We start from the raw sequence: 72089 nt of genomic DNA on the forward strand, positions 1-72089 counted from the left end.
CCTAGTTGGGGTTTGAACTCAATGTAACATTAGAGTTATGCCTAAACTCAATAAAAGGTAATTGCAAATATGTTCTAGGGGTTTTTCTCTATTTTTTTTTTAGGTTGATGACAATAGCCTTATGCTTTGTTTTATGTAATCTTTTGCCTTACATAAATAGAAATTTTAGTTTTACTTCTCACATTTAGCTATATGTGCATATTTCTTTCCTTACATTGAATGCTTTGTTCTTTTCTTTCTAGTTTACATGTTGTGTCAACTATCTCATGAACGCTACATTGTGAGTGTTATTTTCCTTGTATCAATTCATTATTTTTTAACTTCTGTGTGGGTTTTGGGAGATAAATACAACTAAGATTTGTGTATTTGGGCTTTGTATTCATGTTTCGTGCATGTATAGGCAAAGTTGTAACCACTATTCTATCTTGGTGCATCACCCCCCTTCCCTTTCAACATATCCATTTTCCTCTCAAGCAATAGTTCAGGTGCATCCCAATATTAAGGAAGCTAGCCTTCTTTGGAGATTTAGCCTTAGAGTGCAACTCCTACACTTGGAGGTTTTTTCCATGTTACACGAGGTCACTTGAAGGTCATACCTTAAGCAAGGGTGCAGACTTCTGTGTTGATAATTTTTGGCACACCTAGTGGGACATACATTTCAGCTACTCAAGTTCATTGGAAGCCATTTTGAAGTCCATTCATTGAGAATTTGGATGTCATTCTCAACAAAATCAGCCTTTGGAGGCATTCATCAAACACCATGACAACTCTATGCATCTTCCAATTTCAACAAATCAGGTGCTGGTATGATTTTCAGTTTTTATGTTCCTTAATATTTTTGTGAAATTATTTTCCTAAATGCTTTATCATGGATCCTCTTTATAAAGATGCTTCCCATCCTTCCCCATATCATGAAGTGGTTATTCCTTAGCCCTCCCATCCCCTATATCGGCCACAACCTAATTAATTAGACCTCAACTCAAAGCTTTTTGAGCTTCAGGATCATTCAAATAATGTGGGATCTAAGTTTGCTAAATTTTCCAAGTATTTTAACTATGTGGAAAATCCATATCCAGATAAAAATTATGGGAACTTTTCCCATGTTAAGATCCTTATGGTTTCTTGGCTTATGGATTTGAATGATGACATGGAGATGTGGGAGAATGATCCTTGCATTCATGCTATGGTATTAAGGGTGTCTGATATTTTGAACGAGGCTTAGGAGACTCTTCTCAGTTTGCAGTAGAAGGAAGAAATAAAACAAAAGAAATACGAGGAGGCAAGACTCAAGCTTGCTCAAATGCAGAGAGCTAAAGTGCAAGAGCCCCCCAAAAGGAGGTTTGCTAGCTTTAGACAAAGCAGCTCTCCCTAGATTTCTACCCCAAGTTGCCTTGAACCTCAACCGTTAATTCAGACACCTCCACATGTCAATGATGGTGAGCCCCAAAATTATTATTGTCCCTTATTTATAGTTCTTGAAGAAGTGGATATATCTTTGCCCATAGTAGAGAGAACATGTGATGCAACTAGAGGTTGAGGAAGAAGAATATTAGGAGGAAATTCTTGTCCTCAAGAAGGAACACATTAATGTGCATGAGGCTACTCCCCAACCTACACGAAATGCCACAACAGAGAAGACAATCTAAGAAGAGTTTCTCTTTTCTTCAAACCATCATATAAACTATTGCGACATGGGGACATTAGAGTGGATGGGGGATATCGATTTCTATGAACTTGAGGCCTTATGGCTATCCAACAAGTCATCTTCCCGATATGAGGAACATATGTTGTAGCAGACAACCCTTCATGATGTGGAGGATGAAAATGAGGATCCCAACAATAGCTCCATCCTTGAGGAAGAACATGTTGACATGCATGAGATTGCCTCTCAGCCTATGCATGTTATTACCATTATAATAGAGGAGATCGATGATGAGGATGATCTCTTGGACAAGTTTGATGCTATCTGTCCTTCCATAGATGTTGAATCAAAATCTCTTATACATAAAGAGCATGTTCTTCATCAACAAAAAATGGAGAATCACATCGTACCAGTAGCTCCAGAGGAGGTGGTTCATGAACATGAAGATGAGGTGGAGATTTTTCTTCATAGGAAGAGGAGCCACTTCCAAATCAATTGGATGCTACCATTGCAGAGCACAATACAATCAAGGCTGATTGCCTAGACCCAGTACAATGAAGAGGAAGCCCCATAAGGCATCTAGCTCTACAACAATGCAAGTTTCCCCCAGTTATGCTCATTCCAGAGTATGAGGGAGAATTCTACAAGGAAGAGCAATCATGTTTTGCTCAGGTGGACAACATCCTAGCGCCAGAGAGCTTCATTGTCTTCAATATTGGGAGGGAGGCATTCCATGCAACAATATGTTTGTCATACTTGCTTATCTTTTCAGGAGCCCATGTGCATGAAAGAAGAAATTAGTTGATGAGGAAGGGCAGCTACTTCAACAAACTAGTCAATGGGTTTGTTTAGCTTCTCATCTCTATAAATTCATGTACATATAAGAGTAGGTGTTTTCTAGTTTTTCAAGAAGTGCATGAGCACAAGCTGTTTCTTTATGAGATAGCAAAGTTTTGAATTTTTGTAGTTGTAGAGGTTGCAATTTTCTGGTTGTTTGTAGAGCAGGTTCTATTTTTGTGACTCTATAGCCCAATGGATAGCTTAAGGCCACTAGCCCATGCTTAACATGAAAGCATCCCCTCTAAGTCACCAAAAATGTTAACCATTTTGCCTTTCCCCTATTTTATGCCAATGTTGAACAGTCTTATGAAAACTAGGGTGGTAGCCATGTCTACATCCATTATATTATTCATTTATTACCATCCAAGCTAATAGGGATATGCAAGACTTTGACTTTTCTTTTATATCCCTAAGCCTTATGACCTTCACATCATATGAGAAAATGCAAGTTGTGATGATGCGATTGTTCCTCTTCACTCGATTGCTCAAGATCATGGTTTAATTATCAAAGGGGTCACGAAGGCACGACACAGTCATCTCAAAAATCAACATAGCTTCATAGCTCAAAATGATAGCATCCAGTTTAAAGTCACGAAGTTGTGACTAGAAGTTGCAGAAAGGTATCGATTGCATTGTCATAGAAGGTTAAGGGAAAACTAGGGTTAAGGCTGCAAAGCAGCAAAATACATGGAGTGCACCATCGTAGGGTTAACATTGAGGTCAAAGCTCTAAGTTATGATGGTGGTCAGTGTAATGGCTTTGCTCATTCACAATGATTAGTGGAAAAGATTAGTTGACAATTCCAATGAAGTGATCAATGATAGTTGCAATGCTGCGATGGAGCATCAAATAGTCAAAGATGTGGTTTTCACATGGTCGCAAGTGTCTAGGCTATAATCAACATTCAAGTCATGATTGCATGAAGCTAACTACAGTAGATATGGTCATGGCAGTCATAGTGTCACCTACATTTTTTGTCACACTCAGTTTCAGGTTGCAAAATGGCAACAAAGGCAAAATGAATGGCTTCACACCATCACAGGGAAAAGAAATGTTAGATCCATAACCACAATATTGTGCACAGGGTTGCAACACTTAAAGGGATAAAGTGATAAAAGGCTGTGATGCAACGATATGTTATAAAATGGGGACATCACAATTTCGCATGGTTAAACAATTAAAGAGAAAAGTCAGTTGTGAAGTCGCGAAATAGTGAGCAGGCATAGGTCAACATAAAGAAGAAAGTTGGGTGAGGTGGCAAAATGTTTCAAGGGTGTAGTGCTACATGGCAAATTGAATGATTAACTTTAGTCAACTTGCTAATTTGGCTGATCTAGCACGATGTAAGTGTAACACATGCAATAGTTGGAAAGATTAGGGAGAAATGATTTGTTCGTCTACAACCATTTTTTGATATCCTCAATATTGCTGCACTCCATGTCTCTTAAATGCATATCATGGTCAATTTTACTCAGATTTGATCTCTTGCGGCTGAGTGCACGCTTTCCCTTATTCTTTCTATCATTTCTTGTGGATGATTACACTTCATGATCGAATTTTCTGCATGGGAATGTGTACCTAATCAAATTTCTTCTGACTCTTAATTATTGCTCTCTTATACAACTCAACTCCACCTAGTTGGGGTTTGAACTCAACGTAACATCAAAGTTATGCGTGAACTCTATAAAAGGCAATTGTACACATGTTCTAAGGGTTCTTCTCTGTTCTTTCTGGGTTGATGACAATAGCCTTATGCTCTATTTTTGTAATCTTTTGCCTTGAATAGAAATTTTAGTTTTACTTCTTCTCACATTTAGTTGCATGTGCATATTTCTTGCCTTACATTGAATGCCTTCTTCTTGTCTTTCCAGTTTACATGTTGTGTCAACTGTCTCATGAATGCTACATTGTGAAAGTTATTTTCCTTGTATTATTTCATTAGTTTTTGACCTGTGTGTGGGTTTTGGGAGAAATAGAATCAATATTTGTGTATTTGGGCTTTGTATTCATGTTTTGTGCATGTATAGGCAGATTTGTAGCCACTGTTCTAGCTTGGTGCATCACCCCTTTTCCCTTTGAACATTGCAATTTCTGCACTCTCCATCCCTTTTCCTCTCAAGCAATAATTTAGGTGCATCCTAATAGTAAGGAAGGCGACCTTCTCTAGAGATTTTGCCTCTGAATGCAAGTCCCATACTTGGAGGTTGTTTCCATGTTACATGAGGTCGTTTGAGGGTCATACCTCAAGCAAGGGTGCAAACTTTCATGTCAACAGGGACCCCAAACCCCTTATAGCTAGCATAAAGGTATATGAATAAAGAACCCTAGGTTTTATGAGGACCTAGAACCTAAAGTTCACAAAAACAACAACATACTAGGTTTTACAAGCACTTGGAATCTAATAGTAATCAGTTAAACAAAAGTTGGAAATGAAATAGAAATAGGAGAACCATGACTAGCGACCCAACTAGAGACCAGAGCCCACAATTTAACTAACTCTTTGATAACCTTGGCTAATTCCTTACCAGCCACCACAGTACCTTGAAGGATATCTTCCACAATAGAACCCAGTACAACAACCACAACTTTCTTCGTGTGTTGTCTAGTTCTTTTGCCAGGGCCACCTGAAAGCTTGATAGTAATAAGGGAAATAATCTCCTTGTTACTTATTTTACCAATACTTGCAAAAACAACACATAAACTAGAAGTAATCATGTCCATTCGTTGCCCAAGTTATCCTTTCCCAGTTGGTGTAATTCCATTTTGTAGGTCTTCAATCTCTAAGGGATGTTTCCCACCTAATTCTTCAGCATGACTCTCTTCATTTTTTCTTCATCTAGTTCTCTCTAGAACTCTCCCATTTTTTTCTTGAGTACAATGATTTCATTATAGATCCATGAATCAACCTGGAGAGTTCATCAACTTTTAGTTTAGCCTTATGGAGGAAAGACAACTTCACTGTATTATTGTCGTCTTTGGCCTCATCATCAAACTTTTTCTCCAAATTAATAGTCACTTCTTGAATACCCTTTAGTATTAACTAATTTTCTTTGTTTAAACCATCTTGAGCCATAATCTCCTTCAATTTCTCCTTGTTCAAATTCTACTCTTTAATCACAAGGGCATTACCCTCAACATTCTTTTCCTTGTTTAAGTCCACTAGGAGCTTGACATCTTTATATCCTTCTCGGTAGGTATAGGCCTTTCACTTTGAGTCACAATTTCCTCATTCTAGCCCGAGGGTTTAGAATTCGACTTCAACTCCATTTTCCTCTTTACTACTTTCCCCATCATTTTTAACCAAAGAGATACCCTAACTACCAGAATACCCATGCAGATTGGAGCCGAGATCACCAGTTTTTGTTTCATCCTCTTCATCTTCATTTTTCTCAAAATCCATAGCTTCCTCGTCAAAATTTTTAGTTTTATCAACCTTAATATCCTTCTTTTTACCCTTACTATCACTACAACCCTCCTTAGTTTTCACAATATTGCTTTTTTTTTTTTTAGCACTCAGCTCATTCCCAACCGATTTCCTCTTCTTTTCCACTGCAGGTGAAAGATTCACATCATTTTTACTACAATAATTGTCAATCAACAAAATTGGACCTTCATGGAGCACTGGCCTACTCTCTTTCTTTCTATGGGCCTAGAGACTATTCAACAAAGAAAAATTCAAGTAACAGGGAAAGGACAACCTATCCTTATACTAAAAGTGGTTCAAAAACAAAAAATGGAATTTATGAACCCTTTTTTATCTTCCATCCAAAATAAAATACTCACAAACACAAGATAAAACATCTTGCAAATTACTTTAGTTTGATCCAGGTCATAGAAATCTTTGTTCTTCACAAGTTTTTTTTTCTTCCTCTTCATTTTTGGGAAATTTATTGAATACAACATTTGATATACTCATTTACTTTTTGAATTTTAGACCCTCCATAGCAAGACCAATGATCTTAGTTATAAACTCTTTTGTCAAATCCACTGTAACCCTATGGAGAGTAACCCTCTCCTCAGACCAGTTCTTGAAGAAGTATTCAGTAATGTGGGGTTTAAATCTGTGCAACTTCTCAATATACACTATCACCTTGTCCTTCTAAAAAATCTCCCACATCACACTCTTAGCTTTCCATTATTTGCAGCTAGAAAGCTCTTGCTTCGTTAGTTCCCCACCTATAATGCATCCAGCTCTATAAATTCTATAAAAAATGGTAACATTCATAGAAGACAAGATATGTTTAACCTCAAAAGAGCTTTTCACCCTCCATAATAATGCCACCACTTGCCATATTAATCCGCAAAATCTCACATAATCTTTCCTTCAATTACGTTAGTCATGTCATAATTAATGATCACCATCAACTATCTTTCCTTGCTGAGGTTGTCACTCCATGTTAGCTTCTTGTCCGTGTACACAACTTTGTTAGCTATCCAGTCAACCACTTTATTGCCCTCTCAGTAATTATGAGATATGACAGCTTTATCAAAAAATTTAATCAAAATTTTAATTTCCATAATACTTCCATCAACATTCCACATAACCATATTCTTATTATTCAACATATTAATTATGTTTAAGGAGTCCCCTTCCAACCGTAATTTCCTATAACCAGTTTCCACTACCATTTTCACAGTGTAAAGAGCAACAATAACATCTACATTATGGCTAGTCGAATGACCAATAGCAATCGCCACAACATCCACCACTCTGCTATAATGGTCCCTTAGGACTCCTCCACACCCAACTCTTCCAGGATTTCCTTTAGCTGTATCATCAAAATTAGCTTTTAGCCAACCCAAAAGAGGGGAACTCCATATCACACCCTCTTTGTTCTCATTGTGTTTAGTACTATTTCCTATTATTTTCATTGGGATGCTAATGTGCACATCATTAGTATTTTAAATCTGAGATATACAATTTTCTTTGATTGCCTTGATAATATTTTGGCCCACCACCCATTCAAGAGCTTCTTTGTTTCTGAAAATTCTATTGTTCCTTTCTTTCTAGATGCCCCAACATAGATGAGGGAGAGATATATTCCACTGGAAACCAATATCAGAGTTTCTCACAAGATATTTCCAATTCCGAAAACAACCAACAATATTACTATGCCGGACCCACAAAATATTCCAATATTAGAGGAGGGATCCCCAAACATTCTAGTTGTAGCTACAATTTATGAAAAGGTGGTAGATGTCTTCAATTTCTATCTTACATAGAGTGCATTTGTTCACTATATAAATACCTCTTTTTTTGTAGATTATCTAGAGTATTTTAAAAAATTTTAAAGCATAGTCCAAAAGAAAATATTGATTTTAGTGATAAGACTTTTCATCCAAACTTTGGCCCATGGTTGGGGGGGGGGATTGTCCTTCTCGTCATATCTAAACATAGATGAAACCTTGAAATAACCACTAGGTTCTATCCCCCACACCATAGTGTCCTCCAGGTTAGGATAAAGATTATAAGAGTTAAGAGAAATTTGAATACTATTAAAATTGTTGCAAATCTCAGCAATATTTAACCAACCATTAATAGTCCAATAGTTCTCTACACAACCTCCCAAAACTTGTTTACATCTTTATATAGGAATGATATCCTTAAAGTCATCCAACAAAGGATGATCCAATAGCCACACATCTTCCCAAAACCTAACCTTTCTTCCATCTCCAACTTTCCACTTACAACCTTTATTCAGAATAGGTTTAGTCCCTTGAACTACTCCCTAAATAGTAGAGGAATTAGAAATATTAGGGTAGGACAAAAAATCAGATAAGAATGGAACATTATAAAGGTACTTATATTTCTAGATAGAACTCCATTTTTTCTCATCATGGTACACCCTCCATCTTTGTTTAGCCAAGAGGGCTTTATTCATACTTCTAATTGATCCGATTCCCAATCCTCCTTCAATCTTGGGTTTGCAAAACTTTTTCCAAGCTATCAAAGTCATTCTCTTTTTTTCTTTAGTACCTGACCAGAAAAGGTTTCTTTGGATTTTATCAATAGCATCTGCAAATTTGGCTGGAATTTTTGAAAAGGCTAAGAGCATAGGTAGGGAGACTTTGAAAACAAGCCTTTAGTAAAGTCACTTTGCCTGCTTGACTCAGCATATTTTCTTTCCAACTAGCTAATTTCTTGTTGAATTTCTCCACTAAATCCTCCCAAAAGGATTTAGAAAGACTAAATCCCTAAGGGAGACCAAGGTAAGTGCTCATAAATGAACCTATTGAACAACTCATAATGTTAGCAAATTTTCATTGCCTATGAAAATGAATATTGATAAAAAAGAGAGAACTCTTATCCCAGTTAATCAATTGCCCAATGATTGTAGACTATAAATTTAGAGCCTTTTAAAGACTCCTTGCCTCCCTAACATCAACTTTTCCCATGAAAATAATATCATCCACAAATTGTTCATGAGAACAGAGAAGTGGTGGGGAAGTAGGCCTAACACCTTAAATTTCCCTTTTCAAAACTAGTCTGCCAATATACCTCCCAAGACTATCAGCCATGATAGTAAAAAGAATAGGATATAATGGATCACCTTGCCTCAAACCCCTTGAGAGACACTGAGAGAAGAGATAGTAACAAGCTGCATTATAATCTTCCATTAATTTGGTTGCTGGAATAGGAATTGAAAATTAGAATAGAAAAATGGAATGAGAATGGAAATAGGGAATGTGAATAGAAAAGGGCAATACCAATCCTATTTGGTTCACTTGGAATTCGATTGGGAATATGTTAATCCATTGTTTGATTGTACAAAAATGGAATATGAATAAGGTTAAATTTTGTATTTTTAAAAATATTTCCCTTAAATCTTTTTGTTTTAATTTATTATTTTTTGATTCATTTTTTCAATAATGGTAAAAAGGTTAATTTATTTTCATTTTAATTTTATTCATTGAAGTTAATGAGAAATATAATTTATTTCATTTTTTAAAACAAATATATATAATAAAAACTATTTAAAAAAAGATGTTTAAAAAAAAGAATAATTAGCAACTATTTTTTGGAATGGACATATGCTCATTTTAAGTGTAAAATTAGAATATGTATACCTATTCCCTATTCCGATTTAAGGTACCAAAAAATAGAATACATTTCCTATTCCTATTACAGCAAACAAACGAACCCTAGTTACAGCTACATGCTGGAACTAATAGGCCTAATATTAATATTTGTCATCTTAGATATAATTTTAAGAATACATAATTTTTCATAATATTTTTTTCGCATATTAATATATTTGTCATGTCTAATGTCGTGAAGAGTATAAATGGCTGCAAATTTGACTAGAGTTCATTGCGGGAAAGAGGTGTTGGGCTCGAAGAATCCTACTCCTGCAGAGTGGAGTGGCAGGGAATGGCGCGGTGACAAGACATAAACGCTACAAACCTACCAGTATCAATCATAAAATCATCGCCACCAGAATGCTCTTTGGAGCAAGTGGAATTTACAGCCGAAGTACGCTATATGAACGTTAACCCCTGCTTTTGTTTTTACTGAGAAATTTCCACTGCTTTGAAGGGTCAGGGTTTACGTGTACATCTCTACTGCATAATAGTTGTCTTTCGTTTCTTCTGTTTTAGTGGCATCTTCAGACAATCACAAGTATGGAGCTCTCAATGTAGGATTTGTGGATTTTTCGTAATGTGTATGTCTGCAATTTTTTGCATTGAATTGTGCGATTCCACTGTTTCGTACGGGAAGCAAGCTAGAGGGCGCAACGATTTTAGGAGAAGCTTGGAAAGGCTTGGACTGTGTAGAGAAGTTCCAAAAGGTCGGGTTTGATTTTTCCTTATATCATCTATACGGTGTTCCTGGACCGTTTGGGTGTTTGCCAGAATCCTCTATCAAGATTGCATTTACTACTAACCGCTGTGCATAGGTTTCTTCTGCTCTGTACTCTTTTTGATAACTCATGATTCTCTGGCATTTTATTTTCATTGATCTTGCAGGCTTGAGCAATCTAACCCCCTAAATATTTTGGAACATAGAAAACACATTAAAGTAACATGCAGTCGTAAAAACTTTCTTGTAGCCATCTTAATCATCATTGGAAGAAAATAAAACACGGTCTGCGGATTTTCCAACACATCTTCTGTGAAAGGGTTTAATTTTAACCTTTTTGAATTATTAATGTATCAGCAAATGGTCTATAGAAACTTGAGTTTTAGCTTTTTCTTCACAGTAAAATGAATGTGGTCTAACCTTGACCTTGGGACTTCAATTGCTTGTCTTCTTGGTCAATATCTTTATGCTAGATAACGGTAATGCCTTTTGAATTATTTGCATACCTGAGCAGAGGTGTGTCAAATTAACCACTAGCCAAAGCAGAAGAAACTTGGAGGAAGTGATGAAAAATTGCTATGATTCAATTTTTGCCGAATGGGTGTGGGTTTTCTGAGTCCCAAGGTTTAGTGCTAGGTAGAAGGAAGGAAGCTTTGTCCAAAACTAAATCAGACATTGTGCTAGCCTTGCATACATATCTTTAACTTAAACACTGATAAATGATTAGAACATTTTCCCATTCCTTCTCCTCCCTCCTTTCAGTTGCTCTCCATCTTGCAATTATATTTCTCATGTTCTTCTTTCCTTTTTTCTGCTGCTCCTAATTTTTTCTCCCTTTGGTATTTACTATTTCAAAAAACAGATATTTGGTTGTGAGCTTTTGTCCCTGCATATGTATTATTGTAATAATTAATTTGTTTAATTTGTTTGCTGAAACTTGACATGTGGGTTATATTAGAATCTGTAAATACAACCCTAGCCACTAACCACAAACCTATTATTTCCACTCTGAAGAATGTAGCAAGAAGGCACACAAAGCCCTTCAGAGTTTCGAAGATAATCATTTTGAAGTTTGAACAATCTGCACTTGGAAATTGCTCAGTTTCTTACTCAATAGAAACTTTTAACTGTTGACTATAAAATGTTTGCATATATTACAATTGCCTATACCTTTGCACCTCATTTGGTGTAAGCATTAGTATATTTCAATTAGAAGAATCATTGTAAAATATTTCTCCTCACTGTTAAGTCTGCAAAAAGATTTAAATGTGTCTGTTTTGCTTCAGGAAACTAATTTATAATCTTTGTAGTGATCAAATATGCACTTATAGTTGAATGTGTTGGTCTTCCTTATGCTGATTGAATATTATGTAGCTAGATAATGGTAGAAATGCTTCATTGAGACAAGAGACTCAAAAGAGACATTTTTGTTGCAGGGATTTCTATCGTATAAAATGTTAAAGCATTTAGCAAGAAACGCGTGGAACAGTTGTGGACGTACATTAGGCATAGTTCATCAAGATGCCCCTTCTATCTTTGCAAGGGAGATTCACTGTGGAAAGGTTAGCGTTTTCTCTCAACAAAGTATGGTAATAAGTGTGGTTGAAGTATGCCTTTAATTATTCATGGTTTAGAGAAGAAAAGAACAATAATTCAGGCACTTAAATTGGAACATAACAAACATTCCTAATCTTTGGAACAGTGACACAGAGGTACGGTGAATCTAAGAAAGTGTTATCCAGTAGTATTTTAATACCACCAATATTCTTCACCAATAAGTTTTCATTGACTAGGCAACAATGGTAAAAGTGAACTAACTTGCATTATTTTCTTTTTTATATTGACTCATTCTCTCAGCTGCTAAAGCAGTTCTAGCTTGCAAATGGAACTGGATAGTTTACTTACATTCAGATTTCAGTATCAAACTTTCACTTTGTAATGTTCCCCTCTGGGAGAATCTTGGATATTGCCTAAAATCACAAATTGATTGAAATAAGGAATGCAATATAGTTATCAACATAAACCTTGGTTTAGACCTTGCAACCATGTTAGATAATTTTTGAAATATAATTCACAAGACCAATTATTTATATTAAGGGTTGGGGATCCCAGTAGACAATTATAAGCACCAATGTTCCAATAATTATCTTATTTTCTTTAGATAAATCGTACAATAATCATCCTTGGTTTTGTTCCTGTAATAAATCATTTTTAGGGTTTGGAGAGGAAATCCAGAAAGGGTGCTTGGTTAATGTTCAGCTCAATTAGGTTGATGCGCGTGCAATTCCTGACCAAGGCAAATCGCCATTGGCCCACAAGCAACAAGAACATCCTTGTGATGATTCCATCCCTTGGGGTGGACTACTTGATTCAAGGGAGTTATGGTTATAGAAGAAGACTTTTCTGCCCAGTAAAGTCCAAGACCTTGAGCAGTTGACCAAGACAACTCACCCCTTGGGTCACAAGCGGCAAGAACATCCCATTATGATTCTATCCATTGGGGTGGTCTACTTATTAAGGGGAATCCATGTCTGCCACCTCTCCCTAACATATTTCCTTCCATTCTCCAGTGATTGTTTGTTTCACTTCCTACAACCAACCATCATGGGGACTGGGGAGGATAACACAAAGGGTGCTTGAGGCCATCCACAACTAAGCCCAAGGGTGCAGAGCATCCAACCAAGACAACTCGACTCCTTGGCCTACAAGGGTAGGAATATCCAACCAAGACAATTTCATCCACGGGGGTGGTGTACTTAGAAGGGAAACCTGTATCAGTTCTTACTAATGCATCTCCTTTCTAAACCCACCTATGAATGTTTTCTTGGGACTGATAAATGAAGAATCAAGATCAATAATCATTTCACATTATTAACTGTATTAAATACATAAGAAATTAATTTGTTAGATAACATCTTCACCATGCACACATTAAGCATATATCTCATGCATACCACAATTGAACAACAATACCGTTACCTGCAAAAAATAGAAAATTTGATCTGATCAATCTATGTGCCTGAAAGTTGATTCTTTTATGAACTGATTTGCTCATTATGAGGACCAATGCTAATTAAATTGCTTTCCTTGATTGATCATTCAATTGTTGCTGAATGATATATATTTGTATGAATGATTGATTGATTAAATGAATTCCTTTGATTTGATGGTTCAAGGGGTTGGTGAGTTATGATTAAGTAATTGTTAAATTAGATGATTGAAAAGTGACGATATAATGGATGCTAGTTTGATAGATTGGTGGATGATAATTGAATGAATGCTGATTTGATAGTGTGATGCTTGATTTCTGAATTGTATGTTTTCTTGATTCCAAGATGAAGTGATGATTGACGTGGATTTGATGTTTGTTTGCTTGATTTCTTGAGGGATTAAAGATTGGTGGATGAAGGATTTGTTTGGATGGATTGGTTAGTGACGACTGATAAGTTTTCCTCTAATGCTTGGAATGAAATGTCCTTTATATTTTATTGGTGAAAGGTTCACCATTTGAGTCACTGCATTTTGCTATTGCCTTTGAGATAATACCAAATTCACCTAATTGATCTTCCATTAATGTCCTCACATGAAACTTTCTCTCTTTTATATCTTCCAATGTGAATTAGAGTCACACCTCTTCATCATGGTCACAATCTTTCACAATTACCGCCCTTTGGAAGAGTCACAACCCTTTATTATTTTTACCTTTTGGAAGAGTCACCTTTCATTATATCTGCCCTTTGAAAGAGTCACAAACCTTCATCATTTCTGCCCTTTGAAAGAGTCACAACCTTCCATTATTATCACCCTTTGGAAGAGTCACAATCCTTCATTACTTTAGCGTTTTGAAGGAGTCACTCCTTTCATTATTTTGGTTCCCAAAATCACAAATTGGAAATCTAGGAGTTTTGCCAATTCTCTGATAGGATCTCTCAATCAGTTCTAGCCAATGAACAGGAATAACCTTGATTCCCCTGTACTTTAGGTGTTACATCCCAATTTTTGATCTAATTTGAAATATAGTTGTTGACGTTCACATGAAGTCAGTTGGTAGTTTAATTTGTTATAATCTGGCTATATGGTAAGATAGTTAGTTGTTATGATTTCAAGTGAAGATAACATGCTAGTTGATCGTTAATCACGAATTCATGGAATTGAGAAGATGGTTAATTGTTACGATTAATTATGATTAAATAATTTAACTGCGGGGAATTTCCTTGTAGGAAACATGTCGAAGGGGGTGGAAGCATTGTCAGAAAATAATTAGGCAGGAGCATCACCATCACTGGGTAGAGGACCTAGCGACTTGAAATAGGATACATCTGTGGAACCGCATGAGTTATTTAAATAATTAAATTACTTAAAATAATTGGGTTAAAATATAAAACATATCTCAAAGGATTTTAATTTATCTTTCATCATATTATTTTAATAAGTATTTATAAACGTGCATATAATATAAAAATGATTTGGCACCATTATAATTTAATAATTAATAAAGTGATGTTACATGTACATATAAGATTTTAATAATATTCGAATTATAATAACATTTGAATTATTATAATTTTTGAATTATAATCTTCCAATTCTATTGTTTTCTTTTTATTATTCTTGCTTTTAACTGATTAATATTTGGCATGTTAAATTGAATTTATGTTTTTGAATTCGAATAGACTTCTTGGAAACGGATGGAAGCCGAGGGGTCTCGACTAAGTTATTAAGGAAGCCGTGAGAGGGGTCGAGCACAATATTCTTTTCTCTGATTTTTTCCTACCTTGCATTTTTTTTCATCTTGTTCTTTTAAGGCCGAGCTTGGATTGATTATTGAGGGGGGAAGTCTCTTGCTACTATAGGGGAGGAGAACACATTTCCGATCTCCCTATTTGTTATCATTTCTTCCTTATTTATTTTGGTTCCATCCCTTGCCGTAGGTGATATTTGTCTACGTTGAGATTGATATTGTATTCTTACACTACGGTTACGGCTGGAAGTCGTTGTTGTAATTCATATACTGATTGCCTTGTTGTAGATGCCTAAGAGTGATCCATGCGTGTGAGTGGATTGGTTTCACAAGAAGTTGATGGTTCATTTGACATTCACTTATTCTTCCTTTTCCGAGTTCCTTATTGTCAATCATGCATTGGATTACCCGCCTTCTGTGTTTTAGCATCGTGCCTTGTTGGCTTGTGACTTCTCTGTCAGCATATGGATATTCTTATTCTTCCTTCTTAGGTCTTCTTGTGGATGCTTATTTGGCATCATCAATGCTGGCTTCGGTTATTTCATGTTTGTAAGTCTATTTATGTTTGTGTTAACTTTGTGTCATCAGTTTGCTTCGACGTTTTGTGCATGCTGCCGTATTTATTCTTTTGAAGTTGAAGTTGTGATTATAATTTGAGAATTTGATTGAAGAAGATCAAATATCTAGTGTCCAGCAAAGCTCAAGTAACTCTAGATAGTATGTCAGGTCATGTGAATGATCAGTCTTTCCGTATTGTTAAATTTATTTTCCTTCATAATCAGTTAAGTTTTTTTTTTTTGCTATTTCATTAACAATAGAATTGCAAGCTATATTCAATCTTGTATAATCATAGGAAAACCTTGTTATGATTAGTAGTAAAGTACCAAGTCTTGGAATTATAAAGCATTAAACCAATGGAAGCTAAAATTCAGAGAGTTCCTGTAAGTTCTAAATTACAAAATGTGAAATGCTAAGAAGCAAACCTTTTGCCATAAATTGATATCTTGTTTGAATTTACTAATTGAACTTCTTTAAATTAGCCTTGTTCATGGCAGGTGATAACCTAGGAATTGAAGTATGGATCCAAAAATCTTTAAGCCACTAAATTTAGAATTAAACAATCAACATCTAGAATCTTTAAAGAACATGTTCATGTAGTCACAGATTGTGAAGGGCTGGAGAAATGTAATCTTCTTGAATATTTGACGGAGTTGTTTACTTTGGGATTTCGAATACCTGAGACTCACCTGGTTGTAAAGCCAAGAAAAAGGGTGGAGAGGTAAGAGAAAGGAATCTACAATAACAAGAAAACTGAATTAGTTAAGGCATACAATGTTTATCTTTTTAATATGAATTATTAAATAGCTCATGCATTATTTCATTAAATGTAATTTCCTGCTGTCAAGTCGAGAGATGTGTCTAGATACTAGGATGCTTAGCTGATGACAAGATGACCCCTGTTTATTTCGGGTAGGGAGGGCCTTTCTCATTAGAGATCATGTGGGAATAAAATTTGGTCCGAGGTTGGGTGGTTAAGCCCCTGACAATGTTTCACCTCTCCATAAGTTACTAGACGTGCATCGGACAAAGATAAGTCATACATTCAATTGGTTGTCAGAAACAGTTAAGTAATCAGAAGGAAAGGAACTTGAAGCCCTAATTGATTGAGTGATAAATGGAGCTCTAATTGAACCCATGGTATTGGAAGCCCTATTTGAATCAGTGGTATCAGAAGCCCTACGTGAAACAACGGTATCAGAAGCCCTAAAAGATCCAATGGAAATTGATGCTCTAATGATTACAGTGGTAAGTGATGCCCTAATTTTATATGGTGGTATTTAATGATAATTGTCTTTTGATTTTTGAATTAACAATATTGGATGGAAGTCGTTTTGTGATAATGTTATAGTGGTATTTGTGGACTAACCCAAGTAGTTGTAGAAGCATCCCTAGTTTGATTTCGATCTTAGTTTTCATGGTATGTGGATTTCAAATTCTGAAGTAAATTCATTTGGATGGTGTTTTAAGTTTTTAGTTAAGAAATTTTGTTTAACTGATTTTAACCGTCAATCCCTTTCGTATGAACGAAACTGATTTAACTGTTTTCCATGAAAATGAAGAGCAACTATATTCTTTGAGTATGTTAGTTGTTAATTAAGACCCAAGAAAACTAGATGTTACATTAGGCTTTGCTACACCTAGGCTGGCTACACCCTCACCGTAAATGCTGATTGCTTGGTTCAAGGCTTTTCTATAGCAAATTTAAGCCTTGTGAGTTCTTCGGCTGGTAGAATCCTTGAACTCGATCAAAATAAAGTTGTATAATTGCTTGAAATAATTGAATGTTTTGTATATGGTTCTTAACAATTGGTTCGATGCTTGTAAGAAGGAAGATATAGATTTTATGACTTTAAATATAAACCAATAATAATACTTCAATGATTCAAAAGACCAATGCCTTTACTTATTTGGGCAATATAGTCAACTACAATGAAGATTTTCATGTACAACTTTATAAAGTGCTACGGGATTATACTGTCAACAATTTAATAATCAAGATGCGACAAATCAAATATATATGCAATCTTAAATTAGTCCATATTGAACTCTAACTCCTATGGTAGGGAGACAAATTGGACACAATTACGGAAACAATTCGATATTTCACCATAGCTATGATGATCACATTTAAGATTCTAAATGACTGTGTTCACTTATTTGACATTTAAATTGTTTATGGAATTTAAAGATGATTATAAAGGACAAATCAATTGTAGTTTAAATCTCCATGCCTTTTAAATAAACAAAAAGCAAAAAAGGCTTTTATTTATCATTAAAATATAATAAATAAATTTACATAAAAAATAATCTTTTCACTCCTTATTCCTCCTTACAAGTAAAAATAAAATATTTCTTCTTCAAATGCTTTTTCGAATATGTCTTGTCTTGTTTTGTCTTTCCTCATCACTTTATTTATATTTGATAATATAGAAGAGTGCGTCTCTTCAAAGTTTGAAGATTATTCCTTTTTATAAATAAATTATATATTCTCTAATTACAATTCCACATGTTTATCCAATTCTTGTCTTAAAAAATATTCTTGTCTTTGACATTTCAATAATATTTGTAGTTAACGTGAATCACCAGATGCTAGATCATTTCACAATTTTGTATTTATACAAAACTACTTGCAATCAAATATTAGTCTTCTACCATTGGGTCCTCCTTGTCTGTTTGTCATTTCGATGAAGTATAATATCTTAGGCTTTTACGACAAATAGTATCTCTCGTTGTTCCATGCCCTTAGCCATAGATAATCCCCATTGTTGTAGAAGATTCTTTTCCAACTTTGTCAGCTTCTGAGGTATTGATTTTATCCAAACTATCCACGCTAGCATATGTTTCATTTTATCCTTGTCTTATATCGCTGACTTGTACACATATCATTGCTTTGTCTGAATATTTAAATTGATGCATGATTTGAAATTCATATCGACTCCCAAAATAATAAAATATAAATAGCAAACTACGCTACTGTTATTCACGATATTTTTCTTTTGCTGGCAATATCATTCCATCATATATCACCATTCTTGGTGCGACAAATAGATTGCTTACAAACTTATGTAATGATTGTCCCTGGACTCACTGAAACTAAAGCCCCCTTTTGAATCATCTTTTACATATTCAAGTCACTGCTGGAAGCATATATATTTCATTTGTGTGTTAATTGTGTGTCTTTGTTTGCACAATATTCATGTTTTTTTCCACAGCACTTATCTTCTAATTGTTTGCACTTATATGGAACTTCATAGCTTCCTCTTCACATGAGTTTGTTCCCTGTTTACGGGGTAGTACCTGTATTTCTTTCGGAAAAAGCTGGGCATAATTGTATGCAAGACCTGTGTAAGACTCGCCTTTTGCAAGCAATCTTCATATCTAATACCATTGCTTTAAATACCTTCATTAATCAATTTTGAAACAAGGTCAAAGGAAGATATATAACTTTTTTGAATCTGCCTCTGTAGCAACAGCATTTGCCAAATGTGATTTTCTTGTACTAGGAGGACGATAGGAAATAACAGCTCTCTAGGGCTTCCATACTCTTGTCTGAGGAAGGATATTATCTTATTTAATCATTGTAATGTATTTTCTGATGTCATTCTTAAGAGACTTCATGACTGCAGCAAACCATAAAATCTGTTCATCTCAATGTAAGAGATACAAATCTTTGGCTACCAATGCAGAGCTTTCACAACCATCAGGATATTAAAAATGAAGCCTTAACAATATTGATTATAATGAAGATAGAAATTTATGGGGAGTGATCAGATGGATGTCCTAATTTCAAATTAGGAATCCATCACATTCATTTTTTTCTTTCCTTACTTCTTTTTTGATTCACACCTTCCTATTTTTCTTCCTTTCTCTCTTGCCCCTTTTAAATGAAGTTCTCTTCTCCCTTTTATATCTCATGTTTGAGGGGGTCAGAACTTCTCATTTCATGCCTTTTGACCATCCATTAGACTTAACTGAAATTTAATTATGTTATATGTTAATTTTAATTTAATTCTTATATATTTATAATTATAATTTAATTTATTTCTTATATTTAAATTACTATTAATTCCTATTTCACAATATTGCTTATTCTCAAGCAATGTCGATTTTAATCTTGTTGATTGGATTCATTGCCAATATGATGGTCAACCATTGAAGATTTATAATCTTTAGACCCTCCTTGTTATTAGCTTTTGCTGGGTTACTCAGTAATAATTGATTTTTCTTTCTTCATTGTCTTTGCCTTATTGGACAGTCTTTTTTCTATGCATGACTTTTCATTGTCAACAGAGGCTGAAAAGTGGCTAATATTTCCTCACTTTCTGAAATTTGAATTTTTTTACCTTGACTTTGTATGCTTTTCTGATAGCTGTAAATTCGGCATGCACAAGAGGATCCATAGACATGATACAATTAATGACAACATGAACAACTTCATTACTTTGACTACAACTGCCACAAGGCCCAGCATGGCATGCCATGAAAACAATTAGTCTAGATTTCTTCCTTGAATATCTTGATTATATTAAATTCTATACTAACAACTTCCTTGAAGAGTTGTTAAAATATTTGACACACAATCAATATAATGACAATTAGTAGGCAACCTACCATCACTATAATGGTGTTAAGCATTTGTATTCTCACACATTCTCCTTATAGATTTCCATGGCATTTGTGGTCACATTTTGCGTACTATTGCAGAGTTTCATTATCTGGTGTTTGTAGATGCTGCTGCTGCATTGTTTTCTCCTTTGGCACTTCTCTGGATGGAGTCTTCTGGCGTAGTTGACCTTGGTGTTAAGGTTTCTTCTTTGACCTTTATGCCTTCTATTTGTGCCCACTTGTTTTTGGTTGCTAGGGCCTTCCTTTTAGGGAGTTCTTTGGCTAAGGTGGAGCTTATTGTGCCCTAGTTCATGGTTTTGAATATGTTGTCCCCAATTTTTGCTTGGCAAGAATTAAGGGATAATTTTATGAGATTTGCCCATTTTGTAGGCTAGGTCCATGTATTCCGAGTTAGTTCTTAAATAACAAGTGTCCTTATAATCAGTAGCTTGCAAGTCAGGTTTCAAATTTTGGCTTACAAGTGGTTTGCCTTAACAATCAGGTGTAGTTGGGATTCTGAGATCCAATTACAAGTATTGCCTTGTGTTAACATAGTGCAATCTGGTCTCTAGGATTCGATTGCAAGCTTTGCGTACAGTCTCTAGGTGCAGATAGGGTCCTGAGACTCGTCTTACACGTTACATTTTACATGATATTTAGGGTCTAAAACCCATTGAGAATGTACTCCCAGTTGCAATCAGGTCCTTGGGACCCGATTGCATATCACTTACCTTGCATGTTTGTAGTTGGGTCATGGAGACCCAAATGCAAGTTCTCTTTGCGCTCTTAGGTGTAATCAGGTCTCTAAGAGGACCTGATTGCATATCACTTACCTTGCATGTTTGTAGTTAGGTCATGGAGACCCGAATGCAAGTTCTCTTTGCGTTCTTAGGTGTAATCAGGTCTCTAAGACCTGATGACAATTTCAATTATATATCTCATTTGCAATTGTGTCTTTGAGATCCAATTGCAAGTCACTCCACTGCAATCACAAGTGTTGGTTGGGTCTTGAGACCCAACCTAGTTTTCTTTGCCCTCCTTATAGGTCATCGATTCTCTTTGCACCATTGTAGTCAGGTCTTAGGGACCCGACTGCATGTTTTCCTCCTAGCAAATTTCCTGTCGGGTCTTTGATTGCATATCAACATGCATTGTTTACAATTTTAATCAGGTCTCTAGTACTTGATTACATGTTGAATCCCCTTTGCAATTGTAGTAAGGCCTTGAAACCCCAATTGCATATTATCTACTATGTATTTTTGCATTCAGGTCTCTAAGGATTGATTTCATGTGAAGTCTAATTGCAGATGTAACTCAAATCTTGAGATTCTAATCACAACTTGGTCTATCTTTAGTCACTTTTGACCTTATTCGCTACCTTCGTGAGGTTTTTCTTAGTTGTCTCATGGTTTGAGTCAAGTTCTTGTCCAACTTTATGAACGCTTCATACCCATTGATGCTCTTCCATTTCAAATACTCTAATCCACATATTGGGACCTGAAGACTCCAAGCACTGGTAACTTTGCAACATGAAGACCTTTGGGACAAAGGATGATGGCAATGAAGTCATGCTTTTGGAGACATAGTTTGTTTTGCGCCATTCATTATGTAATTAAGTTTTGACACCTTACATGTAAAAATGGGAATATGCTAAGTTATCGATTTGGGGTTGGGGTTTGGGTTCGTGGGTTTGGGCTATTTTTTTTTCCCATTTGAGTTCTTGAGTGGGTTTGTGAGTATATACATGCAAAAAAAAGAGAAATGTGCATAATTTTAAAATTAACTAAGTCATTTCATAGTATGAATATATCAATGTTACTTGATCATTGATCAATGCCAAATGTCAAAGATAAACATTAAATACTTGCTCATTAATCTATGTTCATGATTGTAAAGAAAATCATACATTGAATTACTAAATTGTAAAATGAAATTTCAAAACGTAAACTAGTTCATCAGATTACTTATTAGGCTTCTTTTAAGGTTAGAAACAAAAAAAACTAATAAAACATCATTTTTTAATGTTTTTTAAGTGACTTTTTTGGCCCCACGGGCCGCAGGTTCGTGGTGGGTTTGGGCAGGGTCTTTGTTGGGGATTGTAGGTCTGCTTGAGTTTGCGCTTGCGTGGACCCACATTCCCCAACATAAACCTTACCTAGACTTGGGTGGATCTATAGCCTTCGACAAGAACCCTGCCCGAACCTGAAGCGAACCTAAGCTCGAATCTCGTGGACTCGGGCGAACCCACAGTCCCCAACAGAGACCTTGCCTAGACTTGGGTGGACCCATAGTCGCTGACAGGGACCCTGCCCAGACTTGAAGCGGACCTGAGCTCAAACCCGGACTTGTACCCAAGCTATAGGGTCCGGACCTGGTCTCGAACCTAAGTTGTAGGGTCCGAACTCGGCTTCTTAGGGGATATGTAATTACATCTAATCACATTACAAGTCAAAACATATTAGAACTTTAATGTGGAATAAATCAAATTTGGTTGTAGGTCTCCCTTCTTTTTCTCATAGCCTCTCTTTTATAAATGATCATCTTTTTGGCCATTCAACAAAACTCTTAACAGTTTGGGAAATATTTAAACTGCGATTTTAGATGTAAATTGGATTATAATCATTAAAAGAGGCAAGTTGCTCTCAATCTTTGTATTGGAACAAGTTGGTATGTGTCAATGTTATTCAGAATTGATTGAGTATTGTGGTATTTGAAAGAGTTATAAACCAATTTTGTAGTCTTTGAGCTGCTTATTGGGTTTAGAACTCTTATGTATTCAAACTCGATCTTGTACTCTTTGAGCTGCTTATTGTGTTTGAAGCTAGTGTTATATGTCCAAACTAAGAAATAATGTTACATTCCCTGTTATGCTGATTTTGAAAATATCATTTAACCGTTGATATTTCAAAATAATCCGAATTGGTTGGTTACATTAGTTACTCATTTTGATTCTTATGAATGGGATTATCGGTTAATCATTATGTTTCATATGAAATGGAAGATGTTGGTTAATTGCTATGGTATTACATGAATTGGGATTGGTTAGTTAATATGGTTATTAGTTATAATAACTAAATTTCATTTGAATAATGAGGAAGTATGCTTTTACCATGTAATTCTGCTTATAGGAGTGTGACGAAGGGAGGAAGCATTGGCGGAAAGGGAATAGGGCACCAACTTGTTTGAGAACTATCAACTATGAGTCTAAACCACTATGGTTAAGGGAAAGCAAACTGGGGCAAACTAGACATGCCAAGTTTCCACCATAAGCTAACTACGACATCAAATGCTCACACATGTTTCATTTGCATAAACAAATATTATAGAAAAGATAACGTTACCTTTAAAATATAAATTGGAAAATCTGCAACATGTGATGGCGGATGTGCTATGTTATAAATAATACCCATGGTACACCTAGGTACATTTATACTTGCTTTATTCAATGAATGAATGAAAGATTTTTAATGACGTCCACGAGGCCATAAGCCTAAGGGACCCACAAAAACTCCTAGTCAGTCTAATGTGATTTCTCTCGCCTATCTCTCTTGTTGTGAATCTGCATAAGTAAAATGGCCCCCCTTGAGGATTCTTGGTCCTTTGAAAAAGGTCTTTTATGTTGTTCACTTTTAACGTTTCTTTGTGTTGGCTGCGAATGTCTTCGTATGCTGTACAATCCTTCAGATAGTGCTAGTCTGTTTCCACCACACCTTTGTTGCAAAATCTACAAATTTTGTCCTCCTACTCTTCCTCAGGGACCTTCCATCTACCAGTTTCACATCTCAAACGGTGGGAACCAGATCTCAATTGAGCGATTAGGATTTTTGCCTTTCCTTTGATCTCGGCTACTAAATATTCTTTGTTGTCATGTTCGCATGTGGGATTAAATTCTTTGACATAATAGGCTTTTTTTCTACCTAATTGGTTTGCCAACATGACAAATCTAATTTTTCTTGCCACCCATTTTTTTATTTCAGAATTGTTTTCCGGGCACTCTTGGTAGACAACGTTCCACTTGTTGAACCATTTATTGTTTTGTTTCTTCCATGTCTTCTTCCGACGAGCTAGTTCTCCGTCAACCACCCTACTAGGCTAGCGTTGTGCATCCATTTTACTCACTTTTTTTAGATAGCTCTAACAATTGCCGAGGCCTCCAACGAGAAGATGCCCACCTCTGCTAAACTAATCTCGTATATGTTACATCCCAATTTTTGCCCTAAAATTTTAAGCTGATTATAGCCATTGAACCCAATTTATTTCTTCATGTTCATGTGAATTTGAATCAGTTAATTATAGCCCGTTGTATTGATCTAATCATCATATGAAATTGTGTTAGTTAATTCTAGATGTTGTATTAACTTATTCATGATCATGTGAAATAGAGACAGTTAATGGTAGTCGTTGTACATATATGATGAACAAGTTAGTTATTATGATGATTTTAATTAACAACTTATAAATCTTGAATTGATGTTTTGGCGAGAATGTCGTTTTGAATGATTATAGGATGAAGACTGGAGAGAGAGGGGAAGCATTGCGAAACGAGGTCATCGGAATGGGATGGTCATAAGGTTCAGTCATCAGAAACGACAGGTTTGACCTAAAAACCATCCTAGCAAGGTCATTAGGGCTTGGCAACATATTTCACGGTAAAACGGCATGAGCTATAAGTAAAAACAATATATTAAAAGCAATACAAAATAAACATAAATACTTACCTTTGAGAATATATTAAATAATAATATCATTTATATTATTTTATTCTCTTAACTATGATCATAGATAAATAATTATAAAGTGACACCATTACATTAAAACTATTAATCCAATAATGTCACCTTACCATTACATATCTATAAGCTTAATCAAGAAAATAAAACAGATATAAATAATATGAATTATTTTAAAAATTCTTCATCTTCCTTTTCTTTTTCCATTTTCCCCCATTTCTAATTTCTTTCTTTTAGCCGAATTGATAAAGATTCGAATTTGATCTTGAAACTGATGGTAGCGGTAAGATCGGGCTTTGGCTATTAAATAAACCTTTATTCATTCTCGGCAATCATCCTGTTTTGGCGTCTTGCATCTATATTCCTTACCAGCATTCTTTTCCTGGCAACCCGAAGCTTTATGTTAGCCGTTTGCAAAGATTGAGATTGGCCTTGCTTGCAATCCACTTGAAGTCAGATCGAATCCATTTACAATCTGCAGAGCCAGGGTAGGCAGTTAATCAAGTGCAGACTCATCTCAGGAATGGTTTTTAGAGAGATTCGAGTAAGAAATCCAACTCTTATATCGTTCTTAATTTTCTTTTATTTATACTTCCATGATATCATGCCTGCTATCCTGGGTCGGCAGTCTTTTATGTGAAATACCGCTTAGAATATATGATATTGCATTTTAGAACCAGTTAATCTTTTCCTTGTATCTTCGAATTGAAGTATGAATGTTCCAGTCATAAACAATGGAGCTATTTTGTTTCCAATCTGCCCACTGATTACTTCATTATCATTATCATTAACATATGTTAAATCAAACATCTCTCATATTGATCGAATGTACATTTACTTGTTTTTCTTTTCGTTTTAGAATGATGTCTTGTCCTCAAGTACAAATCACATACATCTTGCTATAAAAATTATTAAAAGAGTTTGAGATAATGAACTGTAAGCACTAAGGTAATCACCAGGCAAATGCCAGAATATGGTGAAAAGTCTCTAAGTAAAGCTAATTTGATGGCACCAAGGAATCACCGGCTTGATGGCCTGATTATGGTGAGGAGGTGTAGATGAACCTGTAAAAGGAAAATACAAGAATGATATCAGTAAACAATACATATCTAATTAAACTAATGCATTAGCTCATGCAAGTTCCCCTTTTGAAATAAGTTGTCAAGCTGAGTGGTGGAGATTGGGTTGTAAACCCACATTATGAAATCCTTGCCTAGGGTGGAAATAGGCAGATTTGCTGGAACAATTGATCTTGTTGTTGTTCAGACGCTTCAGTTATTTCATCAAATAACTGTTGGGACCTCAACCCACCTGGATACTTTGATGTCTGGATCAATGAACATCGCAAGCCCGACCTCGGGGTAGGGAGGGCCGTTCTATTTAATTAGAACCTATGGGGATAAGTAATGGTTCGCGGCTAGGAGGTTAAGCCTATGCCAATGCTTCTCCTCTCACCAAAGCTAGAGCTTGGACAACCTAATGAGGAAGCTTTACAAATCAATCTGTATGATCCCTTAATCCTGAAAGTTCATTATTTCAATTCAAGTTCAAAAGTTGTTTGTTTTAAAAATAGTTAACACATTGAGATAGTTAAATGTTCATTTCAATTCTGAATTTCTTTTCAAGATCATTTGCCATTTATTTTGGTTAAAATTAGAGGTAGTTAAATATTTACTTTCAGCTGAATTAGTTGAAAATGTTTTCAAATTGTATTTTTGATATTACAGCATTCTAATATAGAATTATTTCAGTTTATATAGCCGTTGGAAAATCTTAATCATGTGAATAAGGAATAGAAATTAGTTTAGTTCAATACTGAAATTTAGTTAGTAGGAAACCGGTTGTTATAGTATGGAACTGTGGATTTGATTTTGAGATTAGTTGTGATGAAGTGTTTCTAAATTCTTTCAATTTGTCACCATTTATGGTTTGATACACTGCTTCCCCATACCTCACTGCCGTATTGTACACATACATGTGTGTGTATACGTGTACCTTGAAGTAGCACATATGTGCATATATATACTATAAATGCGTATGTACATACAAGTATACTTATACTTCAATGTAACACACATGCATATACATGTGTATAAGAAAACCCGTATATATATGTATATAAATGTATATGTATACATATATATGTATATATATGTATACATATACATACATACATATATATTATATATGTATATATATGTATGTATAGATGTACATACATACATACATATATGTATGCATATATGTACATACATACATATATGTACATATATACATCTATGTATGTATGTACATATATGCATACATATATGTATGTATGTATATATGTAAATATATACATACATATATGTATATTATATGTATATATGTATATGTACATGTATATGTACATATATATATATATATATGTATATATACATATATATACATATATAATACACACACACACACACACACACATATATAATAGTTTGGATTGACCTTTGACAAGGAAATTAAATTATACATACATACATACATATATATATAATAGTTTTGGTTGACCTTTGACAAGGAAATTAAATTATCTCATTAAGTCCAACGACCTCTTATAATTCTTTAATATTTTTGGCCTCTTATCATTCTTATCATTCGGCCTTTGTATTTTATTCCAAGATTGTAACTTATCTCCGCCACCTCACAATCTCTCATGTACGTAACTTCTTCTTGGTCGGGCATAGTTTCCCCATAATCAAACATTGTTCTATAAGTTGACGAATTGCAGTCACTCCTGATGTTGGTCTCATTTTTCTCTTTAAAAGTTTCTGCTATTCCATTCGAAGTTTTTATCAGAAGTTAATTACTGCCATAAGCACTGAGCAGCGGTCAATAAGTCATACTATAAGGCTCGCGATTGAAGTTGAGAAAGAAATCTCTTTCATATATCAGCCCAACCCTGTCAAGTCGTAATTGTTGACTCTTCCATGCCTTTACTGTCATACATTAATAGTTTGAATAATTGCATCAAGGTCATTCTTGTTCTGTTGGTCCAAACAGACAAGTGTGATGATAAAGCAGAGCTTGAAAATCTGGGCATAGTCATGATCGTCATGGGATGAGCCGTCAGCTCAAGTGGATTATATTTCCCTACTTTTTATTTGTTTCCGTACAACATCAATAAGAGACAAACCGTGTGCAATCACACTCCACATGCTACAGCTCCACCCTTCTATGTGCCGTTGAGAGTATGGAAAATCTCCTCCACTAGATGTGTAGCAGGCGAGAAGGTCACTGTTTTACATACTTGTATTCATAAGGTTGCTCTTGAAGGAATTTGACAAACTTTTGCATTGTACAACGAACTTAGTATATGTTGGTAATTACACCAACAACCATCAAGGAAGGCCATGCAAGGCCAAAATGAGTGGTGTAAACCAGATAAGATGGCCCTGAAATCATCTGTAAGTTATAAACAAAATGTATATCAGAATCAGACCAGAAATATATAAACTGAAATAGAGAACTAGTTAGCTCATGGTGGAAAGATGGGGTATTGTCTCATTTGTCAAGTTGAGCGGGGGGTGATCAGACACACAGTGTCCAAGTAAATCCTTGGCCAGGGTATGTTTGGTGGCAGATATTGCTGCTATGATCACTAGAGGTCAGGATAATTGACAGTTGGATAGATAGGCTGATAGGAAGGTTCTCTAGCCGGCTGAGCAATTGACACTCTTAACACCAAGATGCTCAGGATTCTTGTGCCTTATCCCATGCAAAGTAGGGCCATTCTCAGTTGAGAGAGTGAGTGAGTGATACACTAGGTCCATGGTTGGGTGGTTAAGCCTTTGGCAATGCTTCTCCTCCCTACCAATGCCAAGACTACACAAGACAGATTGTGTCACACTTTTAGCCTTACACGATTTAGTGGGTACTTGTGTTTCTTCTTGTTTCATTTCAAGATTTCTAGGTAGTTATGTATTCAATTATGGTTGCAGTTACATTAATTCCTCTCAGTTACATGAAGCGATATTTTAAGCATATTAGTTAGTTAACGATCTCTCTCTCTCTCTCTCTCTCATGCAATTTGATTCCTTACTATTTAATTGAACGAATGAAGTAAATCACCAATTGTTAGTTAAGACCTTTCATGTGAATCTGTTTATAACTTGATTTGTTATACCTGTTAATCCCATGCATGTGAATAAGTAGTTAGTTTATTTTGAATATGGAGAACTCAGGGTAGGAAAGATGGACGTTACAGATAACTTGTAGCCTTTGTGCTGGTTTTATCTTCTATGCTTGCATCTTTAATGTGCTTTAATCTGGAATTGATTGTGAGTATTGTGATGTTTTTAAAAGAGATATAAACCTGATTTCGCAGTCTTTGACCTGCATAATGTGTTTGAAGCTGGTGTTATATGGCCAAACTAGAGATTTCTTGTAGCCTTTATGCTGCTTTTATCTTATATGCTTGCATCTTTTAAGGTGTAGTGAATATTGGAGTCTTTGAGCTACATGTGTATTCCATCTTTGTTCCTAAATCCACATGAGATGTCATAAATGGGCACTTGAAAGATTGTTCTAAGGAAGGATTATCTATTTTGAAAAAAGAGATAGATGATCGGAAGAACACTTATTTTGAAAGAAGAGGGTAAAATAAGGTAACACTTTATTAATTAGCTCAGTGTACATAATCTTAGATCCTAGTTAAGTGTTAGTTGTTGTTTGTAGCAAAAATTAGGGGGAGCCTTCCCTTACAAATAGGAGAGACCATGTTTCTTGTACTGCCGTTAAAACTACTATTTTGCAATTGGTTGAAAGCTGTCGGTTGCAAAGTATTCACCCAACAAGATAGTTAAAAGACTTTAGCCTTCTACTCCTTTTGAGGCTTATTTGTTTGTGTGGTCGGTTGTCCTTCTCTTGGGATTTATAAGATATTTTTTTGTCTACGGACTTGGTTTTTCCAGGAACAGCATCCTCATGACCCATTTTGTTCTTTGTTGGGGCATAGTGTGTTCTTTGGAGGTTAAGACCTCCTCTAGTGGGCATTATGTTGTTTTCTTGGCTGTAGTCAATATGGTAGTCAGCTCTTCCTCGGAGTTTTTAAGGATTCCTGTGATTTTTGTTGTTGCTATGGTTTTTAAGGGCCTTTCCTTTGTGCTAAAGTTGGCCATGGTTGAAGAGGATCTATTGATAATGCTGCCCATGCAGTTTTTGGAGCCATGGTTTTTTTATTGCTCCCAAGGAGTAGAGAGTCATGTTTGTTGGGTGTGGGATTGCTTTCCCTTTGGTTCTTGGTCGTGCAATGTTTTGTGGTGACTTTTTGCTTTTAGCAGCTTTGTTGTGTGGTGTATGGTAGTTTTTTAATTTTCTTCTATCATACCTTTTTAGGTTTGTGTTTTTCCTTGTGTCTAAAATTGATTGCTTTGATTTCGTCAAGGCCAATTTTAGATTTCTATTTTTGGTTAAGGACTTTCCTGTTTCAGAAGAGAATTGTGTATTTGTGCTTGTTGTAAGGGCTCTTTTTCCTGTGCATGCTGATTTTTTGGAAGGGCCTACTTTATCACTACCCTAGCCTCTTTTCACAAGTCTCCTACAGAGGTGGAGAGTTCCTTTGTAGAGGTGGAGATCTTGGTTGTGAGATGGATTGGGGATTTATTTCTACATTAGCTGGGTTTCTCTTTTGTTGATCCTAATGAGGTGGTTGCCTCTCCTATTGAGGCAGGGAGTGTTTGTGGGAGAGGTGAGGTGGTGGCATGATGCTATAAGGGGGCTGATGCTGATCTTTCTTTGGTTGTTGGCTACAAGGTAGCTGATGTTGGTCTTACTCCTGTTTTCTTTCCTCTTGCATCTATTGAGGTGGAGACTTTGGATGGACCTAGGGTCTTTTGGTTGCATCTTTGAAAGGTTATGGGAACCTTTCAAAAACCCATTAAGATTTTGGGAGCTTGTTAAAACACTCTGTTATGAGTTGTTTGGGGGCTTTAGCCTCATTTTAGTGCACCTTGAGCTTTCCATGTTTAGTCTCTTGTAGGCTGTTGTTATTTACTTGATTGCTGGGCTATTGTTTGTATGTGCTCTAGCCTCTATCTATTGCAGATTTCTGTTAGTGGATTTCAGATCTCGGTAAAATGTTTTTGTATAGGGTTTCACATCCCTTCAAAACCTGCTTTACCCTTAATAAAAAACAATTACTATGTCGTTTTTACTAGTGTCTTACTAATGTTATTTTGTGGATTATGAGACTCATGTTTGCAGAAAGAAGGCCTTTGATAATCTAAAACATGAACCTTGTTTTAATTTAAATGCATGAATATGGCCGTTGAAACAATTATAAGTACTCATAAGTTATACATGGAATAAACTTGCTAAAAACACATAAACATGATGTGAAGCATATTCAAGACACAAGGCATACATTAGGAAGGCACACATTTAACATGAAGTAATTATGTTGAAAACATGACATAGAGCAAAGACATACATATCCATAAATCCACACATAAGGTATTGTAATGTCCCTATTAATTTAGACGAGTTCAACATAAATTAGCCTATTCTTAATATACATTGAATTGAAAGATGTGGATTTAACTCATGTTATTGTAATGTCAGTCAAAAGACCATATGTGTATATGTATAAATCAAATAAGGATCCATGCTAACCTTATTATTATTATGTTTGAGAAGGATGTTTTGGATGTAATCAGATTGCTTGGATACCAATCCTCAATAGGCTTTCCCTCAAAGTTTACAGATCATGCCCTTAAGCCTCTCTTGGGACAATGCCTTCAAGGTGCTCAGGGTTGCTGATCCCCACCCTATTTTGGGATCAACCTATTGGCTGCAATTTACTCTAGCCTTTCCCTGAATACATCTCTGATCCTTTTTCTCAAGTCTAAAATTTAATAATAAGTTTAGCATGCACATCTGATGGTGTGTATATATATATGCTAAGTTGCACGGGTACCTCAGCCCCCCTGCAGCAGTAAAAGTTCGAATTGGTTGGCAGTTCTTGTCCATTTCGGACTTGGTTCGACCAGGGTACTTTTTTGCCTTGCGGGTTTGTACTGGGTTTGAACCCGGGCAAACCAGCACCAAAACCTGCTGTGAACTGGGCCCTGCAGATGGCTGGAAAGTGTTTTTTGGGCAAAAATTAAATGTTTCTTGGTGTCCACAACCCTAAAAGTTGTTATGAATTGCTTTTGGTGGCCTCTCATTGTCATTTTATTTTTCCAAATAGGTTAATTTGTCAAATGTTTTGAATCTTTGATGTTGAAGTTGATTGAACTATATGATGATATGATCATTATGATTATAAGTTTAATTGTCTATGGTGTTTTTGTTGTTTAATGTGTTTATGCTACTATGCTACATTCTAATTTTAACTCGTGCTTCATAAATATGTGTGTATATATATATATTTATAAAAAATAATTTTTACATGTTTTTTGTACTAATGAACCCAAATGAACCCAAACCCCTTTCCAAAATTTTGACGAACTTGCAAACCGGTTCTCGAACTTGGAGCCGAACCCGAACTGGCAACTTAGTATATATGTCAGCTATGGGTTTCAGGTTTCTATCCATACCTGATATTTATTTATGTATTTATAAATACATAAACTGGTGTCTATTAATGATGCCCGACTGTTCACGGAATATATCTTTATTTATATCTTTATCCTGTATATTCATAATTCTCTGTATCTTCTTTTTTATTCTTCTCCTGTTAATCTCTTTCTTGTAAATAGTGATAAATATATTTATCAACTATGATTCCTTATCCCTTAATAAATGTATGTATGTATATAGATATCTTATGTATTATCAATTGTATATCTGAAATATAACATACATATATATACTTTGCTGATTATTATTGTTACACACACACACACACACTTAGCTACCGATGTGGGCATCCTGGAGCTGGAGGCAGAGCTGGATGTGTGAGGGAGCTGATCAAGAGGTGGATGCCCTGTGGGTGCCATCCAGATGTGCTCCCTAGACATTCGGATGTGCGTGGAGGTGTATGCCTTATGGGTGCCATTTAGAGGTGCTTCCCAGGCATCCGGATGCATGTGGAGGGAGTGCATACGGATGGCGCCCACAGGGCATCCGGCCGCTTCCGGATGCCTCTGCAGGTTCAGACCCAGAAAAACGTCAAAATGAAGACTTTTTGCCATTGAACTTCAATTTAACACGTGTAAATATGAGTTTTTAGTTATACTTTTTTGCTCCTAATCCATATAATTATGATTTGGAGTGATGAACATTGAATCATGAACTATATGTTGATTTTGTAATTGTGATGATTTTCAGTGGAATGGTGTATGATATGGTTTATAATCTAATTGAATATTTAATTATTATTTATAATTTATTTAAATTTCAGTTTAAATATGTATTGGTGAAGTATCATCCTATCAAATGTTTTTATTTAGTATATTTCGTTCATTTCTTTGCATTGCCCCCAAAATTTTTTGTACATCCGCACACCCGATTCTTGCATCCACATCCAGATTCACACTCGAATTGGTAATTTAAATAATTCTGGTTTTGTTTGTTATTTTATATATTCAGATGCATGATTCTAATTCCTTCCTCATCTCTCTTTGAGAAGAGTATCGAATATCTTTCCTAATTTTCTTTTTTCCTTCTGAAGAGTGTCAGATATATTCTTTATAACATTCTCCTATCCTTACATTCACCTCCCCCCTTACATGATAGGGAGAGACTCTGCTTATATTTTGTACTTTTGAAATTTGAAGTGATGCCTCTAACAGATGTGACCTTGTCTCTCTATAACAACCTTTATTTCATTTTCGCACCCTTCCATCATTCTAATCAGTTACTCGTGATCTCGGTTACTGATGTCTTAATATGTTAGCAACCACTGCTGAATCTTCCAATCGTGTCTGACAATAGCATTTTTTGCTTTAGGATTCATTCTAATCAGTTACTTGTGATCTCGGTTACTGATGTCTTAATAAGTTAGCAACCACTGCTTAATCTTCTAATCGCGTCTGACAATAGCATTTTTTGCTTTAGGATTCAATAATGTCAATCATCCTTAAACGGCGTCTTAATATCAATTTGTATTTGCCAATCATGCCTATTAGTATTAATGAATGTCTCTCTTCATCAGATATGTGTGATAGAGTTAAGGGTCTTATCAACACCAGTATAAAGGATTATTATTATTCTCCTTATTTGTATTTATATTTTTCTTGTGACTTATAAATTTGCTGATTTGTAAATGTCACATCAAAACTTCTCCTGACATATAGTGTTTGCTCAAACTCTTCTTACTCCCTGATGTTTGTAACTCCTCCATGTCATCGTTGTTGTTATAGTTTCAGCTCTTTATCATATATCTATTAGATTCATTTCTTATGCTATTATTCATATTTTGAGTATTGATTTTTTATGTTTATGCTGATCATATTATGTCTATGATTTTGGTCTCCATATATTTTGTAACTTTGTTATATTATAATTTATTTATTTTCAATTTTAATTATTATGATTTAGAGAGGGAACATAACAGTCCTTCCCTCCCCAAAATTACTTCCTCAAGCAATGATTGAGTAATTAAGGGGTCCCATCCTTCCCTCCCCAAAATTGCTTCCTCAAGCAATGATTGAGTAATTAAGGGGTCCCATCAGTAATTCATCATGGTTATGTTCAATAGTCTTTATGTCATTTATTCTAATGTCTTATCAATCATGTTTAGGGCTAGAGTAAAACATGCACCTTCACACTTTGAATGCAAGAATACGGCTACTGAAATTTTGAAACACTTTTTAAACTCTCATGGATTAAGCTTGTTTGGAGATCTATGAAACATAAAGTGCATACATTAGGAAGGCACACACCCTTGTAAAGTAACCATACTGGAAACGCAGTAGTCAGGAATAAAACATATAAGTATGAAGTATTCATCTAAATATCCATTTAACATGAATTTTACGCACAATACACATGGAGCATGGAGTATGCACTCACGTACAATTAAGGCGAGAAGCACATGTATACCCATAAGACATAAATGAATGCATGTGAGAAGAGATCTTACACTCAAAAGACACGAATAACACATCCGCAAACATGTAAGGCATGAATTTATATGATTGATACACATGACACATATGAAGTGTTTGCATAAATACTGTAACATCCAAATTTTCTACCCTTATATTTACCCATTCATTTTATATTCAAGTAAGCAAGATTTACATATTTAGATACCCGGGATTATTAGTTATAACAGATTAACTGAATTTCCGTTATTGCCTTAACGAACAAATGAATTAGAGAAATCACAATCTAACTAATGCATTTATAAAAGATCATCATGACTAACCATTGCATAATGAAAGAGATAAATCATTTCCTACTTGATACAATCTGAAAGGAAGTAATTGCAACAATCACATAATAATTGCATAACTAACTGGACATGAATAAACATAAAAGGATGACAAATACCCGCTAATCGAAAAGGCTAAGAAGGCAGTCTTGATCTATCTTGTCCAAGTCTTGGCATTAGGTGGAGAGGAGAAGCATTGTTAGAGGCTTAACCTCCCAACCATGGACCATATGTATCCCCTTTTATTCTGATTTGAGAATGGCCCTACCCTGCGCGGGATCAGGCACGGTGCACCACTTTGTCCTGTAACCTGAGCATCCCGGTGTTAGAGTGTCAGCTATACAATCGACTCTACTGTGGAGTCCTTCCCATCAATCTAGTCATCTGACTACAAGCTATCTTGACCTCTAGTGATCACAGCAACAAGTTTTCCATTTACCTACCCAGGCTAGGGATTTACATGGGCACTTCGTACCCGATCACTTGCCTCTCGACTTGACAAACAAGACTATACCCTGTTGCCCTATTACAATAATAGATAAGACGTCTATTATTAGTTAATGGTTATCTTGTAAATATCTTTAGCTTTAGTTTGCTTTCGTTTTTTGCTTTCTCTGGAATAGAATGTTTCTATTCTTTACGATCGTTTCCTAAGGAAACATCATCTCTTCCTTTTGTATAAATTGACCTTTCGGTCTCTGTTATTAATAAGCAAGTATTTACCAATTACCTTGTAATATGGTATCAGAGCTAAATACTTAAATTTTTTCGGAAAAATTTATAATTTCTTCTTGAAATTATTTGTTTAAATTTTTCCAAAATTATTTCAGCTAATTTCTCCAAAACCCACCTAGGGTTTTTCTGCTTGGAGAAATTCCCGAATTACGGGTCTGCAAATCGCGTGGAAATCGTGGCCATTTTTTGAAGACTCGCGTTTTTGGGGTGAAAATCTGCATGTTTTTGTATCAAATCTTCATGCTCTTAGCCGTCTCAGTCTGTCATCGTGCTCTGGGAAGCAGATTCGACCATTTTTCATCAAGAAATCTGAAGTTTTTTCAAGCTTTTTTCAGCTAGGGCCATTTTTTTTCGAAACCCTAATTTTTGGAGTCGAAAAAATTTTTTGTTTGCAGATTCTTGGTGGGTTTTTCGAGAGCTCAACTGGGTTGTCGTCCGTTTTTTCTGGGTGCCTCGATTTTTGTGCCTCGATTTTCGAGCCAGCGGATTCAGAAAACGACAGCAGATTCCTTCTGGGTTTTTCGAGCTCTCTTTTGGGTCATTCTCTGATTTTTCTGGGTCTTCCGTATTTTTGCCTCGAAGAACGTGCCTTCACAGATTTTCACAGTTTTTCATTGAAAAACGTGCCATGGCATCTCTGACAAATATTCTGCTCGAGCATAATTCCAAATTCAATGGTCACAATTATGGAACCTGGAAGCAGCGCATCATCGCAATCTTCGAATATCGAAACACCGATCAACTTGTTCTAGGTGTTAAGCAGCGTCCGACTTCTCTGGGTCCTGATCAAGATACATGGGATCTGAACAATCAAGAGGCAGTAATGCTTCTCAAACTCTCCGTAGCTAATGACCAGCTTTCTCAGATTCCATCCGGCAAGACAGCGGCCGAAATCTGGACACATCTAAAAGGTCTTCATGAGACTTCCGACAAGAGCAGAGCCTTCTTTCTGAAAAACACTCTGTTTTCTATTGTCATGGATGAGCGCACCTCGCTCCAGGCACACCTGAATCGGATTCAGGAAATCCGTGATCAGTTACTTGCCATCGGTCGCAAGATGGAGGAAGAGGATATTGTGGTAATCACTCTTCGGAGTTTACCAAATTCCTATGAGCATTTTATCGAGACTCTCAACATCACATCTACTGGTGTTGATCTAAAGTTCACTGATCTCTGCACCCTGCTACTTCAGCAAGATCGGTGGAAACAACAATTCGGTAGCAGCTCCAATTCCACCTCCACTGAGCAAGCCTTTGCTGCGAAATCCTTTCAGAAGGATAAGGGCAAGTTTTAGCAACCATCTCAGCAGAAGTCTTCTGCTCCAGCATCCGATGGTACCAAAAAGAAGAACATTCAATGCAACTATTGCCACAAGTATGGTCACATGAAGGTTGCATGTCGGAAACGCTTAGCTGCCCAGTCTAAGCAATCAGGTTCGCAACCCAAAGCGAACAATGCAGAGCACACTGAGCAGGTGGAATCTGCCTTTTATGCCTTCATGGCTAAAAGACCTGCAGATCATGTATAGTCATCTGCCTGGTACATTGATTCAGGTGCCTCTCGACATTTCACTCACCGCAGAGACTGGTTTACTGACTACCAGACTTATTCAGATTCTGTTATCTTTGGTGGTGGAGAAGAGTACACGGTTGTTGGTAAAGGCAACATTCAAATTCAGTCTGTTGGGAGGAAGCTCATATTCCTTGATGTGTACTACGTTCCAGGGATGGAACTAAATCTACTCTCGGTCAGTCAGTTGCTGCAACATTCTCCACACTTGGCAGTCACCTTCAGTTCACATCAGTGCACCATCACTGATCGGGCGACTAAGTCTACTATTGCAGTTGGTCTTGAGGATCATGGTCTTTTCAGACTTACTGATTCTGGTGATTCTCAGGACTTAGCTATGGCTGCTCGGCGATCTTCCATCAGCTCACTTTGGCATCAGCGATATGGGCACTTAAATGTGCATTATCTCTCACAACTTGCTCGGGATGAGCTTGTTCTTGGTTTGCCAGAGATTCAAACCCAACACCTTGGAGTTTGTGACGCATGTCAGGCTGGGAAGCAACATCGCACACCTTTCCCCAGTGGCGATTCTTGGCGAGCTTCTCAAGTACTTCAGCTTGTTCATGCTGATATTTGCGGCCCTATGGCCACTCCTTCTGTTCTTGGGTACAAGTATTTTCTGTTGTTTGTAGATGATTTCAGTAGAAAAATGTGGGTGTATTTCCTTAAAAAGAAATCTGATGCATTTATTGTATTTCAGAAGTTTAAACCCTTAGTTGAAAAAGAGTCTGGGAAATCTATTATTACTCTTAGATTAGACAATGGGGGGGAATTTTGTTCTAATGTTTTCTCCAGCTTCTTGGATACACATGGCATCCAACGCCAGTTCACCACACCCCACACGCCACAACAGAACAGTGTAGTTGAACGTCGGAATAGGACAATCACCGAGATGGCTCGTTCCATGCTCGAACACAGACATGTTCCGAAGCGTTTTTGGGCAGAAGCAGTTAACACTGCAGTTTATCTGTTGAACCGGTCACCCACAGTGGCGGTCAAAGGTAAAACTCCGGAAGAGGCCTGGTCAGGTCGCAAGCCCAGAATCAGTCACTTGAAGGTTTTTGGCTCTCTTGCTTTTGTTTGGATCCTTGATGCTTCACGCACCAAGTTGGATGCCAAGAGTCAGAAACTGATGCTTGCTGGATATAGTAGTCTTCACAAAGCCTACCGCCTTATTGATGTTGAGACATCTCGTCTCATATACAGCCGCGATGTACTCTTTGATGAGCAGCGAGGACCATTCATGCCTGTTTCTCCTGTTCCTGATCCAGCAGACCAGCCTATGCAGGTTCATGATTTGGGAGTTCGACTTCCATTAGGTCCACCTGATGGGAGGGCTCCAGTAGCTCCTACAGCTCTAGTCCTGCCAGTGATACCTGTACAGCCACCTCCGGCTTCTCCTGCAGGATCACCTCGTTTTGAAGATGCTTCACCTGAGTTTGATCCAAATTCTTCTGATCAGGATCCTGCTGATCAAGCATCTCCTAGTACTACTGTTGGTCATTCTCCTCTCCGGCCTAAGTGGTGGGCTAAGACACTTGCTGATCTTCATGATGATGAGCTCATTGATGGGAGAACTACTCGAAAAAAGAGCAAAACTATAGATTCTGTTAACTTTGCTCTTATGGCCAACATTCACAGTGTGTTTGAACCTCAAACATATTCCGAGGCTAAAGGAATTCCAGAGTGGGAACAGGCCATGCAATCTGAACACCAGAGCCTGCTGAAGAACAACACTTGGGTCCTTTCTGATCTTCCCCCAGGGAAGAAACCCATTAGCTGCAAATGGGTCTACAAAATCAAATACAAATCAGATGGTACTTTGGATAAGTACAAAGCTCGTTTAGTGGCAAAGGGCTTTTCTCAGCGTCAGGGCATTGATTATGAGGAGACCTTTGCTCCTACTGCAAAGATGAGCACCATCAGATTAGTCCTAGCCATGGCAGCACAGTTTGGCTGGAAGGTCCATCAGATGGACGTAAAGAGTGCTTTCCTGAATGGTGATCTCCATGAAGAGGTCTACATGACGCAGCCTCCTGGTTTCAAGGTTGCTGGTAAAGACCATCAGGTTCTCAGATTGGTAAAAACTCTCTATGGTTTGGAGCAGGCCCCTCGGGCATGGTACATCAAGATTGATACGTACCTCAGTGATCAAGGCTTCAAGAGGAGTTCTTCAGACTCAAATCTGTACATCAAGACTACTGACAGTGACATCATCCTTCTGATTATCTATGTGGATGATCTGATCATCACTGGCAGTTCGGCATCTTTGATTCAGGGAATCAAACAACACTTATGCCAGTCTTTTGATATGACTGACCTTGGGCTCATGCATTATTGCTTAGGTGTTGAAGTTTGGCAACAGTGTTCTGGTATATTCATCTCTCAGTCCAAATATGCTAGAGCCTTGTTAGACAAATTTCGAATGCAGGATTGCAAACCTGCGTCTACACCTATGGAGAAAGGTCTCAAGTTATCAGCCAAGTTTGATTCTCCTTCCGTTGATGATACTACGTATAGGCAACTAGTAGGCAGCCTCATCTACCTATCTGCTACTAGGCCTGATATTAGCTTCGCAGTCAGCTATATTTCACGTTTTATGACAGCTCCTAAGGCTGATCATTGGATGGCAGCAAAGCGTGTGCTTCGTTATGTGAAAGGCACTTTTGATTATGGACTTCTGTATTCTTGGAGTTCTAATCCTAAACTCAGTGGGTTCACAGATTCAGATTGGGCAGGCTCTATTGACGATAAAAAGTCAACATCTGGATATGTGTTCAGTTTGGGATCCGGTGCAGTCACATGGACCAGCAAGAAGCAGCAGGTAGTTTCTCTCTCTTCTACAGAGGCTGAATATAGAGGGACTGTTAAGGCAGGATGTGAAGCTGTCTGGCTTCGTCGGATGCTTGGGGATATGCAGATGTCACCAACAGGACCGACTACTCTGTTTGTTGATAACGAAGGCGTTATCAAGTTAGCACGGAATCCAGTCTTCCATGAACGAACCAAGCATGTGGATGTTCATTGTCATTACATATGACAGCTGGTTGAAGACGGGACTATAGATCTGCAGTATGTTCCTACCTCAGATCAGACTGCAGACATTCTCACCAAGCCTCTTGGTCCTGATAAGTTTGTCAAATTCAGAGGACAGCTTGGTGTGTTAGATAGATTAACCATTAAGGGAGGGTATTACAATAATAGATAAGACGTCTATTATTAGTTAATGGTTATCTTGTAAATATCTTTAGCTTTAGTTTGCTTTCGTTTTTTGCTTTCTCTGGAATAGAATGTTTCTATTCTTTACGATCGTTTCCTAAGGAAACATCATCTCTTCCTTTTGTATAAATTGACCTTTCGGTCTCTGTTATTAATAAGCAAGTATTTACCAATTACCTTGTAATATGCCCAACATGAGCGGACTCGGTCTACCATTTAAGTTGCTTATGTTTCTTTCAATGTTTGTTTTGTTACAGATTTTCACTTCTTGACTTGCAGGTATTTTCCCACATCCTTTGATGTTAGCGTACGTCCTTCATCTTGACCATGCTTGGTCGTTCTTGATGATCACGGGTGTGGCTGTACATAAATCTTGAATAATTCTGTTTACCATAATATGGATATTAGAAAGTCACATGGCATATGATAATATTATCAACACTGTGAAGGTACCTAATCATATCTTAGAGGCACATTATTTTATACCTCTGTATAAGAGTGTACAGTTTGTGTATTTCCCCAAGTTGTTTAAGTTTTGAAGGCAAAATAAATAAACATGTATATCAACTCTTAACCAGACCGACTGCATGCATATTTAATTTGGTTGATTCTGATCATAAATTCTATCAGACCGGAAAGCTTAATCATATTTAGACATCATACATTCATGGATCCTAATCTGACTGGAACAGTTTCAAAATATAATTAAATCTTTCATTCAAAATTAGCTCGATTGCAGAGCTTCATAATCATTAAAATTTGTAATGGAAAACTGCATGAGGTATGTACGACCTGGCAGATTGGAAATGCAAGGGGGGCATCTAATCTCGACTACTGGATACAAATTGCTGAAGCTGGCCTTTATCGGCAACTTAGATGTAAATATTTTGATCCTTTGCTTTTGCTAAATTTGTCGGGTATGAAAGAAGACAGGAGTTGTAGAGCTTAAAATGGCTACGATAAGTCTCTCTTCAAGCTATATTTGCTTCAAAATTATAATCCACCAAGAGGAGTTACGTACAAGGTGACTTGAAAGGTGGCGACATAATTTGCATTCTTGATTTGTAAATTCAAGGGCCCAAAATAAAGGCCCGATGGACTCTAAAATAATAATGCATTGACATAAGATGGAAATAATAATTTACTCCTTATGTTTTACTATAATGGTACTTATTATTTTTACATATAGTTGTGTAACATACAAAATATACATATATACACGTAATATTCCAAATATATGTATTTCTGTGTATATGTTGTATTTTAATTTTTAAGTATATACGTCATATTTGATTATATCCGTAGACACATATTCATGTATATACATGTACAAATGTATGTAACTACTGATGGAGCCCCAACTAATCACAAGATTAAGACCTCCATTTATATTTTTTATTTCATTCATAGGATGAATTTTTTATCTAATCAATTATGAGTCTTCTTGGTTGTCCGTAAGATTTATTTTTAAGCTTCATATCGTTAGTTTCATTCAGCACTGCTGCTAGTTTTCAACCATTCAAACTATATGTTATTCTATGGATAAAGATGCTCAGTTTTCATGTAGTAATCTCTAGTCACCCTAAAGGATTATGCATAGAAGAGGATGTGATAGTAACTGTAATATGGATTGTACAGATGCAGCTTTAAATGATTGTGTTAGTGACTATCTTTTGATGGGGAGATTTCATGAGATATAGTTAGATGAGAGTGGATATATCCTAAGTGATATGGTTGCAAGGAATATGTCCATAATGGAAAGACTTGTGTCATAAATGTTAGGTCTTCTTGAGAAGGCAGCAATGACTTCAAACAACATAGCATAATCAGGCAGAATTTGTAGCATAGAACTATGTGTACAAGGTAAGATTTTGCCTGTGAAAGAGATTGAGATTATATCAGCCTGATTTGTGTTTGAAGATGCAAGTAAAATGATTTATTCCACATATTTTGTTGACTGAAGTGTGTTACATATATGAAAGAGTTTGAGGAACATGTGTAAAATGAAGCCACCTGTTTTGATTGTGTGTGCAAAAGGAAATTGATTATATCTGCAGGTACAAGCTCCCAGCCTGGTTCTTGATCCATAGAATCAGGGATTGGAAAGGGACTGTATTGATTCAGTTTCCTACAGGAATTCTATTAAAAATATATATATCCACAGCAACTACACCTAGCACTTTGCCGATGTGAGCAAGTAGCCAAAAGGGGTCTTACTTCAGAACTGTAAAACTTGAAGAATTTTGAGAAAAGACGACCAAGGGATGTTAAGGCTTTGATGCTGAAACTCACAAGATACAAGTTGTGTTTTTAACATGTCTTTGTCCAGATTCCCCCTGAATGTGCAAGACAATTCTGTGGTGAGCCTGAGGATGCAAATGTTTCTTCAAATACAGTAGTGGAGACTGTTGAGAGTAATGTCCAAGCAGAACTTACTATTGAGGCATGGAAGAAGTAGCAACTATTTGAGGATCATGTGATATACATGAAGGCTATCAGCAATCACTTCAAGATATTCAGTCCTCATGAATAGTGAATTGTTTCTCTTCCAGCAAAGCAAAAGAATGGGATCACAAGGTAATCGTCAGTATATCAGTACATTCCGAATGAATTCCTATGGTGAAGAGATACCATTGGAGTTCTCCAAATACTGAACACAATATCTGCACAGAAAATGTTTGTACAGCCCAAAATCAATGTATTCATCGCATTTTATGCCATTTTATATTTTCCTGAGAAAATGTCAATCTCTAAATTCTTGGAACTTTATTTGAGTCTGGAAGGATAGAAGTTGCAAAGAGCGCTTTGTGAAGGAAATGTTACAAACAGATAGAAAGACATATGTTTTCTCTGTTACCAGACCTTCAGAATGGGATATCACCAGATGATTACCCCCCCTGCATTCGTGTCATTCCGATGGTACTGAAGTACTGGTATAATCGTTTGGATACAAGTATCTGATGACATTCTATACTTTTGCAGGTCTGGACATATGCGTGCGGCAACATAAATGTATTCTAGACAAAGTCTGAATGATATCTGAGGAATACACGGGAGAAAGAAAATTGAATCACAGAGTGTTCGAACGGAGTGGAACCTGTGTGGAAAGACTTGATGCCAGTGATTAACGGAGAGGTCCAAGCATCCGAATCTCTATGCATTCCACGGGAAAATCCTCACTTCAGAGATTTCATTTTCTCGGATTATAGTCTTGGCTGGCATTTGAGGACAATACAAGACCAAAAAAGTACAAGGTTTAAAATTATTAAACCACTGGGATTATATTAAAATTTTATATTGGTGGTTATTTGTTATGAACGGGTGTGATGTTTTATGAACACCTTTCAAAACTTATAAAAATGACATGTAAAATCAATCGAGAGGGACGATTCATTCATATTTAAATTTTTACATATACTATATGCACTTGATATATTTTATTCTCTCAATGGTAAATAAATGAAGTTTTGAACTAAGTCCGTGGATTCTGGATTGCCGAGCAAATTTATATGTGATTTCGGAATTGAAGCACAATAGGTAGATCATCTGTAAGGAGTGTCTTTATTGCGATTTTATTTCCGGCATAATTATTTATTTTAAACTTTGGAGTTTAAAATTATTATTAAGTTGTGCCCTTTATAAATGTTTTTTTATATTAATTTTTATAAATATTTTAATATTCGGATAAGTGGATTGGGTCATTATTGCATTTAAAATTTGATAAACATAAATATTGTGAAATATTTAGTCATTTTCGTATTTATGTCTAGTTTGTCTCCGCAAGAGTTAAAGTGCATCTTAGACTAGTTTAAAACTGCATTCATATACTTGATCCGTCGCTTCTGGATTATTAAAATTGTTTATAGTTTAAAATATATTGAACTTTATAAAGTTGTACATTTCAACTTATAATATTGACTCTTATTGCCCATTTAATCAAGCACTGGTCTTTATATTGCTCTTGATTCATAATCCATATGCTGGCAACTGTTTCATTTCTTTCCATTGAGGAATTATTATATTCATTTGGTGTATTCATTCTTTATTTAAAACATTCATACAATTATTTACTTTTAATTCATGATTTGCAGGATAAAAGTTTTTAATAATTCTTTCTGTTTTGAAAAGCTTTTGTTGTATTAGCATTCTAATTTATTTGCTATAAGCATCTTGAATCTAAGTGTTCTGTCTAGGATCAAGTACACCCGCATCAGTTTTGTAGAGCCAGAAGCGCAGGGGATTTGGATCGCATCTATCAATCTCGTCAAGTTGGCCTTAATCGGTTGGATATCCCAGCATCGAGCAGGCAAGGCTCGTAGGATTCCAATCTGCGGTTTTGGGAACCAACAAATTGGCGACTCTACTGGGGAACGTTGCAAAATAAACCCTAAGCGTTTCTAATTGTAGACTAGTAAGAGTTAGATTCTATTTAATTTGTTGAAACATTTTGATATATTTGAACTCTTAAATTGATAATTTTTTTACAGTTCATTTAATTTCCTTAAAGGTTTTGATCTCTCGTAATTATTGTATAAATTTTAAATTGCTTTATGAAGATTTGATCTTGGAGAAGCATTGTATGTTTTTTTAAGCTTTTCTATAGATTCAATCTTTGGTGAGGTATACGCTACTGGAAGGAAGAACTCAGATTCTTGAAGATTATTCATTTCCTCCATTTGGAGGTGGCGACTATTATATTTTGATTGGTACTTTAACATAAGGAGTGCCTGGATCATTAGTGACTCTGCTGAGGGAGAAGACTCAAAAGAAAGTGCTATACAGTTTTTTCAAATGTATCGATCATTTTAGAGAAAGCCTTTTATTCCAGATGGCATCAGGCCATTGGATTTCAGCAATTTTGATTATGAACCTAGCAGGTTATCCCCAAAGCTTTCACAACTGGTACCAAAGTTCCATGGAGAATGGGATGAATCAGCAATTTGACATTTAGATGCATTCTATACATTTATGGAAGATTATGAGATTTGTGTGGAAGATCAGGTAATGAAATTGTTTTCTAGGACTTTGAAGAACAATGCAAGACAGACATATGAATCATTACCCACACAATGCATCTCATACTGGAAACAATTCAAACAATGGTTCCTATGTGAGTTTCATGATACAAGCGAGGAAGATGATGTGTGTTATGAACAAGATGAAAACCAAAGCTGCAACATGGAAGAGGATCCTGACATGTCTCTACTTGGTGCTTTCTTCAATATAGAAAGATATGACGGCGAGACTTCAACACATTTGTTTTTGAGGGTGATAAATACTTATCATGAGATTCCGTCGAACCTTAAACCTCCTTACATGGAATTTTTGAATAGAATTGTCAAGTTGAGAATCTCACCAAAGGACCCTGACGTGAAGCTTCTTCTTTAGATATGGGATCAAGCTATTAAAAATGAAGCAAAAGATACTAAAGTAATACAAGAACATAATGATGTTTCAGATTCAAATGTAGAAGAAGTCAAAGAAGAATCCGATCATGATGAGATTGGTAAGGAATTAGGCTATGACGAACATGGAAATGATGAAGAGGATTCTCTTAGTGTGGATGAGATCTTGACCTTGTTAGACATGGAATATCAAAAGTATGTTGAAAAGGGTGGTCAAATTTTTCTTCCTGTATACAAAGAAAAGCAGATTAATGAGATAATAAATGTGTCCTATGAAATATTCAATGAACAAGAAAGTTCAGCAATCTCTACAAATCCATATTACTTTCATGAGATGGAAACCAACGAACTAAAAGGGGCATACAGTTCTCATGAAGGCATATTTGTTGAGGATGAGCATTATGGTCTAAGTATGGAAAGCGATATGTCTGGATACAATTTCAAAGAATGTTTAGATCCCATATATGATGAATTAGCACAAGGGAATGAAGAATTTAGCTCTTATACAATTTTGGATCTTGAGGAAAATGTGAACATTCAGGCAGAGGAAGAAAGTACATGCAAGACAACATAAATGTGAAAAGGTTTCAAATGAAAGTTCTCATAAAGATATTCTTGGGGTTGCTTTCTTGAATTCATTGTTTGAAGAAGATCTTTAATGCAATCATAAATATCAGCACTATCACATGCTTAATGATGATTTTGAAGTGGACACAATTCGTGATGTGCATTTAGAAGATGAGACATCTTCCAGTTCATCCTATAAGCAAGGAATGCAATCATGCGAACATGGTGCTGAAAGTTCTCCAAATATCCTACCTAATCAGATTCTTAATAAAACTGAAGCAATATTTTCTATGACTGATCAAATACGTAAGGGTGTTCTATTCAGCATGAATTACTATGCACTCGATGATTTATCAAAAGCTCAACAAAAATCAGATGCTAAGGATTACATTCATAAAGAAGAGATAGTAAGGATTGCCCTTGAGGATGCTACATTCAATACAGGTATGAAGTATGAGCAGCATACCAGGGTAAGTATTCTTGAAGGCTTTGTAATAATGTTTGTTAAGAATGTGCTTAGGAAAATTCTTTCAAGTTTTCATCACAATTCTTTTGAGAAATTTTCCTTTATGTATACTAATGAAATGAGTGTAGGACGAGCTCAGATGTTTGGTTTAAATGATAATTTCTTTTCAGATGATCCTATTGATAAGAGAAAGATACATTCTAGTTTTGAACAAGTAATAAAAGAACAGAAAATGTCATGTGATGATTGTTTTTTATTTACTAATGGATCAGATTTTATTAAGGAACAATATAATACCATATTCAGCAGGTTCAAAGTGTTACATGATCAGAATCGGGTGTTCGATAGAGGAAAGAATCAGTGTTCATTTTGGGGGGCTTGGAGCCACCCAATTTCATCGTGCACCATGTTAAGCATGGGTGCTCGGTCTGCTCCTCCAAGGATAGCTGGAATCTCATCATGCCTACAAGGGTGTCCCCAATCAGAGCCACTGATGGAGTCCCAACTATTCATAAGATTAAGACCTCCATTTATATTTTTTATTTCATTCATAGGATGAATTTTTTATCTAATCAATTATGAGTCTTCTTGCTTGTTCTTAAGATTTGTTTTTAAGCTTCATATCATTATTTTCATTCAGCAGTGCTGCTAGTTTTCAACCATTCAAACTATATGTTATTCTATGGATAAAGATGCTCAGTTTTCATGTAGTAATCTCTAGTCACCCTAAAGGATTATGCATAGAAGAGGATGTGATAGTAACTGTAATATGGATTGTATAGATGTAGCTTTAAATGATTGTGTTAGTGAGCTATCTTCTGATGGGGAGATTTCATGAGATATATTTAGATGAGAGTGGATATATCCTAAGTGATATGGTTGCAAGGAATATGTCCATAATGGAAAGACTTGTGTCATAATTGTTAGGTCTTCTTGAGAATGCAGCAATGACTTCAAACAACATAGCATAATCAGGCAGAATTTGTAGCATAGAACTATGTGTACAAGGTAAGATTTTGCTTGTGAAAGAAACTGAGATTATATCAGCCTGATTGGTGTTTGAAGATGCAAGTAAAATGATTTATTCCACATATTTTGTTGACTGAAGTGTGTTACATATATGAAAGAGTTTGAGGAACATGTGTAAAATGAAGCCACCTGTTTTGATTGTGTGTGCAAAAGGAAATTGATTATGTCCGCAGGTACAAGCTCCCAGCCTGCTTCTAGATCCATAGAATGAGGGATTGGAAAGGGATTGTATTGATTCAGTTTCCTACAGGAATTCTATTAAAAATATATACATCCACAACAACTACACCTAGCACTTTGCCGATGTGAGCAAGTAGCCAAAAGGGGTCTTACTTCAGAACTGTAAAACTTGAAGAATTTTGAGAAAAGATGACCAAGGGATGTTAAGGCTTTGATGCTGAAACTCACAAGATACAAGTTGTGTTTTAATATGTCCTTGTCTGGTTTACCCCTGAATGTGCAAGACAATTGAGTGGTGAGCCTGAGGATGTGAATGTTTTTTCAAATACAGTAGTGGAGACTGTTGAGAGTAATGTCCAAGCAAAACTTATTATTGAGGCGTGGAAGAAGTAGCAATGATTTGAGGATCATGTGATTTACATTAAGGCTATCAGCAATTACTTCCAAATATTCAGTCCTCATGAATAGTGAATTATTTCTCTTCCAACAAAGCAAAAGAATGGGATCACAAGGTAATTATCAGTATATCAGTACATTCTGAATGAATTCCTATAGTGAAGAGATACCATTGGAGTTCTCCAAATAATGAACACAATATCTGCACAGAAATGTTTGTACAGCCCAAAATTAATGTATTCATCGCATTTTATGCCATTTTATATTTTCTTGAGAAAACGTCAATATCTAAATTCTTGGAACTTTTTTTGAGTCTAGAAGGATAGAAGTTGCAAAGAGTGCTTTGTGAAGGAAATGTTACAAACAGGTAGAAACACATATGTTTACTCTGTTACCCAACCTTCAGAACGGGATATCACTTGATGATTACCGCCCCTACATCCATGTCATTCCGATGATACTGAAGTACTGGTATAATCATTTGGATACAAGTATTTGATGACATTCTATGCTTTTGTAGGTCTGGACCTATGCGTGCGGCAATATAAATGTATTCTAGACAAAGTCTGAATGATATCTAAGGGATACACGGGAGAAAGAAAATTGAATCACGGAGAGTGTTAGAACGGAATGGAACCTGCGCAAAAAGACTTGATGCCAGTGATTAATGGAGAGGTCCAAGCGTTCGAATCTCTATGCATTCCACAGGAAAATCCTCAGTTCAGAGATTTCATTTTCTCATATTATAGTCTTGGCTGGCGTTTGAGGACAATACAAGACCAATAAAATACAAGGCCTAAAATTATTAAGTCACTGGGATTATATTAAATTTTTATATTGGTGGTTATTTGTTATGAACGGGTGTGATGTTTTATGAACACCTTTTAAAACTTATAAAAATGACATGTAAAATCAATCGAGAGGGACGATTCATTCATATTTAAATTTTTGCATATACTATATGCACTTGATATATTTTATTCTCTCAATGGTAAATAAATGAAGTTTTGAACTAAGTTTGTGGATTCTGGATTGCCAAGCAAATTTATATGTGATTACGAAATTGAAGTGCAATAGGTAGATCATCTGTAAGGAGTGTCTTTATTGCGATTTTATTTCCGACATAATTATTTATTTTAAATTTTGGAGTTTAAAATTATTATTAAGTTGTGTCCTTTATAATTTTTTAAAAATTAATTTCTATAAATATTTTAATATTCGGATAAGTGGATTGGGTCATTATTGCATTTTAAATTTGATAAGCATAAATATTGTGAAATATTTAATCATTTTCGTATTTATGTCTAGTTTGTCTCCGTAGGAGTTAAAGTGCATCCTAGACTAGTTTAAAATTGCATTCATATACTTGCTCTGTCGCGTCTGAATTATTAAAAGTTGTTTATAGTTTAAAATATATTGAACTTTATAAAGTTGTATGTTTCAACTTATAATATTGACTCTGATTACCCATTTAATCAAGCACTGGTCTTTATATTGCTCTTGATTCATAATCCATATGTTGGCAATTGTTTCATTTCTTTCCATTGAGGAATTATTATATTCATTTGCTGTATTCATTCTTTATTTAAAACATTCATACAATTATTTACTTTTAATTTATAATTTGTAGGATAAAAGCTTTTTATAATTCTTGCCATTTTGAAAAGCTTTTGTTGTATTCGCATTCTAATTTATCTGCTATAAGCATCTTAGATCTAAGTGTTCTGTCCAGTATCAAGTACACCCGCCTCGGTTTTGCAGAGCTGAAAGCGCAGGGGATTTGGATCGCATCGATCAATCTCATCAAGTTGGCCTTAACTGGTTGGGTATCCCAGCATCGAGCATGCAAGACTCGTAGGATTCCAATTTGCGGTTTTGGGAACCAACAAGTACCATGGGTACCATTATACTAGAACAAGTTTGTCATGACAAGAAGGATTGAGACAACCCATTTCTTAAAGGTAATGATTGTTCTTAATTTGTTTTAATGTTCAAGTGAAAATTTATATATGTTATTAAACTTGTTGATCTGGTTAGCTCATGGTGGACGCTTGGTATACGCTTGCTTGCCTAGCTTATTTTCCCATGGCCATGCAGGTTAGGGTTCATACTTGTTGGCTCAATGGTAGGTTGGCGCCTTTGTGCCCAATTCCCTCTCTGGCAATGCTTCCCCCCTATGTCGTGCTCCTACAAGAAGAAATTTGTCATCGTAATAGCATATATTGTTCAAAAGGAAATATAGTTGTTATAGTTAATAACCAATTAAATGAATCATTTCCAAATGTTATAGTAGCATACCAACTAACCAACACCTTCCATTTCTCATGAACATAACAAATAAATGATGTTGCCATTCATAATAATAAAAATTGAGTAACTAATTAAGCCAATCATTTTGGGTTAGCGTGAAAATCAATGGCTAGGTACTTTTTCAAGATCACAAAATAGGGGATGTAACAAATACACTTGAGGCATAAACATAGACACAGATACATGTAAAGAGCACATAACAATAACTTAAGTCATTGAACATAGGCACAAATCAATTAAGTCATGAATCCATTTAGTTTTGAGCAAAGTTATAAACATCTAGCAATTTTATTAATTGTTAGAACTTATGTCATAATTGACAAGACTAAAATGATTATAATTATTATTCTAGAGTTCTTTCTTTCCTCAAAGATAAATGTGGCAAAACTTTCTTACCTAGCTCGTTTAGATCATATTGCTACAAATGAGGCAGCTTTGTTACGGTCTTCTTTTGTTGCATATTGCAAGAATTTAAATATTTGAGATTTATATAGACAAAATCAATGTTAAAAAAGAAATACTATAAATCAAGCTATACACTTTATTCAATGTAGAAAGAGAGGAAATTTTTCTTTGTAATTGCCCATCTCCCATGTTACTTCCTGACTCTAACACTTGGCACTTTGCAAAACTTTTGACACAGCTTTTCCAGTTGTGTATGCAATGTTGCATGTCAATCTCATAGACAATGATATACGTAATTATTTTGTTGATTAACTATCCCTTTTTGCCAAAATATCAGTTGATAAAAAAAATGTTGAAAGTCATTGACAAAAAAATCTCAATTTTTTGCAGAATAAATCACTGCACATGCTGACTCCCAATAAATCATGTATAACCGTGATTTTTTGCCATTTTCTACTTCTGTGCTAATAATATATATTAATAGTCAATAATAATTAAAATTTTAAAACTACTTAAAAATATTAATTATAAACTATAGGTTCTGCTGCTTCCCATTAAACATCAATTATAATAGTGCTTAATAATGATAATTTCAAAATTAGTGTATAATAGTAATTATATAGTCAATTCATCAAAATCCATGGGGCAAGGCATGCAAAGAGCTTGGGTCACATTGAAATTGTGATTTAAAACAAATTTATTAGCTGCTTTAACGCTATTTGACATGCCCGCGACAATTTAGGATGATTGATGCCCTTTCAAATTTTGTTGATGATTGCCATTCCTCCCTGCTCCTCTGATTAAGGTTTTTCCACAGTTCAGAAAGAAAATGAAAGGGACAAAATCACAATTTTTTCAAAGCCAATTCCTCTATGACTTCAGTTCCGTCTTGGAATCAACCCTTTTTCTGAGTGATACATCAATTTGATGATTATTTTTTGTAAGCTTTTGTAGGTTTTTGCAATGATTTTTTATTTATTTATTGCTATTTTTAGGAATTTTAATATGATTTAAAGTAGTTTATATGCAAAAGGGTCACTGAAAACTAGGTCAACGATTTTTTCATAAATCGAGATTTTCTGGGGGAAAAAATTGGCATGCATCGGGAATTTTCGTAGATTTACGTTTCTATGGTAATATATATACAACACCCCCCAGCTCTCCCGTTCCCTGCCGCAGTTCCCTCGCTGTCCCCACACTGTCCCTAAATTGGGGCCCCTTTGTTCCCCTCTTGCTCGGAAACTTGTCCCCTCGTCCCAACGTCCCTCATCCCCCAAGGCGGGGTAACTATGTCATATACATATATATGACTATTGTACCAATGCACGTTAGAATGTATTCTATCCCCCAATTTTTTTCCTATACGAGCTCATTTACGTTTCTATGGTAATATATATACAACACCCCCCAGCTCTCCCATTCCCTGCCGTGGTTCCCTTGCTGTCCCCACACTGTCCCTAAATTGGGCCCCTTTGTTCCCCTCCTGCCTGGGAACTTGTCCCCTCATCCCGACGTCCCCCATCCCCCAAGGTGGGGTAACTATGTCATATACATATATATGACTATTGTACTAATGCATGTTAGAATGTATTCTATCCCCCAATTTTTTTCCTATACGAGCTCACTTGTGTATCATACCCATGTACCCTATTTTGATTCAGCAACTGAATTTTCAATATATTTTAAATTTTCTTTCAACTGAATTTAATTGCTTCAATGCCCTCAATGAGTTTTGAATAATTGACGTGTCTATAATTTCTGATTACAAAGTAACGTTTCCTTTGTTGCCTATTAACTAATGTTATTTCTGTAGTGTTTAATATAGTGTTAGAACCTTGGATTTTAAAGATGGTAAACATATTACAATTTTGAATTCATCTTCATTTCAAATTTTCGGCTAAGGTCTGAAAGGTACTTTTGATCGTTAGGTTCACAACTATTTCGCAAGACACTTGTGTGGGATAGAGCTCTGCTTTGGTAATTTCAAAAATCGTAGCTCACAACTTAAGGGGATAAAGATGCTTTGCAAGTGTTTGTTTGCTAGCTGCGTAAAGATTTCTTAGTAGAAAGCTTACATACAATTTGGTCTTTTTGACATAATTTCTACTTTCGGTTTCAATTCTCTCTGTAAATTGCTATAACTTCAAATATTTCTGATATCACAGCAAGCATGTGAACCAAGAAGCTTTTTTGGTGTGGAGGATTTTGTGGATAAAGAGAACCCCAAACCATATACATATATGAAGGCAAAAGTATCAAAAAACCCAAATAAACATATATCATTTAAGCAACGAACAGTTGCATTTATGCAGCCCTTTACATTGGATGTCTTCATTTCAAAACGCTTCGTTTCTGCGTCAATTACACATAGAGTCACATCCAAGCAGGTAGCAGTTGCAGGTACAAATTCCAAAGATATCAAGGCTGTATTACGGTCTAAATCAGATATTCCTGCCTGCTTGGCAGTCGGTCGAATCTTAGCTGAAAGATCAAGAGAGGCTGATGTCTATAGTGCAGTATATACTCCCCGAGATAGAGACAAGTTTGAAGGAAAAATAAGAGCTGTTGTCCAATCTCTTATAGATAATGGTATTGACATAAAAGTATATCTAAATTAGCTCTAGGATATCTGAAGCACTTATTTTATTATAGAATTGGGCCTTGTTTTTCTACCTGTATTTTAGCTCTAAAGAGTTAATTATGTGGACCAATTTTTATGTCAACATCTCAAATATGGTATACATGGTATGTTTGAGTCTTGTGTTTGTCAAACATCTGCTGCTTTGGCTGTTGCATATTCTATCTGATGCACTTATCATTTAAAAATTGGGCCTTGTTTTTCTACCTGTATTTTAGCTCTAAAGAGTTAATTATGTGGACCAATTTTTATGTCAACATCTCAAATATGGTAAACATGGTATGTTTGAGTCTTGTCTTTGTCAAACATCTGCTGCTTTGGATGTTGCACATTCTATTCAGATTTTTATATTCTATCACATTTTTTGATCTTGACAGGTGCAGTTTTTGGCGAAGTTTGATTTTCTTTTATGTTAATTTAGTGCAATACGAGTCAGTAGTTTTTTATATTGATATGTTTGTAAATACTGCACAGGCATTAGTTTAAGTACAAAGTATCATAATATGTTGCAAATGGTTGAGGCCATAATGTGTTTTTTAAGAAGTGCGTTGCTAGCCCTCTGAGAGAAAGAGTGGATAGGTTTTGTGATTGACATTTAGATTTTTGCATAGGAAATTGACAAGCACTTACAGGATGGAGTTGGATAAATTTAATTGTCAAATCTTTTGAGTTATCAATGAGTTTAATGGGCAAAGATTAACAAGATACTATGTCCCTCAAACATGATGTCAAAAGAGACTCAGACAAAGATTGATAGGAAGACAACTCACTCAATTTAGCTATGCTTTTTAGATTCAATATTTTTGAATGTCTAAGGGGGTGGCGACTCTAATTATGGGGTAACATATAGGATTTTTGTGTCAAACAAAGATCGTTGTACATGCTAATCAATGTTGTGGTTGTTTAGTCTCAATTTGTGTTAAAATGGATGAAATATATATATGCTTTATTTTGCTGTGTTATTTCCGTATTGACCATCTTGTTATGGTCATTAATTATGCCCGGAGGTGTAAAATTACAGTTGGAGACCACCTTGGTGAGGCTGCGTAGATAAAAATCTATGCATGAATCCTGGGGAAGTTGTAAAATCACAGCCATAGGTAATATAATGTTTAAATTACAAACTTTACCATTATCACAGGTTGGTTGTGCAAGGCAAAACACCTGTATTGGTGTAATATACTAATATTCACAGGTTGGTTGTGCCTGGTTTAACACCCATATTGACACATTGTTTTGAACTTTTGATATCACTTTAGTGTTAATCTATGTGCCACCAAATTTCTAGGATGCAGGAACATGGTTCAGGGATGGCTATATATAGCTCTTATAAATTACTTTTAACTTTTTAAGAGTGCATAAAATTATATTTAGATATAAAATATCTTATGAAGATTATAATAAAATATAAATAGAAGTTTTTTGAAGTCGTTGCTCAAGCATTTGTGCCATTGTGCCCTGCTCATACAGTTCATAAAGTATTTCTTTCAAGAAGTATAGAATCTGCTAACTTCAGAACAAGTCTTGAGCTAGTTTATATGAAGTTCTTCCATTTGTGCAATCTCCTTCCTCAACTGCTACGGCAGTGAGTCTTGCGTCTTTGATTTCATCAATTATTTGTAATAGATGTTGAGTTACTGATTTAGCCAGTTTTTCCATCAATATTTGTATAAACCCATTAGAATCAATAAATTCATTAGGAATAATGAGGCTAGTGACTGAATTTTCAGTTTCAGTTTCTTTAGCATTGAAATATGGTTCCAGTGAGTCTTGCATCGTTGATTTCATCAATAATTTGTAATAGATGTTGAGTTACTGATTTAGCCATTTTCCATCGATGTTTTTATAAACCCATTAGAATCAATAAGTTCATTAGAAATAATGAGGCAAGTGACTGAATTCTCAGTTTCAGTTTCTTTGGCATTGAAATTTGGTTCAGAGCACTCCATATTCTATACATAAAATGAAATTAAAAAGTATACATGGGCAACATTCTAAAACAGAATGTAAATATTTTGAAGTGAATATATTTTAAACTAAAAAATATTAAATATATAATGAAAACCTATTACTACTTGTAAACGTTTAAAAGATCTTTTGACACTTTTCAACCTTGTGTAATACACATTTAGAAAGGCCGATCTGTTCTGTTTTTTAGCATTCTTATGACATGTAAACATTGAAGCAAATACAATTGAAAGACATGAAAACAAACTTTGTAGATTTTGTTATCATCTTCTAGGCCTATGTTCAAAATCTCAGCTTTATTGCAAAGGTTGGACATCTAAGGAAAATTTATACAAAATGATGACTTTAAACACATACATAGATTGGCTGTTTCTAAAAGGGTATGAATGTGCTTGTCCAATCTAACTTAATTGATCTCATCATGAGCATCTTACCAACTTGTAGTGTCTGTGCTTTGCCTCAATTTCAGTTTTAGTGGTAATCAGGGTTATCTTCAAAGACTGAGAACTGGACTCCAATATTATTTGAACTGTTGTACGCAACAAACAATGAAGTAATGCTAATAAATGGTGTTCAAATTAATGTTATTCATATCTCTCTCTCTCTCTTTGGATCAATTGTAGTGCTCCAAAGCTGTGTATAGCTTGTCTAGTTTTGTTATGCATCTGTGCTTAGTTTGTAATGTCTTGACCTGATATTCTTGGAAATGCATTTTTGCGACTAATTACAAAATATAGTTTTAAAAGAAACTTGCCGTGAATAGAATGTCACAAAGAATTATTTGATAGATATTAAATAGGATATAACATCTGTTAGCTTGCTTTTGAATGATTTATCATTAAAACGGCAACCATTCAGGTTTGTATTCTGTCTCAAGATTTCGTCATTTTTGGAGTCTTTTTTCGCATCATCTCTATCAATTTACAAAGATTGTATGATTAGTAGCTTTCTTAAGTGAAGTGTTTATTTTGTTGCTACATTTTGACCTTAAATGATTGAACACAAGATATGTAATATCTCTATCAATTTACAAAGATTGTATGATTAGCAGCTTTCTTAAGCGGAGTGTTTATTTTGTTGCTACATTTCGAACTTAAATGATTGAACACAAGATATGTAATTGTCCATGTGACAAATGTATGCAATTTTTCAATTATTGCAGTGCTTTCGAAATTGCTGGCTATTGATATTACAGTTTTCCACATTTTTCTCCTTTTATGCCTGTAATACATGCTAAATGTCGTAGCACCTCACCACAAAATCGTTTGATTTTTTTTGATTACTAAATTAGTTTATGAAATGTAGTAATTAGTTAATTTATCTTATCGTCAGAGCTTAAAATTGTTCGCAAAATTTAGAGTTCCATATAGTGATAAAACCCTAAATAATAGCCTCCTAAACTCCATGCCCAACAATTGATGAGATGATGGAGTAATGACATGGATACGGCATCAAACTATTTTTCAATTCAAAGCCGAAAAAGTAAGGAAGCTTTGTGACTTGCACAATTAGAATTCAGTAAGGAAGCTCTGTGACTTGAACACTTAGAATTCAGTAAGCGAAGGCTTTAGAAATGTTGGAATTTCTACCTCTTGCAAAGATGATGTTGACACAGGATGAAAACGATCGAAATCTAAAAATCTAAAAACGACCTAGTTCAAGAAACAAGAAAGTAAAGCTCTAGTCAAAATCTAAGCTTGTCAAGGTGTTTTGGGTCGCCGACCAAACCCAAATTTGAAAGAAAGGTAGTTATTATTTAATTAGTTGATTAGTTTTTCAAAAGGTCTTGTAATAGAGTGGTGTCCTTTCACCCTAAAAGGGCGGGAAAACCATTTGACCATACATATATGCGGTGTGAAATGTAAAGAAACAAATGAAGATATAGAATCAACAATAACAATTTAAATATTTTATTTTCTACTATATCTCGTCAAGTTTTCTATGGTCAACAATGTCCTTATACAATTTTAATATCCTTATACAATTTTAATATAAATCAGTAGTTCCAATTCTATTTGTGGTTGTGGATTTGATTGATTATGACTTGATCAATTATTTGGTGGTTGTTCCCAAAAGATAAAATTGCATTTAAATTCTTCTTAATTGGCAATTGTTTCTATTACCATGCAATTTGATCATTATATAGTTAATAGGCATTGTTAATTCTATCCTATTGGTTTCATTAAGTTTGGGTTAAATTTGATAGGATTATTTTGGTGAAAATATGCAAATGATAGAAGCATTGAAGTGGTATTTCACATCTCATTGAAGTTGTACATAGGATTAAAGGAGTTGTCTTTGTTACCTATTAGAAGAAGGCATTGGTCTATAATTAGTTGTTGAAGACTTTATCAAAAGGACTGCAAGCACACAATAGTCATTAGTATCTATTTGAAACCAAGCAATCAAAATCCAAAAGTATACAATATTTAAAAAAAATCCAATTGAGTGATGCAAAGATAAGTTATAAGTTTTGAAGTAAAAAATTCGATCCTTCTCAAGACCCATTGCCATCTTGAGAGAACCAAAAGAAGAAGAGGATCATAATTGATCATTCTTGTTTGTTGGCCAAATCAATTGGAAAGTCCACACATCAAGTTAGGCAGCTTTTATAAGATTTCAAATCTATTTATTTGGGAACTAATTGATTTACAAATCTGCTAGAAGGTTTTATAAACATGTTCAAAACCTTTTGCGACATAAGAAGTTTGCTAGATAGGGAACTTGAAAGACTTGTAAAAACATATTTGTCGAAAAGAGGTAGTGACACTGACAATTGAGAAAGTGACTCCACTAAGGGAGAAATGAGACAAATAGTTCCTCTTTGAAAGAGTTGGCGACTGTATTGATAGGAACCAAATGAATAAAGAAATACATTATTACAAATTCAAATATCCAAAATGTACTAGATAAAATACTTGTATGAAGCTACATATCATAATAAGAAATGAACACAATCAAACCAATGGAGAAAACCTTTTATTCCTCCAAGATTCAAGCCATATGACCTTAGAAGCATTCCTTGTAATCACAATAAATTATTCCCTAAGCTTGCGCCCAAATTTCAAGGAGATTGGGATGAATCAATGTAAGGAAACTCAGGTGCGGAAATAGCTTCCTACGCTAATCTCATAAGGAAAGTATGATGCAAATCCTATTAAAATCTTCTACACTTACAGATTCAATATCATGTAAACAACAATATTGTAGCCAACCATGCATACAGAAAATAGACAGAGAAAGAAACACATAATACAAAGATTTTCCGGTGGGGAAAAACCTTTCGGTAAAACAACCCCACCCCTTCAGAACCTGCACAATGTATTATCTTCAACACAAGGTTACAATACACTTGCAATGCAAGTTCAACATCAACAACAGAAGACTCCAGTAGCTACTCACAGTACCAACAATACACCTTTTTCGCATCGCTTCTCTTCGCAACCCTAAAAACGCTTATAACATGGGCTTCACTTTAGGGCTATTCCCAAAGGTAAACCGTATTAGGGTTTTACCATTCTCTGAGAAAATAGGAACCACAATTTTTTTTTGGGGTAGAGTGTACAGTACTCAAATATCTTAGTTGCCACATGTCTTCACTTGTCGTTGAATCTTCCTAACATAGCTCTTATGTGTCACAGGAATCCGTCATAACTGTTTTAGTCATGATCTCCTTATACACAATTCAAGATGTTGATACATCAACATTATTTGCAAGAAATACATTTTACAAAACAAATAATAAGAATAGGAATTATACAAGGTTGAGACACCTTATTCCTAACAATCAACACTCAGGCATTTGGATGCATTTTGTAAATTTGTAGGGGACTACAACATTTATGCAAAATATGAGGCGACAGAATTATTTTCTTGACCACTAAGAGATAATGCAAGGGAAGCTTATGAACCATTGCACACTCAAAGCATCTCATCATGGAAAGAATGAGCATGGGTTTCTAGTTGAATTTCATGGCATAATTGAAGAAGATAGTGTCCATATACACAAGAAGAAGAAGATAAAGATTGTACTATCAAACAAGGATCTTGTTCATTTCCTTTCCTTTGGATGGATTCTTTAATATAAGGATATAGGAAGATGAATTAATACTTTCCTTTTAAAAAAGGATGTCTAATATTTATGAGCAAATACCTTCAAGTACAAAGCCTTGCGAGTTTGTGTTTGTTGAACTATTCATAAAATTATGCAAGGCCAATTTTGTTTACTGACATGACTTTTAAATCAATTGTTTTCAATTAAAGGGAAAACAAGTTTTGAAGGGACCCTGAAACTAGAGAACAAAGTAGATAAGAAACTAAGGTACTTGCGACTCACACCAAAATATATACAATACACTCCACAAAGAGAATCAAGACAAACAAAACATGATAGAGACAAAGAAGGGGGTGCAAAACAAGTGAACCCCCACCATAAAAAATCGGTGGTCAAGGAAAGGATAAACACTAATAAATTAGATCACCCTACAAAATGAACAAGAGCTGATTTTTGAACAAGTTGTTGTAGAATGCAACAATAGGGGCTAAAAATAAAAATAAATTATGACACTGGTGGATGATTGTAAAAATTAGGATTTTGATTCAGTACACGAGGACTTCATCGCATAAGAGAACATGGAAGTTGATGAACCAATGTTTGATTAATATGTAGTTGACAATCTACAAAATGGATGTTTGTGCCAAGAATGAAACAAATGTAGATGATGAAGAGAAGGAAGAATATTTTCTTAGTATGGAAAAAGTTTTAGATTTGTTTTTGATTAATAAAGCAATTGAAAAAGGGGTTTGACCCATAACAAGAGCAAGACCTAAACATAGATTACATCACATAGTCAACATTAATGGTGCTAACTAAGAAAACAACAAATACATAGAGTACAAAGATATTCATCCAAAAGAAAGAAGAAACTCACATTGAAGGAGGGTGTGAGTTCCGTTAATGCCTTTAGACAAGTGTCCTGACAATGCCATCTTTAGGCTCCCCATTAGAGGGGAGATTCTGCGAGGGAGGCTGTCAACATGATGACCAAAGTGTTGTAGAAGCTAAGAATCATCAACATAACCATGGTGTAAAGTAGTATCAGAGAAGGGAATAGAAGTGCCTTCCTGGCCCAAGGGAAAAACACCATCAAAGTTGGGGGCATTAGCAAGGGTTGCAATAGGAACAATACTTGAAATAGAAATAGAAGCCTGGTAAGATCAACAACAGGGGCCTCACAAAGATTTTCTGTAGGAGATTCTTCATTATCAACAACTTGGGACTTGTCGGAGACACACACACACACACACACACACACACACAGACACACACACACACACGCACGCACGCACGCACGCACGCACGCATGCGCACACGCGCACACACACACGCACACACACGCACAGACGCACGCACGCACGCACACACACGCACGCACGCACACACACACGCACACGCACACGCACATGCACATGCACACACGCGCACACGCACGCGTGCATGCACACGCACGCTTACACGCACACACGCACACGCGCGCACGCACGCACGCACACGCGCACACACGCACCCGCACACACACACATGCACACACACACACACATGCACGCACCCACACACGCACGCACCCACACACACATGCACGCACCCACAGAGAGAGAGAGAGAGAGAGATGTGCATTATCAACAACCTCCCACCAAGAAGAAACACCTTTGTAATGCAAAAGAACACGATCAGAAGCCATATAATCCGTAGTAAACAAACATTGACAATTGAAGGGAAGAACCTCATAATCTAGCACCCGAGTTTATGGTCTATCACCAACCATGAGCACCACACATCCTTAGGGAGTAGTTGAGACACATCCAAATCAACTAATATATGAGTGAGAGTAGAATGGCTTAAATATGTTGTAGGTTTATCAACCTTAAGAAACGACCAAGGAGTTCCTAAGAACCTAGAAGCAAAACTTCTCCCAAAAGTCGGATATAAGGAAGGTGAAACTACATAAATCACACATTGAGTAATTTTGTGAGAGGGTTGAATGAAATTGTTTAGGGTTTGGTAGAAAGGGACTGGTCCCCCAAACCCATAACATGTTCAATATCAAATTTTGGTCTTCAGAAGAAGATAAAGAAGCAATAAAAAACCCCTTAACACATGGGTAGAGTTCAATATCTCCAGAGTTAAGGGTTTCAAAGAGTTAGTTACCCAATAATGAAGATCCATAAGAGAGGACGAGAGACGAAAAATATATTAACAAGCCCACATCCTTTGTAGAAATCAACACTCTCCACCATAAGTAAGGCCTTGACACAATCCATGGGGCAAGCTTTCTCTATTGAAGGGGTTGTAGCAAAGGATCTTGTAGCATTAGCATAACTCCTTCCTCTAGATGAAACATTAGGTCCATGACCACCAGTACCAACCTTAGAGGAACCAACAACCAAGTGCCCAACAATGAGACCGTAAGTGACACCATCATCACCATAGAGAGTCAAAATAGAGGCACCCAAGGAAGACATGAGAGAACCAATATGTTGCTAGATAAACAAACCCTTAACCATTGCCGACAAAGAAGAAAACACGACAAATTTCAAATTTATTGGATAGGAAATATTAGAGGTATATGCACAAAAATGAATGATTTTTTTTTTTTTTTTTTCCAATTCACAAGGATAAATAAATTGATGAACTGGTGTAGATAATAAACATATCCTATGAATGTGTGATGAACAAGAGGAAATTCCAAAAGTTAACCTTAATGAGGAAACACCTCTCTTGTTGATAAAGTTGAAGAAGCATGCAAATCACAAGAGGACACATTTATTGATGAAATGTATCCCAATCAATGTACAAAAATAAATACACATGGAGATGATTTCAATTTTTTTCCAAATCCTTTATATGATGGAATACCAGAGAAATATGAAAAACTATTTTGTGGAGATATATGTATTCATGATTTTTCTACATTTTCAAATCTAATATTTGAAGAGAATAATTTTCTCTCTCTAGAGAATAAGGAGATAACATCACATGAATCATATAATATTGGGAGAAAATCACATACATTATGTGAGAAGGAAATAAAAGAAATAAATAATGTCTCAAGTCATACGGTAAAGAATACCTTTGAAAATAATTTCTATACATTTTTGCGTGATTAATTTGATGAATAAAATAGATTTTGTAAAAGTGATGATGTAAACATTTATACTAAAAATCATCTTGGAGATATGGGTGAGCCCAATTGGAACTCCAAAGTTGAGGAGAAATTGTTTTCAAAAGTAAAACAAAAGGAATGTGGGGAAATTTTAGGTTTGTTGGTAAGAGATGAAAGGTGAAAAAGATAATCAAAACCATCCAGAAGTGAAACAAGACGCTAATGTTGTTTTCACATTTAAAAAGAAAAGAAAAGGGGCATAACTGAATATTAGGGTTTCCAAATAAGTATGAAGTACTCTCGAGATAATTGTGATTTTTTCAAATCATCACAACTAAGGTTGATAAAAGGTCTTGATGCCATGAAACATCGTAGCTCCATATGTGAAGGATATTGTGCACATTTATTTTTTATTCAAATGGAAGGAAACTAGTTGGATACATTTTTCATAATAATGAGATGAAGATAATGAGGCAAAATTTGATGATACTTTCTAGAAATTTATATTGTTACATGATCAAAATTAGGTCTTTAATAAATAAAAGAATTTGAAATCGTTTTGGGGACCTAGGGCCCCCAAATAGAGTGTTATTTGGTCTTTTGAAATAAGATGTATATTGACTCTATATCCCAATGGATAGGCACTTAGATGGACTCTCTCTGTGCTCATAGAGAGTATACATCCCTAGAAAGAGCCCATTGGATCTTAAAAGTTTCGAAAAAATTTGGAGTTTCATATAGTGATAAAACCCTAAATAATAGCCTCCTAAATTCTATGCCTAATAATTGATGAGATTATGGAGTACATAACATGGATACAACATCAAATTATATTCAATTCAAAGTTGAAAGAGTAAGGAAGGAAGCTTTGTGACAGGTGTTAGTATATAGTTTTTCCCTCTTCAAAAAGTTAACATCATTTTGACTCTATTGCCAAATTGGAGAAAAATAGAAACATTAACAAATGAGTTCTTCATTTTGGATTTAGTTTAGATTTACCCTGTGGCAAGGGGTTTTTGCATTGTGAAATTTGCTACTACTAAAGATAGAAATGCCATCCTAGACCGTGGTTTCTTGGGAGGAGAGGTTCGCCTTGATGGCTAAACCTTGGTATAAGAATTTTGACCCATCGATGAAATCCTTTAATAAGATTCCTCTATGGGTAAGGTTGCTAAATCTTCCCCTTCACCTATGGTTGGATTTTGTCCTGGAGGTGGTGCGGGAGGCCCTCAAGGACTTCTTGTTGGTTGATACAATGTCTTCCAATGTGTTTTAGATGACGTATGATCACATTCTTGTGGAGATCGATGTCTCCAAAGGGCTCCTTGAAAAGATTAAGTTTGCCACTCCTAATGGCTCTTGGTTTCAACTTCTTGATTATGAGGGTATCCCCTTTAGATGCAGGAAATTCTATAAGATTGGCCACCTTGCTATGAGATACTCCTCTAAAAAGTTTAGACCGAAGAAGTCACCTTCTTGGTGGAAGGGGGTTTTAGATGATCACTACACGGTTCAAAAAGCTTCCTCTGTCGGGGATGGTGACTCTTGTTAGGATTCTTTGGTGGCAGATTCAACTGCCATCTCTGATGGTTCAAATGTTGCCCCAACGGCGGTGACCAATCCTGTTCTCCCTCCTTCGAATACTGTCACTAGTGATTCAATTGTAGTCATTCTTGTGGCTCTGTCTCAGGTTGATGTTGTTGTCCCTTCTACTGCTGCGGTCCTGAAGTTGTGTGGTGGTGGTTCTTCTCTTGCCATAAGGGTTTTGGGGGCTGGTTGTGGTGTTGCTGACTTTGCATGGCAGAAGGCTGCTGGTATGGTGGAGGATGAATGGGCAATAGTAAAAAGAAAAAAGGTCAAGCCCTCCACTCCATCTTTTGATATGTCTTTACATTCTCAAAAGACGGAATCAAAATGTAAATCTTGAGGCCTAGACTATTTAAGGCTGTCCCATGTTTGGTTCTCTTGGCTCTTTTGCCCTATTGTTCTTTGTAGTTTGAAATGGTTCAGGACTAATTTTCTATTTCTTTTGTAAACATGGGGTTTAAGATTCCTGTTCAAAACCTGTTTTGGTGGTTGAGGAGTATTGTGTTATTTGTGAGGCCACCTTGGTCACATTGTTTTTGTTGGTGACTTGTTTCAACTTTAGGCTATAGTTTTCTTGGTTTAAGCTTCATTGAAAATATTTTGATTTGTAAAGAGTTTTAGGCATCCTTCAAAACTTGTTTTCCTTAAGGGCCCGTTTGGTTGTAGGCATAGGAATGGGGAATTAGAAGAGAAAATTTGAATGGGAATGGAAATGGGGAATGAGAATAGGAAATTACAATCCAATTTCATTTATCCCTTGTTTGGTTGCACAAACTTGAACTGAAGATTGAATAAGAATTTTTTAAAACATGAAATGGATGTTGTGGCTTCAGTTCATTGGAAAAACTTGTACACATTAAAGTTTAGAAAATCATCAAATTCTAAAGTTTCACTTTGCCGATATTCATACCTAAAAGCCTTTGTATTTGATGAGCTCTTTCACTCTGTCAACAATGAGAATTTCTTCATCATCATCAATGTAGCCAATGTCACTGGTGTGCAACCACCCTGTTTTGTCGATTGTCAGGGTTGTGGCCTCTGGATAGTTCAGATACCCCGAATCAGATTTTAAAAAAACTAAATCATCAAATTGAAAAACGAAATCATGCCGACGATTTATCGGAAAACTCAAAAAAAAAATTGTGAAGAGGCCCAATGGTTTATTGGAAAGATCAAAAGAAAAAATGGAAAAGATATTGGTTGATTGATCTGCACCTATCAAATAAGAAAAATTCAAAATGGGAATGGGAATAGCAATTCCAATTACAAGTATTTTGGAGAATGGACAAATGCTCATTTTGGGGCAAAATGGGAATACGTATTCCTATTCTCAATTTTGATTTGGCACACCAAACAGAGAATTAAAAATGAATTCTAATTTTCTATTCCTATTCTAATTGTATTCCAGCAACCAAACAGGCCCTAATAAAAAACAAATGAGTTCTTCAATAATGAATTCTCTATATTTAAAGGTACAACTTCCTAACTTCAAAGATATAGCAATACAAATCTTATTGTAAAAGAATTATTTCAATAATCATTTTTTCACCAAAAAGTGTTAGGCATAATAGTTTACAATGATGAGGATTTGAAATGAAGTAGCTCGCGTTGCTCGCTTTCTCACCTGTGAAACCAGTGAATGGGTCTCCCGTTGGCTTGCGAATGCTTCGGGTCTGCGATCGCCTGCTCTTGGCCTTTCATCTGCTTATGCCCTGGTTTCGTCCAAGGTTGTTGTGCCTATGGATGGATTGTTGTCTGCCCCAGTTTCTGGGTTGTGTGGCGGTGCCCTTACTCGGAATCTGCCCTCTTCTCTGGTGGCTCTTGCTAGGTCGACTGTTCTTGGCAATGCTGGAAGATCTGCCTTATCTTATGTGGATGTTGCCGCATACGAGGCCAACATTGGTGGTCAGAATGCAAGGCCGGGGTCCTTGGTCTGCATGGGTGGTCAGAATGTGCGGTCGGGGTTCCGTGATGCAGTGCCAGTTGCTATTAGCAACCCATTAATTATGGATTTAGGGCCAGCCATTGTTGAGGATATATTCGATTATTTGGATGATTTCTCCTCTAATGCTGCCATCTTCCGTTTTAAGGGTTTTTGGCCCTCCTTGTTGGACCTAAATGCTTGGATTGGCCATGTTTGGGAGCCCCTCATTTCTGCTACAGATCAGATATACCCTGTTGCAAGGGGTTTTTTTATTGTGAAGTTTGAAACAACGAAAGATAGAAATGCCATTCTTTGTCGTGGTTTCTCTTGGGAGGAGAAGTTTCCCTTGATGGCTAAACCCTAGTATAAGGATTTTGACCCAACGACAAAATCCTTTAATAAGATACCTCTATGGGTTAGGTTGCCAAATCTTTCCCTCCACCTTTGTGTGGATTCTGTCCTGGAGGCGGTGGGGGAGGCCCTTGGGGATTTTTTGCTAGTTGGCACTACTTCGCTCGAATCCTGGTCAAGGTCGACATCTCCAAGGGACTCCCTGCAAAGATTAGCCTAGACTCACTGCTTGGATCTTGGACCCAGCCTCTTGATTATGAGGGTATCCCCTTCCGATGTAGGACATGCTACAAGACTGGGCACCTTGCTGCTTGTTCCTCATCTGAAAAACCTAGACCGAAGAAGTCTACTTCATGGTGGAAGGATGTTTTGGATAATCATTACACTGTTCACAAAGCCCCCTCTGTTGGGGATGGTGACTCTTCTCAGGACAATTTGGTGGCAGGCACGATTGCTGTCCCAAATGGAACTCTTGTTGCCCCTCTGTTGGTGGCCTCCTCTGTTCCACTCCTGTCTGCCTCTGGCTCTGGTGTTGTTTCCCATCCTATTGCTCCATCTCTGGATGGTGATGCCCAGTCTATTGATGCTGTTGTTCCTGCTTCTACCGTGATTATTGCTGACCATGGTGATGTTGGTTGCGGTGTTGATGGTTGCGGTGATGCTAGTTGTGGTGATGATGTCTCTGCGTGGCATAAGGCCACTGGTCTGGTGGAGGATGGATGAACCATAGTAAAGGGAAAAAAGGTCAAGCCATCCACTCCTTTTGATATGACATTACGTTCTCAGAAAATGAGACTGAAAGGGAAAGGTTGATTCCCTTTCGTCGTTGTCCCGTTTTTGTTTCTCCTAGCTCCTTTGGCCTACTGTTTGTTGTAGTTAGTCATGGTTTATTTTACTATGGGGTTTCAGGTGCCCGTTAAAAACTTGTTTTAGTGGCTGGAGAATATTGTTTATCTACGATGCCACCCTAGTTGCTTGTTCTTGGTTGTTGACTTGTTTCCCCTTGGGCCTGTTGTATTCTTGGTTTGGGCTTCATTGAAATTTTTATGTTATGTATAGGGTTTCAGGGCCCTTCAAAACGTGTTTTCCTTAATAAAAAATAGTTCACAATGATGAAAAGAATGTGCAGGTTAAAAAGTAATTTAAACTTCACAATAATTATTCGCCACATAACTGGATGTTATTTGGAAAAAAATTTAAATAAACTCAATCACAATGAAGGCAACTGTGTTATCAGGATTCAAGATCAACAATATGTAATGCAAAAAATGATTTGGCTATGCATAAATTTACTCCTATACGAAAATAAAAGTATGCTTCAGGAAACCCATAGGATTTACTAGCTAAAAATTGTATATCAAACCATATGAATTACATATTATTGCATTTAATATAATAGTATCACAACCCAAAATTGATATTTAACTATGAAAGTATCAATAACTAGAGTGCCAACCTCATCAAAGTCTTCAAAATAAACTTATATTGCCGCACAGGGCTCTAAGATTCAGTCTTTCAAAAGCCAACTCTCGGGGGGAGTTGGAAACTACATTTCTAAAAATAGAGTCTTTTAGTAACTAATTAAAAGGAAAACAAACTAAGACACACAAACCCTAGATCCAATTTAGTCAATTCCTTGTAGCTATGTTGGGATTGGCCTGTTGCTCTCAATTTTTTAGGAAGTTTGCAACTTGCGTCCTTTCATTTCTTGTATGTGACAACAAATTCAACTAACTCCTTCTATAGGAGCACTCTGATCAACTCCAACCTCAACTTCCAGGCATGTTCAATCCTGTGTACATGGTCCATTTTCTTCTCATGTGCTTCGAAATGATTCCTGCACAAAATCATCATAGAGTTTGCATGAACGATGGTGGTGAAGTCCTTTACTATCAACTCCCATATTTCTTTCATTATCTTGATCCTGTCTTAAAAAGAAGCCAACACTTCATGTGTCCCTCTATTAGGGTTATCTTCATTTTCCAAGATCTTGACATTAACACACTTGATGTTGTTGTCTAGGATCTATTTGAGGTACTCCATTTCCCTTAGAAGCTTGAAGACTTCTTCTAGACCTTGTTCGATGGTCATGTTCCTCCATTTTAAATTAGCTCTAGCAATGAATAGGAAACCAATGTCTACTAGGGCATTAGGTACATCTACAGAGAATTTAACAATACCATAAGTTTGGACTTCCATTATCTAGATAATGTATACATCCCACTTCACTTTCTCACTTTCCCATGCATTCAGTTCATATTCTAACTCTTCTACCATTTTGGCTGCCCGTGCATTGGTCTTAGTAGATTCAGAGATGTAACTTATTCCATTGGTCATTAGAATGTCCATTCACTCATTGAAGAATCCAAAAACTGACCTGTCCCTCTTAACTTGATCAATGAACTTTTGATTAGCTAGAGAAGTAACGTATACAACCGAAGCACCACCTAGGACTGCTAATACATTAGGATTTTGGAGGACTTGGATATATTCTGCCATTAGTTGTATAGTATGCTTCATCTCCTTAACTTTCTAATGTTTCCAAATTTTCTGCTCAATCTTCTTATTGCTGGCATTGAAGATCTTTATATCTATAACTCTAGTAGCCATCCCAAGATCGGTTCTCTCGACCATGAAGTCTTGTGGCTAAACTTCAGCTTGACTTTTGTCACTGGTGGGCTTGTAAATATCTGCTATCCAATTCCCTATTTTATCATCTACATCTAACATGGCTTAAAAATTTGGTTTCTTACTCTTGGGAGTTCTCCCAAGATATTTTCCTACCATATCCTACACTAAAAGAGTGACTAGCACTAAGCTTCTCTTCTTATTGAATGAAAGATCAAACCAATTGAGAGTGGAAACATCACCCTGAGTTCGATAGATTTGAAGGCCTATAGGGGTCCCAACGGTACATGCAATTGTATATGTAGTATCAACTCCATCACCTTCATGGTGATTCTGATCCATCTGATCTATCACCTTTACAGGGCTCTCACCAGAGGATTCTTCTTTCTGCTCTCCTTCGCTAGGCTCTTTGTCTAAAGTTACTACAATTTCTTTATCCTTTTTTCCTTTTTGACTCTTAGAGTGCGTGATCCTTCTAGATGTCTGAGTTTGAACTTGAATCTACTCCTCAATATGAGGTTCAACTTCTTATTCTAAAACCTGTTCACTTATAGGGGAGCATGGCGCAACTTGATCAATACAAAGAGGTGGAATTACTGAACTAGAGCTAGCCTAGGTCATTTGTGGGGAATGCTCTATTCCCTTCAACCTTAGTTGCTTCTTCATCTTAAGCCAAGCATTAGTCCTATCAATTACAAGTACAATTCTTGCATGGAGGTCCTCCTCTTCTAGGTTATCCCAATCTAGGCTAGGCATAGGTAGCACTTCAAATTGTTCTACGAACACAGGGTCTAAGACTTCTTTATTTTCTGCCTCTTCAACTCCTAAGATCTTCAACAAGAGCCTATACTCCAAAATTTTCCTGATTGTAAACCATGACCACAATCTCTTCCTTACTTCTAGGTCATTTTCACAGTCCGTCCAATAATCCTCCACATGTGGTTCATGAACAAATGAAGGGTTGAATTCAAATTGAGAACTAGCAAAGTTCGTATTGTCAAACGTAGGCTGAGAGTGCGGTTGAAAATTCATAGTTTTCAGCTCTTCCTTGAGGTTGAGGGCATCTTGGATATTTTTGCAATGATAGTGTCCTAGTTCAATAGGGAAAATAGTGTCCTAGTTCAGCAATTTGGCAGCACACCTCAATCAAAGCATATCTATCCAAACAATATCTAGGTAACTTCAAAGGCTTCCCTTGAAAACCTCCAACCCTCAAATAGGTGAATTTAGGGAACTATATAAAATTGCTACCATAGATTGTGATCAGTTGTATAGCTTCTTCTGACTACCATTTATTTTCCTTGCCTTGCAACTTGAAGACCAATTTGACTAGGAAGGTATCTTGAACCCTATGGAATCTTTCAAATTTGTCTTCTTCTCCAACAAGGGGTAAAATTCATATATAGAAATATTGTCAACCCATACCTCATATGGGGAAAACCTTCCCATTGTTTGCAACAAGCCAACATAGAGAAGATGTACGATGACATATAGAATCCTGAAGTACCAGATACTTAAGAAAGCTCTTCATGCAACCTATTTGCGATGATCTTGGCTCAAACAATATATTTGTCTTTGGAAAGCACATTTTGGATGAGGAAATACATCCAATTCTCCCATAAGAAAGTGTGTGGGTTTCCCTTCACCCTGTTTAGGAGAATAATCAAATCTCTAATCTCAGGTATAATGTGTTCTCTAGTAAGGGTCCTCGACAAGTGGAAACTAGCTTTCTTAGGTTTTAAAAGCTAGTTCTTGGTGATAGTGCTATTATAGTCCCTCAAGTTAATGATGAATTGGGAATACAATAGACTGATAGTCTAATCTTGGTATACCTCTTTGGGTAGAATTCCTAGGCCCCCCATGACAGTGACACGATTCACATATACAAGGATTTCCCCATTAAAATCTCGAATACACCTCTCAACTACATCATACTTATCTCTTCATTCCAATACCAACTTGGGGCAAGGTATAGCCTCAGGAAATCCAAGGGCTTGAATTAAGGCCACTTTCAAACACATGTTTGACAATGGAACCCATACGTGCATTCTTGAACCTACCCACTATTTTCTCAATCACCTTGTCTACAAGGACTATGTCTCCTAATTCTGGTAAAAATCTCATTAAAGGGGTGGGTTTCTTTTCTTTGGGCATTTTGGGGCATGAGGCAACCATGGAAATACAGGGTTCACACTCACAGAACTAGACAAGATGCCAAAAGAAATGAGAAAACCCTTCAAAAATTATATAAAGAAACAAAATAGGGATGTAGGCG

At 36.0% G+C, this 72089-nt stretch overlaps 1 protein-coding gene across 6 annotated transcripts; it reads left to right on the top strand.

The window, feature by feature from the left end:
- Positions 1–9793: 9793 nt before the first annotated feature.
- LOC149535119 (Ribosomal L18p/L5e family protein) lies at positions 9794–54381 on the top strand. Of its 6 annotated transcripts, none has more exons than XM_089803714.1 (4): positions 9794–9956; positions 10082–10380; positions 11720–11845; positions 53721–54381. In XM_089803714.1, exons 3-4 carry the CDS (start codon positions 11738–11740, stop codon positions 54171–54173), a joined length of 561 nt encoding a protein of 186 aa, XP_089659840.1. In that variant the 5' UTR covers positions 9794–9956; positions 10082–10380; positions 11720–11737; the 3' UTR covers positions 54174–54381. The 6 variants fall into 6 exon arrangements, with proteins under 6 accessions (XP_089659840.1, XP_089659837.1, XP_089659841.1 ...); XM_089803711.1 differs by having other exon boundaries at positions 10082–10272; XM_089803715.1 differs by having other exon boundaries at positions 10203–10272.
- Positions 54382–72089: the final 17708 nt, after the last annotated feature.

This window comes from Cupressus sempervirens, chromosome 10 (genome assembly GCF_028749045.1).
Source record: "Cupressus sempervirens isolate cs-2001-9-10 chromosome 10, ASM2874904v1, whole genome shotgun sequence".
Classification (NCBI taxonomy): Eukaryota; Viridiplantae; Streptophyta; class Pinopsida; order Cupressales; family Cupressaceae; genus Cupressus; species Cupressus sempervirens.

What these genes read in the sequence shown, in the direction of transcription:
- LOC149535119 (XM_089803712.1), top strand. Translation starts at nt 11,738, where the DNA reads ATGTTAAAGCATTTAGCAAGAAACGCGTGGAACAGTTGTGGACGTACA. An exon ending in GGGAGATTCACTGTGGAAAG is followed by an intron (nt 11,846 to 53,720) that starts GTTAGCGTTTTC and finishes CTGATATCACAG; the next exon opens with CAAGCATGTGAACCAAGAAG.